The 52,590-nt window shown below is 36.0% G+C and overlaps 1 protein-coding gene across 1 annotated transcript; it reads left to right on the top strand.

Moving 5' to 3' along the window:
• Positions 1-8,004: 8,004 nt before the first annotated feature.
• FBXO8 (F-box protein 8) lies at positions 8,005-45,782 on the top strand. The gene is made up of 6 exons (XM_052645122.1): positions 8,005-8,213; positions 22,365-22,701; positions 24,297-24,423; positions 41,642-41,760; positions 43,801-43,997; positions 45,256-45,782. The coding sequence occupies exons 2-6, from the start codon at positions 22,373-22,375 to the stop codon at positions 45,441-45,443; spliced, it is 960 nt and encodes a 319-aa protein (XP_052501082.1). The 5' UTR covers positions 8,005-8,213; positions 22,365-22,372; the 3' UTR covers positions 45,444-45,782.
• The last annotated feature ends 6,808 nt before the right edge of the window (positions 45,783-52,590 follow it).

Raw genomic sequence — 52,590 nt, 5'->3', positions numbered from 1 at the left:
TTTTTCATTAAAAGAAAAAAGTAAGTTTGCCAGATGTTCATCTTCTTACAATGAGTCTGATATTACATGTGTGTGTTCTCAGTCATGTCTGACTCTTTGTGATCCCATGGACTGTAGCCCATGGGCTCCTCTGTCCATAGCATTTTCCAGGCAAGAATACTGGAGTAGGTTGCCATTTCCTCCTCCAGGGCAGCTTCCAACTCAGGGACTGAACCCACATCTCTTGTGCCTCCTGCATTGGCATGCAGATTCTTTACCACTGATATCATATGACACTCTTGCAAATACTTAAATTATGGTACAACAAAGTACCATTTGGGAAGACATATCCCCCTACAATAATCTCTATCAATGACTATTTTGGCTACTTTTTAAAGGGTACATAATAAAATCAGTAGGAAATGGAGACAAAGAAATTAAGCACAGGTTTAGTCAGTATTCCCAGGGCTCTGAACTTACATAGCTGTAAATCAGATGGCTTGCTTAAAAAATAAAAATAGATGAGTTTAAAAAAATTCAGGATTCAGCTAATTACATATGGCAGATTAAAATGTAGGTTACCTTTATTCCCTTTTCTAAACTCCAGTAAAATGAAAGTAAATGATTAGCAACCATATATACTCATTAGGAAAAAGAAAACCAGAGGGGACTCCACATGACAAAATTTTGGAAGATGGAAAACAGATGGATGAGTTAACAACCAACCTAGCAGGGCAAAGTTAGACCAATCCCATCCACCTATTTAGGAGGAAACCGACAACAGCAAGACAGGTTCAGAAATGAGGGTCCTTGATTTTCCTGAGTGGTACAGCCAGGGGCTTGAAATAAGAATGATTATTTGAAGGCTGACATAAGAAGCAACTAAACCCTAGAGATTTACTGTTCCTCTGCTTCCACTCCCTCCCTCCATATATAACCTGCTCCGATAGGCAACTACCTCTGATCCCCAGGTTTAACAATGAGTTTTTAGAAAAATCAGCACAACCCACAAAATATTGAATTGAAATTCATTAAAATTTAAAACTTCTACAAAATACACTGTTAGAGAATGAACAGATAGGTCACAGATAGAATATTTATAAAATACATACTAGATAAAAGACTTATTTCCAAAGTACACAAAGAACTCTTAAATGTTAGAGTAAGAAAACAACCCTATTTAAAAATGGGCCTAGTATCTGAAAGTCTCATTAAAGATGTGGTGGTGGTGGTTTAAGTGTGTCCGACTCTTTGCGAACTCATGGACTATAGCCTGCCAGGCTCCTCTGTCCATGGGATTTCCCAAGGAAGAATACTGGAGTAGGTTGCCATTTCCTCCTGCATGGGATCTTCCTGACCTAGGTATCAAACTCCCGTTTCCTACTTGGCAGGCGGATTCTTTACCACTGAGCCAACTGGAAAGCCCCAAAGAAGATATAGATGGCAAATAAGCATGTAAGATGCTCAACATCAAATGTCATTGTGTAATTATACATTAAAAAATGACACCACTGCATATCTTTTTATAATGGTTAGAATCCAAAAAACTGACAGTACCAAATGCCTATGAGAATAGCAACAAGAACTCAAATTTTTGGTAGGTGGGAATGCGAACTGCATAGTCATGTTGGAAGATGGTCTGGCAGACTCTTACAAAGCTAAATGTCACAAAATCAGCAGTTGTGCTAGTAAGTATTTACCCAACTGATTTAAAATTTTACATGTACATACAAGATCCTGCATGGAAATGTTTATAGTAGCTTTCCTCTTAATCATCCAAAACCAAAAGATATTAGGATGTCCTTCAATAGGCAAATGAATTAAAAAAAAAAAAAAAAACTAATACATCTATACAACAGTATATCATTCAACAACAAAGAAAGGCAACCAAGACAGAAATGAACCTTAATGCATCTTGCTAAGTAAAAGGCTTCCCTGGTGGCTCAGAGGTTAAAGCATCTGCCTCCAATGCAGGAGACCCAGGTTCGATCTCTGGGTCAGGAAGATCCCTTGGAGAAGGAAATGGCAACCCACTCCAGTATTCTTGCCTGGAGAATCCCATGGACTGAAGAGCCTGGTGGGCTCCACAAAGAGTTGGACACAACTGAGTGACTTTACTTACTTGCTTACTTAAGTAAAAGAAACAAGTTTGAAAAGACTACACATTGTTTGTTTTCCGTTTTACGACACTCTGGAAAAGGCAAAACTGTAAAGACAATAAAACTAGAGATTATGGCTGCAAGGATTCAGAAGAAGAAAGATCACTAACAGTTAATGTGCAAAGCAACCTCAAAGAAAGGGAAGCTGAAAAAGTCGAAAGCTAAGTTAACTTTGGAAATGAGAGGCATCTAGAAGACTAAAGGAAAAATGAACTGCACATAAACACTGTACTCTAAGTATAAAGTCGTTTCCCATGTACATCGGAGTTATGATGCTTCTACACATATACGCTGGAATTGAACAATTAGGTAAATGGATGGCTGAATAGTAGAAGGTATGATTCTCACTGCTGGAGTGGGAGTTTACAGAGAAGCAAAGGGAGGCGACTGGAATCAGCCCTGCCTTGCGGATTAGTTCAACATATCAGTGTGAACTCATGTTTAGCTTAATATAGATACAGAAATATGTGCAATGCTGGCTCCCTGGAGAAATGGCCAATTCTCAGACTGGGGCAGGAAATATACAAGATGAGCCTGAGGCTCGTTTTATCATTATATCATTCTAGAAAGTAAAAAAGTACACACAAAACAAAGAAACCAATCCCACACTGATAGGAGTATGTCATAGGGAATGAAACAGCTTCCAGAGATCAAAGCTGAAACTATCTGAACAACAACAACAAAAATCAGCATAACTCAATGTGAAAAAATAAAGAAAAAAGTCTTATAATGATTTCAATATATGTAAAATAAGCATTTGATAAAATTCAACATTTACAATACCTAGGAATAGAAGGGAACTGCTTGCCATCATGTACAGGAATATTTACAAAAAGTTTACTGTAAACATCATATGTAAAGGTGAAATATTGAAACCTTTCTTCCTGAGATGGGGAAAAGGCAAGTTTATTCACTCTTACCATTTCTATTCAATATTGTACTACGGGTCTTAGTACAAAAAAACAAGAAAAAGAAATAAAAACTAAAAAGGAAGAAAATAAAAATGTTACTACTCACAGATTGTATCTGAAAAAATTCAAAAGAAATAAAACGAATTTAGCAAGGTTGCTGGACTGAAGGTCAATATACAAATATCGATTATATTTCTCTTATTTCTCAAATAATTTAGAAAATATGTTTTAAAATATATGTATAAATAATTCACTAGCCTCAAATATCATAAATGTGTGAATAAATTTAAAACGGATCTGTAAGACCTCAAACAAAACAAAACAAAAAAACAGAAAACTTTACTGATATAAAGCCCTAAATAAGAGGTCTACATTCAGATCAAGGATTTAAAGACTCAATAAGTTGATCTCATAATTCAAGGAATTCCCTCCATCCCATGCCCCACCAAAACACACTATAGTTTTTTAAAGGTGGAAATTCACAAGCTGATTCTAAAATTTGCATAGATATGCAAAAGATAAATGGGAAATAACACCATGGTGAAGATGATTAAAATTGGAAAATTCAACCATTGGATATGGAGAGTCATTATAAAGTTAAATTTAGAATCTACCAACACAACAATGAAATACAATAATGCACAGAAATAGACCATGCATATATCAACACTAGACTTATGACCAAGTTGATGGAGAATAGCCCTGGAGAATGGATGCTCTTTTTCAATAAAGTGTACTGTGTCAACTGAACACCCAGATAGGATAAATAAATGTTGACCTCCTTGATGTAAAGGGAACTTTATATCCTTTACAATCAATTACAGGTTTGTCAAAGATCTAAATGTGAAATATAAGACAGATAGGCTTTTTGGAGATTACAGAATAGAATACATGATTCTTCAGGTACAAAAAGATTTCTTAAGACTGATAAAATGAGCCACAATAAACTTTCTATCTTCTGTTCATCGAAAGATACCATTAGGAGAATGGAAAGATAAGTCATTGAGGGGAAGCTGATACTGTCAATATATATAACCAACAAAAAGATTTTTTTTAAAAATCCTACAAAGTAATAAGAAAGACAACTCAATAGGAAAACAGGGAAGAGATCTGAACAGGAACTTTACAGAAAAGTAAACGTGAAAACAACAAAAATGTGAAAAGATATGCAACCTTATTAATCATTACGAAATTACAAAGTAAACCCAAAGGCAAGGTTGCAAAGCATCTGAAACAGAGCACAATGCTGTGAAAGTGTCAAGTCGTACAATGATTTTGGGAAACTTATTAGTGATATATACTAACATACTCAGGGTCCATGAAACAGGAGTATGAGGCCAATGGATACAAATAACAGAATATGTGCGTACGTTTATGTGCACAAAAAGATATGAACAATATTTGAGATTTTAAATGGTTCATTTTTTTAAATCTCAAAGAAAATAATATCATGGAATTACATTTTTAAATGACTCATTTTATTGCATGGGGCAGGGCTTTCTTCAGACTAAAGGAGGTTATTCCCAAGGGAGGTACCTAAACAGGTAAACAAATGGTTAAAAACTTTTGCAAGAAAAAGACAAAGGGCTTCTAAACTATAACCAGTGAGGCAAAGCTCAGTAACACACTTCAAAATATCTAGTATTTATAACTGTCCAAATATATAACAATACCTTGAGTACTGAATCCTCTGGGAATGCTGCTCCTCTCAAATGAAGTCACTGACATTAAAAACAAAACAGAACAATCCATAAATCAGGGGAACTAGAGTCAGCATGATCATGTCCCTCTGGTCAACATCTCAGCAGTTGCCTAGGGTACAAATCACCTTCTCACACACCTTCCCTGTATCTATATATAACCTGAGATGGGGTACAAATGTGCAAAATCCTAGATTTAGTAAACTTTCTATATTAAGCCACTGGCCGCAATTCTGTACCCTTTCCTCCTCTTAAACATAGTATCTTTTTCCTTATAGCTCAGCTGGAAAAGAATAGTCTGCAATGCAGAATACCCAGGTTAGATTCCTGGATTGGGAAGATCCCCTAGAGAAGGGATAGGTTACCCAATGAAGTATTCTTGGGCTTCCCTTGTGGCTCAGTTGGTAAATAAGCTGACTGCAATGCAGAAAACCTGGGATTGATCCCTGGGTTGGGAAGATCCCCTGGAGAAGGGAAAGGCTGCTCACTCCAGTATTCTGGCCTGGAGAATTCCATTGACTGTATAAGTCCATGGGGTCGCAAAGAGTCCAGCGCAACTTTCACTTTCACTTCCTGTTCCAAGTCTCCCCTCCTTTATCCACACGGTAAAGAATACATTATCGAATATACTTTTAAATGCTCATATGTGAGTTTTAGTCAATATTTTCCAGCCAATCAACCACCTCAACTAAGCATTTACATTTTTAAGCAGAGGAAATTTCAAGTGTGTCAAATGCAAAAAAACTAGAAAAAAAAGGAAGTCATTCTAAAAATCACTTTCAACAATATATTGGCCAAGAAAGATCAACCTTATTTAACATCTTTCAGGATAACTGGCGGAATATATGTACATAGGGAAGCGGTTAAGGATGACTTCCCAAGACCAGCCTTAATTTTCCTGGAAAAGATGAAGTAGGAATTAATCTGGCTGTTGACTGCAAAAAATATATATATTTTTGGGTGTTGTCACTGGCCAATAAAGTAGGTCTTAGTTTGTTAAGTTCCAGACCCCGGTGCAAGTGCTAAGTTGCTTCAGTTGCCTCCAACTCTTTGCAACTCCATAGTGTGTAGTCTGCAAGGCTCCTCTATCCCTGGGATTCTCCAGGCAAGAAAACTGGAGTGAGTTGCCATGCCTTCCTCCAGGGAATCCTCCCCACCCAGGAATAGAACCTGAGTCTCTTACCTTCTCCTGTATTGGCAGGTGGGTTCTTTACTGCTCGTGCCACCTGGGAAGGCTCCAGACCCATGTACCTTAATCAATTCTTCTAGGGGCACCTTTTCTCCTAAGACATTCTATTAATTTAGTATAAATTTTATCTCTTTCCACAGATTTCTTTTAACCCTTTTTGAGGTATATTCCATCTCTGTGATACATGAAATTTTGTTTTATTTAACACTTTATAGTATCTTTCCTTTCTCTTAAGTCCTGTAACATATATTAATGTCTCATTATTTCTACCTCTGCTAATGGAGTTTCTGACAACAAAGTACGTCCCTGGAACATATCCTCTTCTGTACCAGTAGAATAAATATTCTGAAGAAGAGTATGATAAAAGTACAGCTGGGATCTGTAGGTGAGGAAGATAAGTGATAAAATAGGAAAGAAAAAAATTAAAGGATTAAAAAAATTGAGTATTACAGAAAAAAATTACAGCTACTGCTCTACATTTTCATGGAAGGCTCTACAGTTTATTATAAAACTGAAAATCACTAAAAATTAAGACATTAACAAAAAGCCAATGTAGGAATTGTGCACATTTTAACACAGTAGTTTCAGACATGAAAAATAACTTTTTAAGAAGTCACTTAACATTTTCACTTTATAACACTTAGAAATTAAAAGACAAGGCATATACCACTCAGCTTGTAGCACAGATTCAATCACTAAAATGGTCTCAATATTGCTGCCTAGCTTCCTCCAGAGTTCTCTGCTACGAGTTAGATCTGCCCCACTGTATTACAGGAGGCATCGTGAAAATGGTATAAAATAGCAGTTTAAGACGATTAATCTAATTCAGTCTCACTGCCACTAAAGGTCATTAAATGACACCTCCCAATGGAATGCCAATGAACTCAGTGATTTTTGTTCAGAATGAAGCAATTTAACCGATCGTTGTAAGGACTATGGTTGATGACTAAGAGTTTGTGACAGCTATTGATATCATCTATTAAAAATAATAGAAGAGAAAACTGGGGGAAGGGGCGAGTAAGGGTCAAGTATATAACTCTGCGGGACAGCTGTGTTCATATATAAAACCGTGTAAAGGTCTGCGGATAATTTTAGAAAAAGTCTACTACAGCCCTGATTCCAGAATCCAAATTTCAGTATTTCTCCCCCCCCCCCCCCCACCCAGTAACGAAAAAATACAGTCCTGTAAGAAAGTGAAGTGCTTTTTCTTTCCCCCTGAAATACTCGGGAAAAGTAAAACAAGGAAAACATCAACTATCCTCAGCTCTTCCCTCTCATCAGTATTTCCGAGGAACCGGATTGCTTAGCTCAGAGGCTCCAGTAAGAGGAATCGGTCCGTCCAGGACCCTAAGTCATAACCTATCTGAGAGGATGAGCTCTTCCCACTTGGACGTTATCAAAAGGATAGCCCAGTCGGGTTCATGGGCAAGGCACATCTAGGGCTCTCCTCCTCCCACTTAATTTAAAAGGATAAGACAGAGCTGTTTCCCAGGGCTTCGGTTAGGGCAGGGAAGAGAGGCGACCCCCGCCAAATCCCGGGGGCAGCCCCGTCGGCTCCTCCGCGCTCACCCAGAACGGCCCAGCAAAGAAAGGGCTCCGAAGGCCTCTGGCCCCGCACAACGGGCAAAGGAGGTGGTAGCATATGCAACCCGAGAACCCCGGGAGCCCAGCCTCCAGCAACGAGTCCCTGCGGCCCGACGCCGCTCCCGGGGCGCGCTTCTCGCGCCGACCGTTTGTATTCGGAGCACCGCGGCAGGACCTTCCAAGCTGTCGGCTCCCCCACGTCCCTGGATTCTCCGCCGCAGATTCCACAGAATGTCTATCCAGAGCCCTTGGAAGACTCGTCCTGCCGAGAGGTTTTTCTACATTCAGTCAGATCCCAAGGTGCAGACTGGAAGTCTGCCCAGTTTTGAGACTCAGAGGGGCTCGAACTGGGAAATGAGAAGCCGAGACCCTGTGACGAATCGTAGACCATGGAGATGAAAATACTTTCTGAAGCCTCTGAACCCTAACGTCACTTCCGGCAACAATAGGAAACGTCAAAACTCGGCCGCAGAGGGGGCTGCAGCTTGAGGCTCTCTGAGTTCGGAAGGATCCGGTGCTGTTTCTGGGATTCTCCCCCACCTCACCTCCACCGGCGTGAACAAGCGAAGTTTGAACCGGCTTCTCCATGGCCTGGGCGCCCGTTCCTGGCTGAGTCGTTTTCTTTTTGGCTTGAAAGCCCCCGCCCAGAGGCCGATTCGTCGCGGCGGCGGTTGGATCGCAGGTCGCTCAGGTAAGGGCGTCACCCTACATATTTCATAGCTCTTGAGTCTCTTCCCTGTACACCCCTACTTAGCTTCTCGGAAATAATGACAACCGATGCTTACCAGCGGGCAGAAACTTGCCAACCTGTAAGACTTTGGGGCCAATGACAGTGCAAAACATCTTGAGTGACAGCGGTGCTGGCTAATTAAAACAAGGAATCCGTGTCAGGAGGCGGGAGTAGGTGTGTACTTGTATTCCTAGGTCACTGGGGTGTAGGTCAACTTGGGACCCCAGGTAGGACCCGGCTTCAGTCTGAAATAAAGCCGTGAAAAAGCAGAGGTTATTCTTCTAACTTAGATGTAGCTTTTAAGTAGAGTGGGTTTGGGGAGAGTTCATAAGCACAGTTTTCGATTTTTTACATACTTTCCAGTAACATGAATGCAAAACACTAACGTACAGTTAATGTTACGATGGATTGCTAGTTGCTTTAACTGTTAAACTTTGATTATAAACTTGGAAAATTCTTAGTTTGTCGTCTCGTTTGTTTCTCTGTGATTGGGCTCTAGTTTCTTACATTGGGCTCTAGTTTCTTATTATGAAAAGTGGGTGAAATCACAAATGGATCCCAATCCTCAGTCAATTAAGGGTTTTACTTTAGGTTTTGTGTATATTTAGCAATTTAATCTTTCAATCTAGTTCTTTTAACAAGTGGAGTATTTATTTTCAGGAATCCCAGATGTTTCTCTTCATATCAATAGATCATGAACTTTATTACTGCAAAGTGAAGCTAGTTTAGTTTTCCATTTCAGCTTTCCTTGTCTTTTTTTTTAAATTTGGAGTTGGTGACCATATTTCTGGGATAGGAGGGATTTTTTACCACCTAAGAAAATGGTTTACAAAATTGAGAAGATATCAGAATGAGAAATAAGTTTTATTCTATTTTCAGGTTGAATAGGAAGCTTGCAATTTTTATCCAGATAACTTGACAGTTTGTCTGAGGTATTGTACACAATGTGGCACCTGGCTTTCCCTCAAGTGAGCAATCTAAGAGAGCGAGCACCCAAAACTCTCTCCAGTCTTTTATAACCTAGTATCAGAAGTTGCCTCCTCTCATCACTACTGCCAACTGCCATATTCTTTTGTTAGAAGTGAGTCAGTAAATCCAGCTCAGTCATTGTGGAAAGGATTACACAAGGGCATAAATCCAAGAGTGCAAGGGTCTTTAGGAGCCATCTTAGAGGCAACTTAACACAGTTACCCTGGCTGATAACTTTTAGGAGTTAATAGGAATAACTGAGCAAAATTATATCCAAGAGAAATGCCTGGTTGTAATGAAACAGGCCAACTTAGACAAGGATTTTCCTCCTTGAAAAAAGTTTTTTTTCCAAGGGGGGAATTGTATAGGGGGTCTTTTTTCCTACTGATTACATAAAGAAAGGCTTATTGTTTTTCTTGGAAAACTGCTTGAGAAATGGCATGTGTGAGAGGAAGGTTTGTGTTTTAAGGATATATATGAGCAGAGTACCTCATAACTGGAGATTGTGTATTCCTTACCGATTGCCATTTTTCATAGTTGAAATGATTTCAAAATAAACATGGGCAAAGATAGTTTTTAAGGTGGAAAGAAGTTAGGAAAGGCTAGAGGTAAGCCTTTCTAGTGTAGAAAGAATATGGCATCTCTATGTTGGTATGAGAGCAAATAGGGATAGGAGAGGTGTGTCTGAGAACAGAAACACAACTGTGTGTTTGTCTTTAAGCATTATTAGATGTCAGATTACATTCTTTCAGCACTGCTGGACACATATCACCAGCACAGTTTTTGTCAGTGAACCAAATAACCTTATTAGACATGAAAGGTATAGGCTTCAAGGTTTATTATTTTGGCTTTGACCCACTATAAAATTGCCTATGCTTCTTCCAACTTTGAAAGATGTTGTCAATCCTTAGTAAAGCATTGTTCAAGTTTATCTTTTAAACTTCAGGTGCTTAACACTAGCCAGTGTAAATTTTCAAATTGTAGATTTGGCTTTTAAAATGGTGCTCCCTATCAAGTTAACATACTTCATTTATAGTAGGATATAGCCAATTAACTAATGTACTTTTAGGCCCTTAGATGTCTGCCAAATTTTAAAGAGGTGCTTGCAAAAATAACACAGTTGAAATACTTCATTCATAAAAATATTTTATGGTAATAACTAGATAAGCTAAACCATGCATCATAATTTATTTTACCTATGATCAGTTTAATAGGGAATATTTTGTGTGTTTATTGTGTCTTTGAATAGGTTAAAAATAGTTATTTTCCTTACTTCACAGTATAAAAGCAATGAATTACCAAGAAATTATCTTTTCTTTGATCACAGAGCATTGAAGTTAGTCATTCAAATTTACAAATTTATCGTTCATTACTTACTTAACCAACGGCTATATACAAGTCTGTTTTTTTCCCCTACATTTTGATTCAGAATCGAAAATTGAGGGTAATCCATTGGCTGATATGATAACGTGTCAAAATCATTAATATGAAGTCTGTGAATTATTTGTCTAACTCATGTTGCATTTTCAATGATTATTTTACTTAATATTTTAAAACAACTTTAGTGAAATACATCCACATCTAGAAATTCATGTTTTCCATTTATTTTTTTTTCTCATGGTTTTGTTTTTCTGATATTTATTGACATAGATTCTATGGTAAAACTTGAATGAGTTTATATTCTGTTTAGGGCAAATGTTTTTATGATGGAGAGATGAGAAAAGATATTTGGTTTCAAGTTTAGGCAGCAGGTTTGGTTTAGGTCTGTGATCAGCAATTTGTGTATTCTGCAAGAACAGGTTGCAGAGGATTTCATAAGCTATTTGAAAGAAGGAACACAATTTCAGCAAGTGAGCCATGCTTGAAGAACCCCTATTTGCTTATGCTGAGCAGTAATTTGTAGAAGTCACGAACACAGGGAAAAGAGACAGGAAGGACTAATGCTAAATACACACGTACATGCACACACTTCCATCTCTATCACCTCTTCATTTTGTTTTAATTTTTCAGATTTTCTCATCTTTAGAGGATCACAGAATTTTATAGCTAAAAGAGAACTTAGAGATCATCAAGCTTGAAACTCTCTTTATAGGTGAGGAAAGTGAAACTTCGAGTATGTGCCTTGTAGTCACAAGTTGAAGGAGCCTGAATAAAGCACACATTTTGTGTTAGTCTGTTTTCACTGTTGGATGTTTTCTCATCTTACTTCTGACTTTTCTATTGGCTGCTGTCAGTATTTATTTTATTTTAAGGGCTTCCCTGGCCCTCCAATGGTTAAGACTTTATGGACCCAAATGCAGGGGTCACAGGTTGGATCCCTGGTTGGGGAACTAAGATCCCACATGCTGCAGGGCATGGCCAAAAATAAAATTAAAAATATATTTATTTTATTTGATACTTTGTCTTTATTTGTATAAAAGTATGTCAATGACAATGACAGTTTTTGTTTTGTTTTTTTATTTCCACAACTCTGGTAAGAGTGGCCTTGTGGTCAGCGGGCATGGAGTGTGCTATGCCCTGAGGGTTGGGAATGTGCTGCCATGACCACTGCTGATACAACTGGGTCGAGTAAAGAGTGCAGTTAAACAATCAGTGCAACTAAAGGATAATTCTGGTGAGAAATTCAATAAATGTATTTTACTCTAAAGTTAAAACAGACAGTGGAACATCTCTCTGCAAAAGAAGCTGAAGAAATAAGTGAAATTGAATAAGCCCCCAATTCTCTGCTTTTTGGTTACACTTTAAGTGACCTATCTTAATTTTTACACTTGTTTAGATACCATTTGGTAACATTCATTACAGAATCAAATTAAGAACAGGAAAAAAAAACCTTCAGAAAACAGTGATATTGTAAATCTTTTTTGAATTAAAAAAAACTACAAATGGTATGCCTTTTACTAACAAAAAACTGCTCTTGCAGGACCAGATCTTTAAATTTAATGAGTGGGTTTTTTTTTTTTATGTGTTTAATGTACCCTGTGACCTCTTAGTACTTAGCTATTTCCCTTTTCTCCTTAGAAGGACCTCCTTGTGGACTTAGCCTCCTTCATTTCTCTACAGTTGTTGCCTTTCAGATTTAGAAGTGTGCTTAGTTATCAGGGTTTTTTTTTTTTTTTTTCCTTTTTTCCCCCTTCTCCTCAGTCTGTTTTAAACTACCTTGGTGGTCTGTTCTTTTGGAAAAAGAGAAATAAATGCTGGGGCTGCCAATTTGGTTATAAATGTGAAAAATATTTTCTCACAGAATCTCTCATGTTCTTATGCAATCACATGATAACACTTAGAAAGTAACTAAAAATCTAGTTACTTCCTAGTTGGAAAAAAAACTGAAAATTTCTAAGGCAATATAAAGGAGTGAATTTCCTCATCTTTAAGTTTTAGATGTGTGTTAAAACAAGATAACTCTTTTGGTACACAGAGGTTTAGATCTTTATCTGAGATAGGAAATTTCTTATTTGTAAATCCAGCTATTTAGACATTTAGGAAATATTGAAAACTAATGATTTATAATGAGTATTTAAAGTAGCTTATTCATGTCACTCACCACAGACTGGTGATTTAACACTGCTTATTCAGGAAGACACTTTATAGAACCTCCTTTGCTTCAAATGAAAGTGTTTAAAGCAGAATGCTTTTCTGAGACCTCCAGACTCCTTTGTTCTCTTCCCATCTTCCCCTGTGTGTCATCCATCCATCTAAATGGTGTATGAACCATTCTTTATCACGTATAGTTGTTTCCACAGCATGTGTTACTTGAATCCTTAGTGCCATAGAATTACTGAAAGCAGTAGAGCAGTGTGTTCCTGTAGAATAATACTTAATTTGATGTTTACCTTGTTACATAGGGATGTTTTGATTAAAGATGATTAACATACTTTACAGATAACTTTATATTAGATATGTCAGTAGGTATTAATAAAACAATCCTTAGCATTCTTTTGTGGAAAAGTTCTACTTTTTTGAAAAGAGAACAAGATGCTACAATAACAGAAAAGCATTGTTCTCATAAATGTTGATAATTAACTTGATAGAGCTTTTGGTAATTAATGTAACCTATGCAAAGAGTTGACTCATTGGAAAAGACTCTGATGCTGGGAGGGATTGGGGGCAGGAGGAGAAGGGGACGACAGAGGATGAGATGGCTGGATGGCATCACGGACTCGATTGTCGTGAATCTGAGTGAACTCAGGAAGTCGGTGATGGACAGGGAGGCCTGGCGTGCTGTGATTCATGGGGTCGCAGAGTCAGACACGACTGAGCGACTGAACTGAACTGAACTGATGCTGCCTTCTAAGTGGAAATGCTTCTGTGCTGTTACAACAGTTACGTTTAGACTGCCACTGTATCTTTTTTTTTTAAATGAAAATTATATCTAAAATATGTCAGAAAAGTTTCTGAGTTTTGCATTAGAGAAAAGGGAATGAGTCGGGATATACATACTGCTTGACAATTAAAAGATGCCTTTATATATTCAATATATTATCTCAGTTAAGACTTATAGCAATCCTGTAATATAGATAGGAGTGATTTCCTCCATTTTACAGGAAACCAAAGATCAGAAACCTTGTTTGAAATATCTAAGGTCACACAGCATATTGTGTAATTGGAACTCCAACTTTAAATTCACTCTCCAGAATAGCTGTGTCAAGAAAACCTACACAGTTCTCTCATGCAGACCTCATATAGGCCACATTTCTCTAGTCTCAGCATAATAAAACTAGACATTAATTTTAAAAACCAGAAGGCCTTTAGATTAAAAAAAGAAAGAGCTCTTCTAAATTATTTGGTCAACGTGTAAAAAAAAAGTACTATTGTTATTGTCACTGTTATTTTAATAGAAATAAGGATAGTAGTTAGGAGATTAAACAACTGATGGTTTTTAAAAATATTTTTAAAATATTTTAAAGAAACTAGAGCATTATTCTCACAAATTTGAAATATTATAAAATTATTATATTGTAACTTTTAGTATTATTAACATTATAAAATTATCTCCAGCAATCAAAATTAAATCACATTATTTCCTGTACTTTGATTTTTAATGAGTAAACCACTTTTAATGTAGTTTGCATTTATGCTGTTTCTTTATTAGACCCAGGAATAGGCACACATCAATTCTTTTGTATTTATACCTCCACTCGATTATTGATACATCCTAAGTAAACAGTCTACACATTATTGTAACTTGTATGCTTAAAGATTTGTATTCCTTGATTCTCTCTTCTTTGATCTGTATAATGTGTTCCACAAAGTCAGAGGTGATTCAGAGGTCATAGATTTTTAATATGGATTTCCTTAAATCTAAAATAGTTCAGTTCAGTTCAGTTCAGTCGCTCAGTCGTGTCCAACTCTTTGCTGTTTGTCAAATGTCACTAGACTTGCTGTGTCCTTGGTCACCCTCTTTAGAGTGTTTATTAGAGTGTCTAGTTATTTAAAGAACTTTATTGTGACATCATTTATTTATTATAAAATTCACTTGTACACCTTTTTTAGTTAATTGTAGCTACACATGCAGTTGTGAGGAATATAGCAAGAGAGCTCTTGTACACTTTGCTTAGTTTCCCTGAGCAGTGTGCCATGTTACAAAATCATAATGTACTGTCATAACCAGGATATTGAAATTAACATTTCTCACCTATCTTACTCAGAATTCTGCGGTTTATTTTTGCTCACGTGTATGTGCATGTATGAGATTCTGAGCAGATTCACATATCCAGTACCATAGTCAAGATACTGAACAGTTCAACCACCACTGGGATCCCTGGTGCTGCCATTTAAAAATACAGCCACTTCCCTTCTGGGTAGTGATGCTGAATATCTATCATGTGATTATGTACCATTTGTGTATCCTCTTTGGCAAAGTATCTGTTCATGTCATGTCCTTTTTTAATTGAATTGTTTGATTTTTTTTTTTTTTTTGGCTGTTGTGTTTGAGATATCTTCTCTCCATCTGTAGCTTGTGTTTTTGTTTTCTTCATATGGACTTTTCAAAGAGCAAAAGTTTTTAATACCGATGAGATTGACTTTACCAACTTTTACTTTTATAGATTGTACTTTTGATGAACTCTTTGCCTAGATGTAGACCCCTCAGATCTCCTTCTCTATGTTTTTCTAAAAGTTGTATTATTATGTTTTGCATTTAAGTCTATGATCTATTCTGATGGTTTTTTGAAAGATGTGAAATTTAGATAAGGTTGATCTAATTCAGTTTTGCTTGTTGTTTACCATTTAGAGATTCATTCAGTCAACAAATATTGCTGAGTGCTTTGTAGGTCTAAGGCACTGTGTTTGGTACTGGATTTTTCCTTGTAGCCTATTGTGTTGAATCATTCCCCCATCTTAGTACTTACAGGCAGTTCTTACTCTACATGGTACCATATAAACTGAAATATGTGCTTTTTAGAACCACGGCCTTGCTGTACAAAGTCCCATAGAACTGTTATTAAGTAGTTAGCATGGTCCTGTACAAGGACTGCCTGTGTATATATTTTAATTTGTATTTCTTACAGTAATAAAGCACAATATGATAGGTGGGTCCCAAAATTATTGTTGTTTTAAGGAACATATGTTTGAGTAATTCATATTTTATAATCAAGAAATATGCTTAAAAATACAGATCTCAACGGTTGTAAATTGATTTCAGAGATCTAACAACTTAGCATTCTATACATAAAGCTCTTTATAATTCAGGTTCCTAGAGATGTGAAAATGTCATAAAGATCTATAGTAGAAATTTCTTGTTAATAAATTTAGTTTGTGATACTGCAAAAAGGACTTTTGATATATTGAATCTTCCCATAAAGTCATAAAGTTTCCATTTCTAGAAATATATCTGTAGTGATTAAAGATGATGATAGTACTGATACTGAATTGCCAATATGGTCTCTCTGTTATCACTGACTGATGACTATATACTTGACTTTATTTGCCAAACTGTGTCAATCTAAGCAAAGTTAGTTTCTTCTAACTTTATATATTTACTAGATGTTATTTTTCTTTCTCCTAGCAAAAGTAAATGGCATCTCCAAATTCACAGATCCTAAGTTCATGAAATTTAGAACCAGGACTGTAACTGTTCAGATCATTATGTCCAGAATAATCAGGTATACTCTGAAATGGAAGAACCAAAATAAGAGTTATCCTTTAAAGGTGGTTGAATGGTGACTACAAAACTACCTGTGATGGTAAATTACCTATGTGTTAGATTCTCTTAACCCCTCTGAGTTCTTTGGAGTAAGAGTTATTCACTGTTTTCCTGATGAGGAAAATAAGGACCACAGACTATAGTCCAATCAGATTCTGTGTAGGAGTTTGAAGTAGATCTTTTTTCACATCAAAGCCTATGTGCTTTCCACAAGAACAGTAGCTTGAAAGAGAAACTGCAGCTGGAAGCAACGGTGGAGGTAATAAGCAGCTGCAGAGGTAAAAGAGATGAGAGTTAGTGATGAAGAAACAGATGGGAAATTGTCTTTGCCAGTTCTGCACATAGGGCTCAGTGGTTAGGAATAAAAGCTTTGGACTCAGACCTGAGTTTCAATCTTTAGTTTTCCACTTGTCAGCTCTGAGATTTTGGGCAAAGTTGCTTAACCTCTCTGAGCCACTATTTCCTCAGCTATAAAATAGGTAGAATAATATCTAATATCTACCTGTTAAGGTTGTTTTCAGGACAAAAATGGCATAATGTAATTAAAACTTCCACAATGCTTGGCACAGAGTAAGTATTAAATAAATTGTGGTTTATAGTACAAAAACAATATTATTGTTTAATATTTGTTATTAAATATATTTAAAATATTGTGTACATAATATTACACACAAAAGGAGGGAACACAGCCAGTAATCCCAAGCCTTAAATCTGCACACACAAAATTAAAGTGTTTTCCCCTCTGCTTTCTTTAAGAAACATTTCTTCTCCCTTTAAATAAAAATTTTTATCACAAATGGCAAAAATAATTCTTACTGTTTTAATGTTTGCCTTGACAAGGGTCGCTTACTACTCTTAAACCGTGATGCTGAACTTTTATCTCCTTAGTGATGGTTTTCAGTCTGTATGACACTAAGCTCAAAGAACAGTACTTCTTAAACTTAGTGCACATCAGACTCAGTTATTTTCCAATTTCACATGCTTGGATTCCTCAATCAGAAGATTTCTGTTTACAGAAAGTTTGTGAGATTAATAAAAATAATTGGTGCATACCTTTTATCCTGGTAGCTCAGACAGTAAAGAACCTGCCTGCAATGCAGGAGACCTGAGTTTGATCCCTATGTCAGAAAGGTCACCTGGAGAAGGAATGGCAACCCACTCCAGTATTCTTGCCTGGAGAATTCCATGAACAGAGGAGCATGGCAGGCTACAGACCATGTGGTCACAAAGAGTCAGACAGGACTGCCAGACTAACACTTTTCACCTTTTACCCAGATTCACAAATTTTAAACATTTTACAACATGCTTTAACATTCTCTCTGTGTGGAGATTGACATTACTGTTTTTCTGAACCATTTGAGACTAGGTTGTATACATTATGCCTTAACAATTCAGTATTTTTCCTAAGAACAAGAATATATTAAAAAGTTCATTTGGGTTTTTCTTTAACATCTAACATTACAAACTTTTTGGTCAACCCAATATTCTGGCAAAGCCATTACACAGTTATCAAATTCATTAAAGTTAACATTCATGTAAGTATTTTTATCCAATCTTAGGCTGTATATCTAGTTTTTTAGTTATTCCAATAATGTCCTTTATAGCACTTCTTTTTGCAGTATATTATCCAGTCCACACATTGAATTTAGATGTCATGTTTTTCAGTCTCCTTTAATCTGGAATTATTCCTTTCTTTAGCTTCATGGCATTGGCAATTTTGAAGGAAAAAAAAATGATTGTAGACTCGGGTTTTTCTGATATTCCTCATGATTAGATAAAGATTATACATTTTTGGCCAAAATACTGTATAATTGTTATGTCCTTCTCAGGATTCAGAGGCACAGAAGTTCAAAGGCACATATGTCTGTTTGTCTTTTATTGATAAAAGTTAAGTTTGAACACTTGGTTAAATACTATCTGATTTCTTAGTTTCTTTTTGTAATTAATGAGTAATGTATAGGGGCAGATACTTTGAGACTCTGTAAACTTTGCATTCTTTATCTAACTCCACATTCAGCACTCATTGATAATTCTTGCCTGAATTATTTTTTCTATGATAATAGTAAAATGATAATTTTTCTAACTCCATATTATTCAGAATTTTACTATAATGAAGAGCTTTCCTTTCGTCTTTATGTGTTTATTGATCATCAGTGCAGACTCACTTATGGATTCTTCTTTATGTGATAATTGGAGTATCATTCTATAAGTTTTATTACTAAAGTGAAAGTGAAAGTCATTCAGTATTGTCAAACTCTTTGCCATCCCATGGACTATGTAGTCCATGGAATTCTCCAGGCCAAAATACTGGAGTGGGTAGCTACTTCTCCAGGGGATCTTCCCAACCCAGGGATTGAACCCAAGTCTCAGGTCTCCCACATGGTAGGCGGATTCTTTACCAACTGAGCTACAAGGGAAGTCCAAGAATACTGGAGTGGGTAGCCTGTCCCTTCTCCAGCAGATCTTCCTGACCCAGGAATTGAACCAGGGTCTCCTGCATTGCAGGCAGGTTCTTTACCAACTGAGCTATCAGGGAGCTATTTATTATTGTTTATTATATAAAGAGCTATTTATTAACAAAGGGCTCATCATTTTCACTCTGTAAAAATATGGTTTTGTCAAAACAAATGAGCTAACATTTTATAATTATCTGTGAAGTGAACTCTATATGTAATATTTAATATACCAGCCTTTTGAACTGTGTGTATTACTATTATAGTATATACAAATTATCACCTTAAATATGACAAAACCAGAGCTTAGACTGTATGTGTGTGTTAGTCGCTCAGTCATGTCCGACTCTTTGCGACTCCATGGAATTTCCTTCTGGAGTGGGTTGAACTGGAGTGGGTTGCCATTTCCTTCTCCAGGGGTCTTCCCAACCCAGGGATCAAACCCAAGTCTCCTGCATTGTGGACAGGTTCTTTACCCTCTGAGCCACAGGGGAAGTAAATTCCCCAGAGTCCTGTAAGTGCTGACCAATGGAGTCAGGACTTGAACTCAAGTGTCTGTTCAGCATCAGAGTCCTTAATACCATGCTCCCTCTGTGACGTGCTTCACAACTTCTGCAATGGATCTCATGTCTTTTTGAGTTTAATCACTTTTCTGACAGTTTCATCCACATGCCACACACCTGTTACCCTAAGGAAGACTGGGAGTAGGATGGAACACTGTAGACACCCTTTCCTTTCTCCAAAGGAGAAATTTATGATATTAATCCTTCTCAAGTGATTTATTATGCTGCGTTCTTCCCCCGAATCCAGAACTGCTTTAAAGGGAAAAAGACATCCCACAACGGTAATTTGCAATATTATTTAGCAGTAGAAGGATAGAAAATGCAGTTTTGTTTGTCTAAATCATGTGTATAATGTGCCTCAAACCTCCACCCTCCCCATTAACTTTTTTTTAATCCTAAGAACCATCTGCTGGCTTTACCTCTTTTCTACCTGCTGGATGCTTTCTGAGTCCCTTTATCCAGCGCTCTATTTAAATGATCCCATTTAAGTCCAGAGCCTAGGGAAATCACCCTGATTCTGCGTTCCCTAGCAACATCCCTGAGAAGAATAACAGCTGCCTAACCATATGCCACCATAAAGAGGTAGGGAAGTACATACAAATTGACATTAGATGCCTTAAATCTCGAGACTTCAGACATCATAGTCATCATATGTGATTATTTACCTTTGGTAGTGCAAGTGCAAAAGAGAAGAATAAATATAATTATCTAAAGTGACAACAGATATACTGTGGATGAGGTTAGCAATCAATTCAATTTCTAGATATGTTCTTGCTAAGATCAGCAGAGAAATGGCTATGATAAAATTTTTTAAACGTTTATGAGTCTTGTGTCAAAATTAAGCTGTACTTATGTTGTAATATGACAGCATATTTAAACCTTAAGGAAACTTAAAGTTCTTTCCAAGTTTTTTGTTGATATTCTGTACTTTTTTCATTGTTAATTTATTGTCCGTGGTTTTGCTTCTTCCAGAATGTCTTATAATTGAAATCACACACACAATGTAGCTTTTTCAGATCAGCTGCTCTTACTTAGTAATATATATTTAAGTTTCTTCTGTATCTCTTCATACCTCATTTCTTTCTAGCACTAAACATTCCTTTGTCTGGATATATCACAGTGAATTTATCCATTCACCTACTCAAGGACAATTTGGTTGCTTACAAGTTTTGGTAATTATGACTAAAGCTACAGGTCCATGTGCAGGTTTTTGTATGGACATGAGTTCTCCACTTATTTGGGTAGATACCAAGGAGCATGAATGCTGAAGCATATGGTAAAAGCCTGTTTATTTTTGTAAAAAACTGTCAAACTGTCTTCCAAAGTGACTGTATTGTTTTTGAGTTTCCACATCTTTCCAGTATTTGGTGTTATCAGTTTGGGATCTCAATCATTCTGATAGAAAATAAGAATTTAATTATTATAGCTTAAGTACTACTTTAGGAACTGCTACCATAATGGTAATATGTGTTATAAGGAGGAAAAGTTACTACCTTTTTTAGTTTCTTTGCAAAAATACATTTTCCTACATTTAAAAATTATTAATATGTTCCTTCTCTCTTTACCTCCCCCTTCTCTCCCCCTACCCCACCCAATCTCTTTATAGCTTAAGCTTTTGGATTTCCAAGGACGAAGAGTGAAAAATTATCCTGGACTGTTTTTCCTGTTTTAATCAACAAGTAGTCATTATCCAAATAATAACCAACAATTCAGTAAATATACATGCTTTTTTAAATATTGAAAAAATAGCCTTTGATCTTTCAAATTCCACTCAGTTTTCAAATTTATTTGAAAAATTTCCATTTTCAAAAATTATTCCTGATAATTTTCAGAATTTCTGGTCACCAGTAGTCTGGGGGAGAGGTTGCTTTTTTATATTTTGATTACTACTCTTTATTGTGAACAGCCAATTAAAACAAAACCATATTTTAAGGTTAGATCATGCAATGAAATTTAATGATTTTGAACAAAAACCAGTTTCTTCCTCCAAACTTTTTGGGTTTTTAAAACAGGAATATTTTATTTGTAAAAGAAATCTTGGAAATAATTTTTTATGTTAGTTAAAAATACTTCCTGTTTTCATTTTTCTCAATGAATTTATTTGCCCTGAAAAAGTTACTTATTTGCAAAACCAAATGAAATGGAAAGGCTAGACCAGTAGCCTTCTAAATATTTGCATATGAGGAAGTCTGGTATTTGTAACAGATAAATGCAGAGCTGCTCTGGTGAGAGGTGGAGTGGAGGCAAGAGAGACTGGAGCACCCCCTCCCCTTCTGCCTTTTCCCAGGGACCTCTGAGGAGTCCATAGGACCATGTGGAGAAGAACTGGAAAATTGATTTTAAGATTTGTATTTAAAGCAGCAACAGAACCAAATAGTCATCACTGAGCTCTTTATCGTGGAGATCTAGGTGTCTAATTTATAAGGTTTCTGAATTAGACTTCAGGGCCTATGTTACATTTTATTACAGCCAACAACTTAAGAGCAGACTGGCAAGAATTAAACGAAAAGCCTGTTTCACAGCTGTTATGCATCTGGGAATTTGGTTAAAAGGGGCTAGCTTAGTTTAGCCTGGGTTGTGATAAAAAGCAGTGTGTAGGGACCTTTTAAATGAAGTCCTGTGCTCTGATCAGAGTTATATTTAATACTGGCCCATAAGTCCACATAATTATAATTTTGTAAGAGTCTTTAGGACGTCAGTAACTTTTAAATCTTACCTTGTGAAAAATGATTATGTCACCTGTGGATTTTAAAAGCAGTTAGCAAACCGAGATAAAGGTGATAATCAAACCAAATAGTTCTCCATATCCCAAGTTTCATACTTACAATGTTCTGACTGTTCTTTGTAATTTGCTATTCCATTTAATATGTTTTAATGAGGCATGTTAATTCTGATAAACGAATGCTTCGTGTAGACCTGTCGTACTGCAGGGAAAGGTGGATTACTTTCTTAATGGAGCCTTACTCCATTCTGGCTTTTCTCCCAGGCTTGCAGATGGGTCAGGGGCTGTGGAGAGTGGCCAGAAACCAGCAGCTACAGCAGGAAGGCTACGGTGAGCAAGGCTACCTCAGCAGAGAGCAGAGCAGGAGGGTGGCTGCCAGCAACATGTCTCACACCAGTCATCGCAAACACGTCCAGGGGGGCATTGACATATATCATCTTCTGAAGACAAGAAAGTCTAAAGAACAGGAAGGATTCATTAATTTGGAAATGCTGCCTCCCGAACTAAGCTTTACCATCTTGTCCTACCTGAATGCGACCGACCTCTGCTTAGCTTCCTGCGTTTGGCAGGACCTGGCCAATGATGAACTTCTCTGGCAAGGGTAAGTTCAACTCACCATATTTGACCCAGATATCTCTAAGTATAACCTTGCCTAAATGCTTTTTTTTTTTTTTTTGGAGGGTGGAGTGCTGCTTTTTTCCATTTTAATATTCCCATCAAACTTAATTTATGGTCCTATATTTGAACTTCGTAAAAAAAAATGTTTATTTCTATGCTTATCAGAACTCAATCAGAATATAGTTTTCATTTGGGATTTAAATCTAGATTGTTCATTTCTAAGAGAAATGCTTCCTTTATGCCTATATCTCTGACTCTTGATTTTTTTTTTCCTTGATAAATTTAAAGGCTGGCTTAGTTTTTGTTTTTTAATTTAGGAGAGGTTCTGTTGCCTTTACATAGCTTAGTAATAAAAGTCAAAAGCTATGGGACTAGAGTAAAGAGGCTGTTAAAATATTGATAATTTTCTAAACAAGTTACTAAACTCCCTGTTGCAGAATCATCTCATTTGGCTGGGGAAAAAAATGCAATGATATAAATTAACTATGAAGAAGATATTCCCATGTAAAAGTGAATATTCTACCACTTTCCTCAGAAATTTTGATGTTACAGGCTGAGATAGTAACTTTCTTGTTTTCCTGTAAGCTCGCTCTCTCTCTCTCTTCTCTCTCTCTCTCTCTCTCTCTCTCTCTCTCTCTCTCTCTGCGCGTGTGTGTGTAAAAGAGAGAAAAGAAGGAAATTTGGAAGTTTGAGTCAAAAATCAATAATATCAGAAAGTGAAACTATGGTATCCATCCAGAATTTCTAGGAATTGTAACAAGATGAAAGGTTAGCTTTCAAATAATAACCAGTAGCTAATGCCCTTGAACAAAATTGGAAACAAGTGTCCCAATGTGTATTAATAGAAACAATGTGTTTTGAGGTATTTTAAGTATTGCAGATTTTGTAAAAAGTCATGTTTAGCTCTGATAGTAAAGAACCAGTGTTTTAAAGCAATATCCTAACATATACTAATCTTAATGTTGCAACTTTTCATTTAAGTATTAAAGTTACAGCATTACAGTTTCTCCCTCTGCCCAGCAGTTCCCCCATCCCCCACTGAGTTATATTTCACAATGGAGCACATAATTGTTTAATTCTGTTTAGACTCTTGGTTAGTACTGCAAGCTTGAGAGTAAGTTCCTTTGATTCAGATCCTGCCTCTACACAAATTAGCTGTGTGACCATAGGCAGCTTTTTTATGGTGTCTGTGTTTATCTGTAGTGCCAAATCATAGGATGGTTGTAAAGATTAAGCAAATTAATACTATTACAATGCTTTAAATAGTGCCTGACATCTGTTAAGCACTTGGTAAATGTTAGCTGTTATCATTGTCATCATTAATGTTTAACTTCAGTGGGACTCGAATATTACGAATCTTTTTAATTCACATTTATTAAGTGTCAGAATTTGAAGATGTTTGTCTGTTTTACTCTAGTAAATAAATAAAACAAGCATAAAATTAACCAGTTTATACTTCAGAGCTGTAAAATCCAATTTTATATCATTTCATATCACTGTTTTATCATGTATTACATCTTTAACTTAGAAGATTCAATCTGGTCATGTTTTCTCATTTGATTTTTATCATACTTACAGGCTGTGTAAATCCACTTGGGGTCACTGTTCCATTTACAACAAGAACCCACCTCTAGGATTTTCTTTCAGAAAATTGTACATGCAGCTGGATGAAGGCAGTCTCACCTTTAATGCCAACCCAGATGAGGTAAGTGAAGAATTTGAACATTTGTAACTGTTGAACTTAATTGCTCCAACATAATACATTTGCAAGTAAAATTATAAGTCTCTGAACATGACTTTTGAATCACTGTGAAGCCCAGTATTGGGAGTAATTGCTGTATGACTCAGTCATTTCTTTCTTCCTTACTGTGTCAAGTACTAATCTTGCTGTCTGCTCACTCTGTATGGCAGCTTCCATGACGCACATGCAGCCATCGCCTACATTTGGTTGAGATACCACTACATTATCAGTTGAGAGCACAAAATATATTCATCAGACTTTATCTGCAGCATTTTCTTCATTTCCTCATTTCCACTTAGTTATGATTATCAGAGGATACAAAGGATATTTTTCTAGTTCGTGACACATCAAAATATCTTTAAATAATGCCCTTAAAAATCTTAATCCCATGATAACATAGAAACAACTTATAGATTGTTATAAAAATTGCATAATTTTGCATTAATTATCTGGTTTTTTTTTCTTAAGACAATAAGCAAACACAAATAAGAGAGAGAGTGGGAGAATCAAAAAGAACTGCTTGAAATGAATTAATTATTTAATCATTTCTTAAGATAAGAGTGATCAAAATATGAAGACAGTTCTGTTGCTGGCTCCCCTTCTCCCCTATTCTTATTTCAATATATTCTGGAAAAGTTCAGATTTTTAGAAATGTTTCCTATTCTTATAAATCTAATAGAAATTGTGTAATACTCAGAACTGTGACTTTTGGGTGGATCATTTAAGTCTTAGCCCCACAAATACAGCAAAGTATATATGTTATAAAGCAAATATGTTATAAAGAACAGATACGTTATATTTGTTCTCTTCTTTCACCACTTTTATTTTCAATGAATAGAAGACATACTTTTAATGAAAGTAGAATGATTTATTAGAAGTTAAAGCTCAAAGTATACATTGAAAACCAGTATAATATTGATGTTGTCAGTTTAAACAGGCATATGACTAGTGTTACAATAAGAAATATTTTGCATTAGTATCTTGAGTTAATTGAATGATGATTACTAGAAAATTGAGGCAGAGGGGTATGGTGTTTTACTCTAGATACGTGGGAATCAGGAAAGGCAGCTATAACAGGCCTGTCTTATTAGGACTAATTTATCAAGTCATACTGGCTCCAGTCATGAATTATGCCAATGTTGAGCAAAACTGTCATCCCCAATTCATATCAGTTGCAAATGTTACATTCTAAGGAAAGTGTAACTTGGTAAGTACTGAGTTGTAGCTTTTCAAAGTCAGAAAAGTTGGATGTAATTGCTCATATTGATTATGGTAAGTAGTCATTCCTTGCTAAAAGAGTACCATTTTTAAAATAAATTATAAAGCATCCTTTTTATGCAAAAATGAAACTATAGATAGGCCCTTATATACTAGAATATTATATGGGTAGTTTTAAATATCTAAATTGGAAAAGTTAGATGTCAAAATATGTTTCCATCTTTGCAGCTACATATATCAGACTATAGAGTTCTTTTGTACCTCCTCTAGAGTGTTTGGAGGGGGGCAGAGAAAAGAGGTAAGATTAAAGTCCTCTTTATCTGACAATAAACTATAAAAGTCAAATGTTTGCCTAAAGGGGGGATTCAAGTTACTAATTAAAAATAAGATTTTTAGATCTTCAGATTTTTACTTATCCATCCTACCTCCCATTGTTATTGAGAGTTGGCTGTATTTTCTTTCTTTTACTCCCTGACCTGATTCAAAGATATCCTGGAGCATTCCAGAAGTATTGAATTCACTGTTCTGAAAGGGGCACATACTGTTGTCAGGGAGCATGGAACTAAACCATTCAAAGTGACTTTGGTTCCAGAATTCTGCTTCTGTACTTTTATGAACATCACCCAGGCTCTCAGCAAGCAGCTGTTGCCTAATAACAAAATCTAATTCTCTCTTTACCAGAGTACCCTTAGGACATAAGTAGGCATGGAAGGACATTGAACTACCCTTGTAGGTGCAGGGAAATGAGAAGAAGTATTTTAATTAATATTCTACACTTGCTTTCATTGACTGATAAATAATCAATGTCAGTTTTGTTGTTTAACCAACCAAAATATAATCAAAAGATCATCCTAGTAGATGTTTTTATATAGAACTCACCTACATGAGTCATATTTCAGCCAGGTCTTAGAATGACTCTTGCCATGATTTTTTAGTGCTAGCAATCAGAAAGTACCTATGGAGGTTGACTATTTTTCCCCCTCACTGGAGCACTGTCATCAGATGTATTATTTGGGTTTATTTAAGCCTGAGAAGTAAATTAATTACGTTTGATGTTATGTTTAAATGTAAGCAGTGTTTAAGTACCTGAGATAAGATGTATATAATTGTTCAGTATTGTAATAAATCTACTTTTCCATAATTTCTAGTTCTGTACTTAACATTTTGATAGCAAGCATCATTAAAATATTATAAAAATAAGAATACTTGCAGCCACAGGGAGCAAGATTCTCCAAAGGACATCGTTCATGTCACGGATATGGGTAACCAAACTCCACAGCAGCTGCTGGCAGTGGCTCATGGGGTGGGGGAGAACTTCTGCACAGTTTGTGGTACGATTGCCTAGCACGCTGCTGTTATATGCATGACGTTGTGATCTCAGCTGTATGTAAAGTCTTGATCTTGTGCATGAGCTTGTGTACCTTGTGGCAGGTGACCACATTCTAGTAAAGGAATGTGCTAAAAACCATCTGTTTATATTAGGCCATATTTCCCCTGCATGTACAAGTTACGTGTGTGATTTTATTCCCCAGCATTATTATAATAAAGTAATTTTACTTATAAACCAGTAACTTATTCCACTGAGTAATAAATGTTTTCTTGACATAGTTATTTGTAAATTTAGAGGCTGAAATTGGTAGTGAACATGGTTTAACTTTATGTTATAGGCTCATTTTTGTTTCTGTATATGTTTATAAATTTTTAAAATAATATCCTCATTAAAGTGAAGTCACTCAGTCATGTCCGACTCTTTGCAACCCCATGGACTGTAGCCCACCAGGCTTATCTGTCCATGGAATTTTCCAGGCAAGAGTACTGGAGTGGATTGCCATTTCCTTCTCTAGGGGATCTTCCTGACCCAGGGATCAAACCTGGGTCTCCCGCATTGCAGGCAGACGCTTTACCGTCTGAGCCATCAGGGAATCACCAGTATCCTCACTGGGGTCAGGTAAAGAAGTCTTTTAAACACTATATAAGCACATTTTTCCTGTGTTCATGTAGAAAGGACCACATGCATACAGTTATATGTATTTTGTTAGACAGATCTGGGATAAAATCTATTATGAGAAACATTTTAAATTTTACCTAAGCATATATTTTAGATGTAAATGTGTAAGCAAATTATTTTCAAGGGATCATCTTTTTGTTGTTGGACCAGCTAAAATACAAACAGGAAATTTGGAGGAGTTCTCCATTATAGAAAAGGACTTGGGTGTTTGTACTCAATTTTTACATTGTCTCATATATAAAATCTTACTTTTTTGTTCCAGTATACAGCACCAAAATGTTCATTGCCATGACTTCATACCATAAAAGCAGTGATGAACAGTAACTATTTTCCTGGAGGTATAAAACTCTGATATCATCAGGAAGTACACATTTCCCAAATGTATTTTTTGGAATAATTATTCCACAAGATAATGGACACAGTCAAGAGATTTCCCAAGTCTAATAAATTTGATCATGATAAGTTACAATTAGTTGGCTTATTTAAAGAGTAACTTTTCAAAGCCTTTATAATATATTGATGCCCATTGTGAATATCTAAGAGGAAAGTGTTGTGAGTGAGTTTTTTTGTCATAGTCTCTTTTTGGCGAGGTGGGGTGGAGGGCTATAAAGTAACATTCTGGGGGACACATTCTGAGGTATGCTAGGGTAGATTATCTGTAGTCTTACTCTGTGTGAATGTGTTTCTAAATGAATTAAATAAACCTGGATTAAATGATGAAATACCCTATTATTCACTGACAGCTATATGATGTTTATTTTATCTATAATCTCCTTTCCTATTTAAAGTCTATGGATCTATAATTTTTTGTTCTCTTTCCTTTGGTCTGATAGTATTAATTACAATAATAATAATAATAAAACAGAGTTGAGTCTAGACAACCAAGAGTTTTATTCATGTTCTATATTTTGATTGTAGTCAAACATGTTAAGTGTGGAAAATAAGGGTAGGACATCAAACCTGATAGCAATATTGTATTCAAATAACTACCTGTAGACACTGATGAAGTACTTGTGTCAATAACTTGGAACAGATCATTCATCAACATACCCTTGGTGTCTCATTCTGTACACTAACTCCGTTAAATCTGCAACAGCGGTATTCCCAGGGAAGATTGACAGGCCACAAAAGATGCTTTTTAGTTTGGCAAATGTACCGCTTTTGGGGGTTTTATCCCAGCTCTGCAGGCCTTGAAGTTTGACTTTATCTTTTCACTGAAGTTAGAGCAGTCTCTCAGGAATAAACTTAAGCCATATAGTAGAACCTGAGCCAGTTTGACAGTCAGATGGGTGTACTTTAAACAGTGCCTCATAGCACAGAGAGAGAATGCCTAAGCTCTTAGCTAATGTCACAAACTAAAACGTGTCTAGGAATGATTGGGTCCTCACTCCCCTTCACTGTGCTGCTCTACTCGGTACCACATTTTATGATGTACCTTTAGTACCCACTTTCCCTGTATGGTTCATCTAGGTGTTTTTGGCTTGAAAGAACAAAGAGCCTAATAATGGTTTAAGCCATATAAATTTATTTGCTTCAGAAGACACCCAGAATGGGTATCCCAAAGTTGTTTCAGTGATACAGTGGGAGCTCAATGTGTTGACTGGCTACCATTACTCAAGGCATCACATTCTCATATGAAAGTACCCTCAGCACAAAGATCAGCGGCAAACTCCTCAAATTCCTTATGCTGATTAAGGAGAAAAAATTCTTTTCTGGAGCCTTCAGTATGCTTCTGCTCATGTCTTATGACCCGAACTGAATCACATGAACACCACTAGACCAGCGGAGAACAGAAGAGAAAGGGTTATGCAATTGGCTTAGACTTAACATGATTTAGAAACTGTGGCTGAGATGCTAGAAGCAGTGAAAGAGCAAAACGGCCTTTGAGCAGGCTTCCAAGAGTCTGCAGCAGTGTGTTCACTAGTGAGCCACTCGAAAAATGTGTGATTCTGCTTCCCTTGTTCCTGGGGCTCTGCTGGTTTAGAGACATTAATAGTCAAGGCAAGAGTATTGACACCAGAGACACAACAATTCAAATTGCTTGCAGAGACCACCCTCTCGCTGTTTTAGGTCCTCCTGCCACTGAACAAATAGACCTAAAGGGAGGAAGAAAAGGTACAAGCATAGATAATTATTCTGTGGTTGAAGTGACTATACTTAATTACCAGAAGGCAATAGTTACTGCTACACAGTGTGGAAAAACGAAAGAATATAAGCAGTACTCAGGAGATGTCTAGAGTTCCTTCCAGTTCCACTATTGTGAAAGTTATTTTTTTTTAAATCCCTATAGTCCTAAATGGGTAGGATTTAAATCCCATCACTTAGATACCTCACTAGATAAAGACCCTCAACAGCCAGCTCCATTCTTCAGGAGTTGAGTATAGATTATCCCAAGCTAATCATGTTGCTTTCATTCCCTTTGGCTTCCATGACATCCATGTAATGCAGTGCCAACCTATGAGATTGGAAGAAAGAATACTGTGTGCTGTCTGTGCACACGTGTACTTCTGGACATGGGTGTATAGGGATGGAGTGATAGAAACACCTCTGACCACCTTGCAGCCATGTAGGTTGTTAACACACCCAGAAAGACACACTGGAAAGAAAGAATTGGGTCTGTGTTCCGTGTGTGAGCCTAAAAATCCTAGAGCCTTAGTAATTTGGGACTTATATGAGGCAATAAATCACTGGACATTTTTTGAATTGAGGTTCCTGCTCTTTGTAGTTAAAACCTACTAATGCTACATAATCATCATCACCCAAACTCATAGGAGTTTGACATGTAATTCTGAGCCAAGTTTTTTCAGAAAAAATAGACATTGCTGGTTCTCATTAGCAAATTAATTTTATCTTCAGTTTGCTGATGAGAATTTATTTAGAGCAAAAGGAGCTTGTTGACAATGAGAGGAATCCCTTACCAAATATACCTTCTCTATAAAAATACATATATACACTCAAAAGACCTAAAATGCTCTGATTCATTAGCAAAATCCCTTTACCTTGATCATCATTAGAGTCAAAGTACAAAAAAACTCTGCCTCTTAGACACTGAATATTAATTAACCTCTGTCTAGATAACTTAATAACCTTCTACCTGGTACAGCTAGTCAAGTCATACTAAACTAAAGTTAGTCATACGTAACTAAGCATTTAGTCATACTAAACATTAAAACTCTCTTAAGGGCAACATGATGTATATGTCGGTATGTGCGTATGTATGTATGTTTCTGTCTGTTTCAATCTGATCTGTCATGTGTTGGTTTTGTCTGGTGTCTACTAGATCAACTTTATTTTACACTTTGTCCTGACCCTACTGTATCTTTGACCATCCTCCCATACCCTCCCCTGTCTCCAAGTCATTCCCACACGTGGTTTAGAATCAGTCTGCAGAAGGACATTTATAGACTTGGCATAAACCTTTCAGAAGCTTCAGAGAAAATTAGTTTCCCAGGCCCCTTTCTAGTCTGTATCTAATTGAAAAAGATTCAGGACTAGAGTATTCCATAGTTTATTCATCACCCAAACCACCTGATGGGCTTTGTTTTTGTTTTCCTCTGTATGTTATGTCGCTCAGTTGTGTCCAACTCTTTGCGACCCCATGGACCATACAGTCCGTGGAATTCTCCAGGCCAGAATACTAGAGTGGGTAGCCTTTCCCTTCTCCAGGGGATCTTCCTGACCCAGGAATCAAACCGGGGTCTTCTGCATTGCAGGCACATTCTTTACCAACTGAGCTATGAGAGAAGCCCTCTGTATGTTATAGAAAATACTAATTTGCTACTGGAGTAAAAGCATACTGAAATTAATGCACAGTGTACTGAGGACTAAGAACTAGAGGAAAGAATAAAATTAGTATATTTTAATTAGAATATTTTTGACACCACAGCACTCATACTTCATATTTTAAAATAGGAAATGCTGAAAATTAGGGAGATTTTTTTCTTTGTATGAATTTAGTTACCAATTTAGATAAATGTTCCTAGAAACTGCAGTATTGTATTTATAGTTTAAATACATTTCCAAGAAAATTGTTTATCTTTTATTTCCTAATTATACCCTATCTGACCACCTTGACACCTCTCCAGTGTTCTTCTTTATCTGATGTAATCACAGTTTCAGTGAAACTTGACATCGCTTTCTAGATTTAAGTTCTCAGCTTTACCATCAGAAGTAGTTGTCTCCCCTGAATGTCTTTTCTGAATTTGAAATTGTTGCTACCAGTGTCACAGTAGATGTCACTCAAATATGACGGCTTTATCAGAAATTGAAAAGACAATATTTCCTCAATTATTGGATATCATCAGTTGCACACCATCTATCAATTTAATTGCAGCTTTGAAATATGGAAGTATTAAAGAAACACTATGCATTTTCAACCAGCTAGTTGTAGTGTACATTTATCCATAAGATTATGTAACGTTTTTCCCTTTCATAAGATTTTTAGAGATACCTTCTATATAATAAAAGTCTTAAGATCTTTCTGAACCACTTATTAGCAAAAATATAAATATAATTAAATATATCATTAGAATGACATGTCGCTTTTTATTTTTGGAATAGTGATTTTAATCTTTATGAGTTTATAATTTGAGGTGTTTATGGTGCACCTATCTAACTCATAGGTTTTAGATATACTTTTTTTTCTTTTTTATGTTACAATTGTCTTTTCTCCCCGCTGTTTGAATTATATAATCCTTACAAGTTTACAGCTTCTCTTGAAAGTCATCTAGAAGCTTTATACAGAAAGAGTTGAGCATTCATTTAACAGATATTTATTAAGTATCTCTGCACTTCCTAGGCATATAACTTTGGCCTCTGGCAAATTATTTACACCTTCTGTGCTTCAATTTCCCCAACTCCAAAATGGGAATAATAGTAGTATGTATATCATGGAGGTGTCATGAAGATTTAATGAAATAGTATGTGTTAAATGCTTAGTGCTCACCAAACTGTAGCTTTATTTTATCCTAGAAGCACAACTGCACACACCATAGTATCAGCAGCAGGTACTGCTCTAGGCTTAGGGGTTCTTTGTCTCCTGGAACTTTTCAGTTGTAGTAGATAAATAGTTTACACCTGAGTAATGGTCCTTCATCAAGTATGTATCAGAAATACCAGCATCTTCTAGCTTTAGATAGTGATAAACTTTGCCTTTAATTTTGTTTTCTGACATGTGATAAGCAGTTTTTGCATATTTTAATAATAGTGTTATTAACGAGTAACTTTTTGGTTCAGTGGTAATGCTTAATCTTTTGAAAGACATTTTAAGCAATAAATCAAGGTACATACAACATTATGCTCAAATTTAAACATGTTTGGCTGAAATAGTGGTAGGATGAACAGAGACTTCAATTACATGAAAGAGTATGCACCTGTGATGACAACAAAACTACCATTTAAACCCCAGCTTCTCTAGTAATAAGATTTGGGTTTTTGAAAAATCTTTTTTTTTTTAATGTCCTTTTAAAAGTATTCATTTGTTCTCAGTCAGGAAAACATTTAAAAAGTCTTGTTTATTTGAAAATTGCTTCAGAGCTGTTAAAATATATTTATAAATGTATATTCCAGATAATATAAAATTGTAAGTTTTATTTATCAAAGTCTGTCATTTAAATAGCTATATATGTGTGTATGTGTATTTCTGTAAATGCACATATGGCAAGTGAAATGTTTGTGTGTGATTTTTATAAAGCAGGAATTCTAGACATAACATTAGTGCTTAAATGTGTCACTTTGTCATTAGTTTGAAGTGTTAGTAACCATACCTTAACCTAATAGAGATTTATCTCCATATTTTGATTAATGCTATCTTTTTCTAATTTACAGACAGATCAGAGATAGTATTTTTCTAGAAGCTTACATAGCCTACCAGCAATTTTGTCAATATAATTACAATAATGATTGCTATATTTAACTTTTAGTAGTAATTTATCTCCTCTTACGGCAGAAAGCGAAGAAGAACTAAAGAGCCTCTTGATGAAACTGAAAGAGGAGAGTGAAAAAGTTGGCTTAAAGCTCAACATTCAGAAAACTAAGATCATGACATCTGGTCCCATCACTTCATGGGAAATAGATGGGGAAACAGTGGAAAACAGTGACAGACTTTATTTTGGGGGGCTCCAGAATCACTGCAGATGGTGACTGCAGCCATGAAATTAAAAGACACCTAAGTCCTTGGAAGAAAAGTGATGACCAACCTAGACAGCATATTAAAAAGTAGAGACATTCCTTTGCCAACAAAAGCCCAGCTAGTCAAGGCTATGGTTTTTCCAGTGGTCATGTATGGATGTGAGAGTTGGACGGTGAAGAAAGCCGAGCGCCGAAGAATTGATGCTTTTGAACTGTGGTGTTGGAGAAGACTCTTGAGAGTCCCTTCGACAGCAAGGAGATCCAGCCAGTCCACCCTAAAGGAAATCAGTCCTGAATATTCATTGGAAGGACTGATGTTGAAACTGAAACTCCAATACTTTGGCCACCTAATGTGAAGAACTGACTCATTTGAAAAGACCTTGATGCTGGGAAAGATTAAAGGCAGGAGAAGACGGGGATGACAGAGGATAAGATGGTTGGATGGCATCACCGACTCAACAGACATCAGTTTGAGTAAACTCCGGGAGTTGGTGATGGACAGGGAGGCCTGGCATGCAGTCCATGAGGTCACAAAGAGTCAGACATGACTGAGGGACTGAACTGAAGTGAACTGAGTAATTTATCACTTTAGAAGTAACGTCATCTTCATGCAGTGGTCTGTCCCAGTGACGGGTGTGACTCCTGGTGACTCTTAGAACTCACAGATACAGCTTGCTTTCTGTTTGAAGCTGTTAGAACCAATGAATAGGAACTTTGTAGTGTTATTTGAAACCTTAGACAACGAAGTTCATGTAATTTTTGTCTGATGGCATTGCTTTCTCTCCTATGAAAAAGAAACAGAAAGATCTGTCCTCCACCTCACCTCCATTTTTCCTGGACTCCATTCGAGATGATTTTCCATTTTTCTTTTTATTTTCTTTGAACTATCCCTGCTTTTTTTGAGTTTCCTGTTGACATTTTCTAATAGCTACAAATAATTTAGGGTGTAGGTGTGACTGTTCTTAGCAGTTCCTCAGCATTGTGTACTTTCATGTATCAAAAGCCCTCCGTAAATTGTTTTTGGAGACTGAAATCCTTGCCAACTCAGACAGGTCCATGAGTAAGCTGACTTCAGTCCATATTCCATACTCATGACTTTTCATCATCTTCCAGACAGAATATGGGGTTCTGACCAATTCCAGTTAGAGAACTTCAAAAATTTGGTCAGAGCTTTTCCTTTAGTCTTTCCAATCTATTGATTAGATTAACGATAATTAAATTACCATGAGTAAAAGTATTGTGTGACATTTCTGAAGTTACATGCTGAAGGACAGTGTTGTACATCAGAGAGTGGCATAGCTAAACTTAGTGGGTAGAATGAAATGAAATGACAGCATAGAAACATGGATACCTAGTTTTAAAACTTGCCCTTTAAGTAATATAATCTTTATTTTACTTCAGCTAAAATACAAAGTGTTGATATTTTAATTTGCAGAGCATATATCCCTAGAAGAATTTCTACATGTGTTTTTTCCATTAACTATAGTGCCCATGTTCTCTAAATAAATAGGAAGAATGAGAAATTCTGCGCTGGCTAATATTAATAGATTTTGCATTTTTATTGGCAATTATGATAACACTAGGAAAAGGAAAAATGGTATCAGAGCTGTCATCTTAGCCACTGCTGCTGCTATTTTCAAATAAGACAATGGGAATACTCTGACTGGGGGAAGGGCTTCCCCTGATGTGCTAATTTTTTTTAGAAATAATTAAAATTTTAAAATTAAAGCTTTTATAATATAATATCTTATTTTTATGTTTTTTTTACTGTGAAAATGTTACATTTCAATTGCTCATTTCCCTGTGGTTAAAATGTACACTTGACTATTAATAGATCAGTTCCATTTTGAAACAAAAATTAGAAATCTAGATTGAAGTATTTCATTTTATAAGTATTTATTGTTAAAATTTAAGGATTGTTATTCTAAAAGTTTTCAAATGTCCTTTTAAAAAGGAAATCAAATGCAGTGTCCAGTTTGCTTTCTGTTGTGTAATGCTCAAAGGACAGATTTATTACCTGAAAAGTAGTAGCTGTAATACTTGTTTTTTACATTTTCTACAACAGCAAGTTTGAACAAAACTAGTTAAAGCAAATTTTTTCACTAAATTTCTTTCCTAAGTTGTTCTTTAGGAAAACACATTAAAGATACTCCCTAGTATGTCAGTTTTGTTTTATTAGTAATTTTTTCTATTGATACCAACTGTTACACAATGTTTCTGCCAAGTGTCTGGGCCGATTGCCAGTACTTTCAGTACTAGTATTCAGCACTTAAAACAATTAAGACTTTATCATTTAAAGCAGTTTTAGGTTCACAGCAGAAGTCAGTACTTTACATGCCTAGTTTCCTAGAATTCGCTTTGTCCCCAGATATATATTTTTTGGTTCTGAACATATATATAGTAGATTTTTGCCTTTGAAGTACACTATGGGTAATAATGATTTTATTTTTAAAAATAGAGAAAAACATGTCACTCGCTCAGTCGCTCAGTCGTGTCCGACTCTGCAATCCCATGGACTGTAGCCTACCAGGCTCCTCCCTCCACAGGATTCTCCAGGCAAGAGTACTGGAGTGGGTTGCCATTTCCTTCTCCAGAAATAGAGAAAAACATGAGTTTAATACAATAGAAGAAAAGCAAAGAATGTATATCTTAAAACAGAAATGGCTGTGTGAAAGAGCCATTCTTACAGTAATAAGAAAATGGGGACTGAGCTTCATTCAACATATCGTTCTTCTATCTGAATGCCTTCTTAATATTGGTTTTAGCTATTTGCATATGTTTTCTTAACTTACTTGTTTTTGCTACCTAAATAAACCTTATGTCTAAACAACTTACCACTCTAATTATATTGATTAAGTCTTGGTGCTGTCATTTGCATAATAAATTTTAGTGATGGACTCCAGGGAGGATGCTTTACAGAATTTCTTGATATATATATATATATTATCTTTGAATCACTGAAAGCATGTATTCTATTTAAAGCTTTAACATGAGATGAGATGAATTCACCTTAACTGCTCTTGGGTTTTCATTGCTGCTTACCATTCCTTTTGTATGTTCCTAATGGATTTCCTGTTATACCCTCCACCGCTGTTGATAGAAATCTTTACCATTTTGCTCAAGGAGCCAAGAGTTTGCTCTTGTCCAACTCTTTCTGGATGGCTTATCTTCCCTAAAAAGAAAACCAACGTGCACTCTGTTTTTGTCTTTTAATGCTTTCTCCAAACACCTGTCTCTGAACCAGTACAGCCATCCCGTCCTCCAGGCTGAGAAAGTATCTTAGACCCCACCTGTATTTTCGATCCTTTCCCCTGTTCTCCTCTACTTGCAGCTCCAATTTTGTCCTCTTACTTTTTTGCCATTAATTTTGCCATTTTTTTCTCCTATGGCAACCCATTCCAGTATTCTTATCTGGAGAATCCCATGGACAGAGGAGCCTGATGGGCTACAATCCATGAGGTCACAAAGGATTGGATATGACTGAGCGACTAACACACACGTACTACTACATTAAGTCAGTAGATTTGTATTCAATTTTCTCACCTTGCTCATGCCTTAGTTTTTTACTTTTCCCATTACTATGTGAAAAGGGGCCCCTTGAAAGTCACTATTTTTATATATTCTTAAAGTGAAACTCTGATACTTGTTACTTTCTATCACTGAAAACCTAGCAGTATGTATTTTGGGGGGCAAGAAGTTCTAAGTTTCATCAGTTTAAATCAAACCACACACAGTGTTTATTTTCTTTGTGACACAGATGTCACAAGTCTTAACCTCTTCAGATGTCTCAATGTCTTAATCTTTTCTTCTTTCCTAAATAGCTTCATCTTTAGACCTAATATCTCTATCTCCCTTGGTTCTTCCTTATTTAACATAAAGTCTAACCTTCCAACAACCCACTCAGACCCTGGTTTCCTTTATTCGGATGGTTCTAGTTTGTCAATATGTCCCATAAAACTCAATACCCAGAATTGGACACTTATTGTACTATATCATGTGGATGATAATGAGCTACACCCTTCCTTTTTCTGGAAACTGTGTTAATTTAGACTAGTACTGGGTCATGATTTCCTTGCTACCTATAAGACACAGACTCACAGAAGCACATATCTATACTGCTGAGAGTTCTAGTCCTGATTAATAACTATCATTAATGCTATAGGGTCTAGCATATTCCTCTGTCCATGGAATTCTCCACATTACCTACCATCTGAGAAACCTGTATTCAGGAAGCAACAGATTGGTTGCTGACATGGAACAACAGACTGGTTCAAAATTGGGAAAGCAGTACGTCAAGGCTGTATATTGTCACCCTGCTTATTTAACTTATGTGCAGGGTAAAAGTGAAAGTGAAGTCGCTCAGTCATGTCTGACTCTTTGCGACCCCATAGACTGTAGCCTACCAGGCTCCTCCCTCCATGGGATTCTCCAGGCAAGAGTACTGGAGTGGGTTGCCATTTCCTTCTCCAGGGGATCTTCCCGACCCAGGGATCGAACCCTGGTCTCCTGCATTCCAGGCAGACACTTAAACCTCTGAGCCACCAAGGTACATCATGTTAAATGCCAGGCTGGATGAAGCACAAGCTGGAATCAAGAGTACCAGGAGAAATATCAATAACCTCAGATACACAGATGACACCATTCTTATGGCAGAAAGCTAAGAGGAACTAAAGAGCCTCTTGATGAAGGTGAAAAGAGAAAAGTGAAAAAGCTGGCTTAGAACTCAGCATTCAAAAAATGAAGATCATGGCATCCAGTCCCATAACTTCATGGCAAATAGATGGGGAAAATGTGGAAACAGTGTCAGATTTCATTTCCTTGGGCTCCAAAATCACTGTGGATGGTGACTGTAGCCACAAAATTGAAAGACTCTTGCTCCTTGGAAGAATAGCTGTGACAAACCTAGACAGGGTATTAAAAAGCAGAGACATCACTTTGCTGACAAAGGTCCGTCTAGTCAAAGCTATGGTTTTTGCAGTAGTCATGTACGGTTGTGAGATGTGGACTATAAAGACAGCTGAGTACCAAAGAATTGATGCTTTTGAACTGTGGTGCTGGAGAAGACTCTTGGTGGTAGAATCCTTTGGCCAGCAAGGAGATCAAACCAGTCAATCCCTAAAGGAAATCAACCCTTTTGATTGATTTCGTCACCATTCTGAAGCTGAAGCTCCGATTCTGTGGCCACCTGATGCGAAGAGCTGACTCACTGGAAAAGATTCTGATGCTGGAAAAGATTGAGGGCAAGAGGAAAAGGGGGCGACAGAGAATATGATTGGATAGCAATCACCAACTCAATAGACATGAGTCTGAGCAAACTCTGGGAGATAGTGAAGGACAGGAAAGCCTGGTGTGCTGCAGTTCATGGGGTCGCAACTTAGTGATTAAACAACACCTCCAATATGGTGTAGGGATTCCTCTGTAACATTCTTCTGAAACTTTATTTAAAAATCAACAATACTTATACACGTATTAAGCAAATGTATAGTTACTCAACAGAGTTCATGCTGTAGTTTCTTTTGTATTTACTGCTTACAAAACAAGATAGTTTTGGATGGTTGCCAGCTTGCTTATTGAAGACAATTGTAATCTGGTCCTATGCCTTTTTATGTTGTGTCATCTCTTAACCCTTCACTCCAACAGCCCTTCTGAAGTAATCTTCCTTTCCAGAGGAATCCCAGGCTTGAAATTGAGGCTTTCCTCAAAACCAACAGTGCTACTGATTTCAAGTTTGTGTTGCTGGTTTTCAGGATTGTGTTTAAAACCATCTGCTTCCTCCTTTGCGTTTAATTGATTTTGGAGAACTCGAGTGAGATTATATGTTAAATTTTCAAACATGTAGTCCATAGAAAGAGGAAATGACCAATAATTTTATGATGCTTGCATAAGGCAAATGCCAGTGTTTGTTTATAAGTGAGGAGCATCAAGCAATATTAAAAATGGCATATATCATATAATTAGAGAATTACATACTATTTAATAGATCACATTAGTTTTTTTATATTTTGTAAATTTTTAGAAAGTAAATTAGAATTAGTTTTGTATCTCTTAAATACTGATTTACAAGTAAGCTTGAATAAAGAACCTGTTCATTACTACTTAACTGACATGCCTTTGTCTTTGAATCACTTGGATTAAAATTAACACTGGAAATAACTTCTAATATTTTGTTACACTTTTTAAATGGATGAATTTTGGAAAAGAAATCAAACCTGACTTAATCTTGCTAAGTAGATTAATTAAATATACAGTCAACTCTCGATTGTTCAAACTAATGGAGGGAAGGATGGAAAACTCATTCCTATTTCCCTGGTTCCTACCCCCTCAGGCTATTGCTGAGAGCCTTACTGCAAACAAGTTCCGTGGCTTTCCTTTCCATCTTGACCATATTACATGCTCTAGCCTCCTATCCGGGTACAGTGCAGTCTGAAAGATGGCTTCCCACTGAGTTGACAGAGTCACATGTTCTCACACTTCGTTCTTTTTAAAGTCAGTGCTTTTTAAAATCAGTGCTTTTAGGATTGCTTTTACACTTTTAAAATTCTCATGAAAATTTGATAACATTGCTAATATCCTATTATCTTGATGGCTCATAAAATTAATTTTGTATAAAAATCTTATCTTTTTGAATTACATTCTATAGAAAATTATAACCTTTCAAAAGCATAACCTCATGGTACCAAATTGCTCTAAAAATGTAATATAAAATTTTTATGGGAGTTTTTATAAAAATTCTTCCAACTCTTTGAGTTCCTAATGTATGCAGTGTTTCTGAGTACTGTGTCATTGTTTGTAAAGGGAAGAAATGCTAAAGGAATTTATGTGTGAAAACAGTATGTTACGTGTACATAATATGTCATTTTCTCTACCAATTAACTGCACACATTGTGCTATTATCCAGACATAAACATTCATGGGAATGCATGTATCTGGATAACTGTGAGTTGAAATAAACACACCTACCTTTTATTTCAGTAACTGCACATTCAAATCCACATGAGACATTTATTTGAATGTGACCTTCATATACATGAGAAAACATTGGTTTCAGTGTTTGATTTTTTTGTTGTTGCTGTTTTGTTGTTGTTGGTTTAAATCTAAAGTAGGGCACAACCTTATGGATAATGCTTCTCTGGAAGATTTGGCATGCAGAGAAAAGGAAATTCAAAGATAAACCCTATGAAAAACATTGAAATTGTTTTGTCTTACTATGTTTTGCCTCAGTGTGTATTGGAGCCAAATTCTTACAGAACGTAATAGTACTTAAAGCCAGGCTATATACAACCCATAAACTAGTCTAGAACTCTCCCCGTTTTACTTTAAGTTAAATAACTTCATTATTATTCTTCCCCACCCCACCCCCAAAAAATGCTAGTCTGTGATTTGGAGAATCCTTTTTTCTCAAGCATCTGTTTCCTTGAAAAGTGTGTTAGAATGTGTATCTGAACTTTCATGTTTTCCATTAGGCAATTGAAGTTTTCATTACAAGGCTTATTTTTAAAATCTGTGTAATAGTTATTCATTACCCCTACCCATAACCCAGTTTAGGTGATATTTCTGGATACTTTTTGTAATTGACATGAGTCAGAAAATTGAATCAGACTTTCTTTAGAAGTCTTAACTTTGAATTTCCTACTTTTCATTGCATGTAAACTATCAACCATAAATAATAGTGTCAGTTCAAGTTCTAGCTTGTATTTTGCATGCAAAAGCTATGAACAGTCTGTCGATGCTGGAAAGACTCTATAGCTATTGTTTTGCTGTTGCCTAATTGTTAAATTTATAAATGAAGACTGATTTTATTTATGTAGACTTGTCTTTCTGTCTTAGGGAGTGAACTACTTTATGTCCAAGGGCATCCTTGATGATTCACCAAAGGAAATAGCAAAGTTTATCTTCTGTACAAGGACACTAAATTGGAAAAAACTGAGAATTTATCTTGATGAAAGGTAAAAAAATAAATTTAATTTTTCATGGGAAAAGAGTTGAGGAATGCTTTTAATTAGTTAAGTTTTACTTTAAAAATCACAGTCATCTAGTTGTAAAATTGAGTGAAGACAGGGAAAAGATTCCTGTACCTTGCAAATCATTACTCTTGTGGACTTGAACTTGCCTGTGAGTTTGCTGTTTACTGTTGTAAACATTAAAAAAAAGCCCAGGAAGACCAACATCTTTGTGATAGCAAAGATCACAAAACCAAATATTTTTGAGAAAGTCAAAGCCTTTTTTCCTTAATAACTAGCCCTAAGATCTAAGTGTTCGGTAGCTAAAAGTTCTGAATTTTGAAATTGCCCATGCAAAAATCAAATAGACAAATTGTACTCATAAACACAAATCCTGGAGGTATAAGAGGTATATATTTGTGATACAGTACATGAAAAGTGTCATGTAAAAGTTTGAAAATTCGAAAAGTATGATTTAATAGTGTGCTCTCCAGAGACAGTGTCTGATGTGCTGTCCTGACTTGATAGTTACTCATTTGTACTCTTGAATTCTGGGTATCAAGGACATAAAAATATTGTGGTAATATTTTTATATGATATCACCATAAGCTATGATTTTTAAAATTATAGATCTCATAGTAATCTAAAGAATGTTGCAAAAATAGGTTTACCTTTTCATTATGATTCTCATTTTTGTTTAATTTCTCAGGATTTTCCAACAATTTGTATTTATTATATGCCAGGAACTTTGCTAGAATTTGCAGTATGCAGTTGATTAAAACATAATCCCTAGCCTTGAGGGGTGCACAATTCAGCATATTGGTCACTGAAAAAAATTTCTTACATAAAGATGGTATCATTAACTCTTTTTGTCCTGAAATGCTGGGTACCGATGGATTGGCAGGTTTTTGTTTTTTTTTTTTTTTTTTGGAAAAACCTGATTTTTCTGTAAATATTTTAGACTTTGAAGGACATATGATCTCTGTTGCAGCCACTTATAACTATGCCATTGTGTCATCAAAGCAGACATGGACAATAAGTAAACAAATGAGAAAAGCTGTGTTCTAATAAAGCTTTATTTAAAGAACAGCCGATGGGCCTCTGTAGTATTTGGCCCACTAGCTATAGTTTGCCTGTCTCTGCCATAAGCAACTGGTAGAAATTAAGATTATGATCATATAATCATTGTTGAGTTTAATGAGGATTGAAGCATAATGTAACAAAGCATGATTGTGCTGTGCTTAGTCAGTCATGTCTGATCTTTGTGACCCCATGAACTGTAGCCCACCAGGCTCCTCTGTCCATGGGGATTCTCCAGGCAAGAATCTTCCCAGTCCAGGGATTGAACCCAGGTCTCCTGCATTGCAGGCAGATTCTTTATCATCTGAGCCAGCAGGGAACCCCAGAGCATGATTATTGGAATGCCATTGATAATAAGTATATATGCACATATGTACACAAATTGTAAACAGCCTAAATGTATTTCATTAGAATTATGTCCTTAGGATGGGATACTGTGGAGCCGTTAGAATGAATGAGTTAGATCCATGTATAAAAACACAGAAAGCTGTTCATATTATACTATATGAAATATGCAAAAGCAGATTCTTAAGGTATAGATAGACACTTTAAAAAGCTTCACATCAGCAGTTGTTACCTCTGGCAATGTGGATTGGTACAGAAAGTGTAGATTCTCCTTATTTTCAGAATTAAAAAGGTAAAGAATTCTGTTGATCATATGAATTTAGCCAAGAAGATTCTTGAAAAGAAGTTACATTTTTAATTCTGAAAAATTCATCTTTTCATTTCAGAATTAAAATTTCTAGTTTCACCTTGTTTTTGTTCTATTCATGAAAGATTTTTTTAAATTGTTTAACTTGATAATCACACTTTGATTTTTTTAACTTTTAAGACATATATGCTTTATAAGACTGGTAATAAATAGTAAAGTATTTTTATCCAAAAAGTAAATAATCTATGATGTTTCCCATCTTTTTTTAATAGAGAAAAGTTAACTAAAGCTGTACCTTTTCCTTTTTCTACTAGGAGAGATGTCTTGGATGACCTTGTAACACTGCATAACTTTAGAAATCAATTCTTACCCAATGCACTGAGAGAATTTTTTCGTCACATCCATGCCCCTGAAGAGCGTGGGGAGTATCTTGAAACACTTATAACAAAGTTCTCACATAGATTCTGTGCTTGTAACCCTGATTTAATGAGAGAACTTGGCCTTAGTCCTGGTAAGAATATATATAGTGAATTCCTTCCTGCTCCCATTCCCATCTCTGGGTAAAAATAGTAGTAAATGAGACATTTTCCTCACTCTGGGGAAAAATACTTCCCATAATTACAAATAGTTGTTTCATTGCTTCTAGCAGTGACTAGTTTGTCAAAGCTATTATTTACATGTAGTAAATATACTGTTTTAGGAGGAAAGTTACACTTAAGTATGTAAATTCTTACTTAAGCATTGGAAATTTTTTTGCTAGTCTAATCAAAATCTTGCGAATTTATTTTTAAAGCTTTTAATAATACACATATTACATAGGTAACACCTAGAATTTTTCTACTAAAGTGTAATTTTGATATAACTAGTTTTCACTCTGTGTGTGTATGTGTGCATGATGTAGGCTGAGTCACCTATATATTTTTTCATGTGATGCAGCTTTATTTCTTCCTTCCTATCAAGAATGTTGTTCTTACCTTATTACAGAGATTGCCAAACCTTTTCCTAGCATATGAAATTTGTTGAACATGCTTGTGCAAGACAGTCTTTATTAAGACTGCAAGATTCTGAAAAAATAAACACCATAGTAGTAGTAGTAAGCAGTTGTAGCAAGAATCATGAGGATAACAATAAGCTTCAACTATTGCCCTGAAAATATATAGAGAAGAAAATTTTTTGCTTCATGGGCTCATGTTTAGCAATCTAAAGATTTACTTTTGAGATTAATATGTAAATTCCATAGAATTTTTTTAGACCTTTTATACATATCTTAAATAAGAATAATAATAATTTATGAGATGTTTACATTTTATTTTCTAATACCAAGTTAATACATTTTCTTGTTGTGTAAAATGCTTCCAAATTAAATTAGGTTTCTGTAAAAGCATATGTAAATAAATATCTTACTTTGTTTTAATAGGATATACTGAGAGTACAAATATATTTTATGGGTAGTTGAATGGGAATATCACATTTGAAAGCAAGAGGGAAATAAAACCAATTCTGAAATTTTTAAATTTAGAATGACTTTTCACTACAAATTCCTAAATAATTTGAAGAAAATGCTCAATGAATTGGTGTTTGGATAATTGACATCCCTGTTTGCCCAGAAGACGAGGTTTCTAGGACACAAGACTTTCATCACCAAATTGGAAAAGGCCCAGGCAGTTCTCTTTAATTTTAATCTAAATCTTTTGGAATTATGAGCACTTCCTTTGGGACCACTGTCTAATAACCAGCTAATAATTGAAGGTGTTTCTTTTTCCTTCCAGATGCTGTCTATGTACTGTGCTACTCTTTGATTCTACTTTCCATTGACCTCACTAGCCCTCATGTGAAGAATAAAATGTCAAAAAGAGAATTTATTCGAAATACCCGGCGTGCTGCTCAAAACATTAGTGAAGATTTCGTGGGGCACCTTTATGACAACATCTACCTTATTGGCCATGTGGCTGCATAAAAGCACAGTTGCTGGGACTTCAGCTTTTAACTGCAAACTAAAGCTACCCAAGGACCTATTTAGCAGATATGGGAGTGACATTAGTGCTGGTCATTCTAGCCTCTGTATACAATCAAGCTTGAGTGTACAACTTTTTTTCTTTTACTCTTTTCTTTTTTAGTGACTTCTTTGGGGAACTAAAGAATTTTGCAGAATTTTTCTTAATTTTGCTTATCATGTTTTGCACAAAGCAGAGCCATTGTCTGACACAGCTGTTAAGAATGTTAAACTGACGTTATATTCTAAAACAGATGGTATATTTGTGCATTAGATTTTGCCTGAAAACTTTATTCATTTCCATTCTTTTTTAAAATACCATGTAATATGTACATATTTAACTAAAAATTTATAATCATAATTATTTTATTGTAAAGATTTTGACTAAAGCCTTTCCTTTTTCTCTCAAACTGAGTTCTGAGATTTATTTGATAAGAAATTATGACTGTCTTCATAAAAGTTGCATCTAACCTGGATAGAAACCGTACCAGCTTCTCTTTCCAAACTTTGAAGAGTATATTTGTCTGTATGCAAAGTGGGCACTTGTTTTTAAAACATAAATTCATCACCTGACTTCATTTTTAAAATTTCTGCCTTATTTAAGTCTGAAGTCCTTGAAACCATAGCAAAACACATTAAAATCTAAGGTTTCTACACATAAGAACAAAATGCTATTAGAACTTATATCCAAAATAATTAGTCAGACCTTACTGTTCTAATTGTGATGATTTCAGCTCAGAATCAGCTGGGAAGGGAATGTCGTGAATGATAGTAAACTGTCTTTATTCATTCATTCAGTAAATATTATCAAGGGCCTTCCATGTGCTAATATTGTGCCAAGTACTCTTGGTACCTGGACAGGGACTCTGCCTTCACAGATGTTATGAGATTGGGTAATGAGAGGAAAACTGCTGCTTGGTGCTAAGTCACTTCAGTCATGTTCGACTCTATGACCCCATTGACTGTAGCCCGCCATGCTCCTCTGTCCATGGGATTCTCCAGGCAAAAATACCTGAGTGGGTTGCCATTTCCTCCTGTAAAACTACTGCTTAATGGAGAGCAAAGGTATGAAGTGGATCTTAATTAACATCTTAATTAAGTTATTTAATCATTAAAACACTTAGCATTGGAGTGATAAAGAACAATGCATTTATATGGTAAGTCACAAATGCCCTGGAAATGTCTCTAGCTGAAAAGCATCAGCTTTGGCATGATACAGCTGCTATGTTTAGGGGGAGTCAATTGGGGGGGGGGAGCCCCTTGCAAGAAGTGTAGGATCCTGACTTACAGATCTTGCCCTACTATTACAACTGAACAATGGACTACAGAATTCTCAAAAACAAGATAATCAAAACAGCTTTTGAGAGTCAAAGGGACTTTTAGGCTGGTAGTAAACAATTTCTAGGGTTTTCCCAGGTAGCGCAATGGTAGGATTGGCAGGTAGCACCTGCCAATGCAGGAGACTTGGGTTTGATCCCTGGGGAAGGAAATGGCAACCCACTCCAGTATTCTTGCCCGGAAAATCACATGGACAGAGGAACCTGGTGGGTTACAGTCCATGGAATCACAAGAGTCTAGCACGACTGAGCACATAGCACACACACACACATACACACACACACATACACACACACACAATTTCTAAGATTCCAAAGCAAATATCTAATTATGTTTCACACGCACATAAGTTTGAATTCCATGACAAAATAATTCTAACAAATGTCTTTATAAATCCCTCACCTATGTAAACCAAACCCATATCTGTCTTTTTACAAGCTACTCTTTCTGATATCCTTAACTCTTTTTTGTATCTAAGGTCCCCATACTATCATCTAAGATCCACTTCAAATTTAATTTCTTGGTCACAGCTATCAAAGACTGTCTCTATCATATCATATATACCACTGGTGTTAATTAATTTTCTACATGTCCAACTTCTTTATCAAACTGTAGTCTTACTAAGGTCAAGGATTACTGCTAGTCTGTCTATTCTATTGGATTCTACTCTAAGGCTTGAACTAGGCAAGTGGTGGAGGACTTAGTGAGGGAGAAAAAGTTTTAAAAACACACAACTGCAAATTGATAGGATTTAGTGATTTGGAAGAAAAGTTTCTAATATGAGGATCTGCTTATTCTATTATCAAAGGTAACTAGTAGGAAAAGCAACCAGTGGAATGAAGTGGAAAAGATAATGATTCTAATTGGGGTATGTCTTGAATTTGAAAGTATCAATAGAACATTAAAGCTAAAGAATAACACTAGATACGTAAGTTTGAGGGTGATTAGAATTTGGAGTATGCTATCCGAGGTGAAGCATGAAGTCTGAAAACAAAGGTTTGTAAAAACTGTAGAAGGACCAGGGGATAACGGAATCCCAAGAGCTAGGGATTGCTGAGCTTTGCATGTGTTGCAGCCCAAGTGGATCTGTTTTTCCATTTATCCTCAGGCCTTTTTTGAGTATACCTTCTCCACTTGGGGCTGAGTTGTTTGAGGCTAGAAATGATGGTAGTGCTAATGCCTTTTATATTGTCTCTGGCCAAATACCTCCTTGTTCAGTGTATAATCTGAACTCTGCTGAAACCCATAAGAATGCTTACGGTCCTCTGCAACTCAGACCTGTCTACACTTTCCTTCCCAGAAGGGGCTCTGCTGTTTCAAGCCCAGAATACACCATACCAACTATGTGCTGCTGGTGCCTCCTTCCTATACACCATCACCACTTATACTTTAATATACAGTACAAGTTATATTAAGACAAGCAAAGGGAGAATATGCTTGAAAACTTTTAGAGCCTCCAAATTTATCATCAACAGGGCTTTTTTCTAACAGTATTCTGTCCAAACTAATACTCTCTAATCTCATCTGTTCTACTTTCTCTCTGGAAAGCTTGTAATCCCTGTTTACCTGTTGAGATGTTATTTGCCCTTCAAAGTCCCCTCAGACTCTTTTGCCTCCAGGGCAGCTTTCTAAATTCTTACAGGTGGGAATTGTATTCTTAGATCTCCCTCAATACCTAACATAGACCTTGACCCGGAAGCAGTTTCTCAACCCAAAATAGTATTATTCTAGCCCTGGTTTAGTTTCTATCTAAGTATACAGAAAGATGGCTTTACTATTTGCATTTCAAAAAAATACATCCAGACCTTTCAGGTGTACCCATTTTCCAAATTAGGATGTATTAGAGTTAACTCAAAATAATGCAGATTCAACCTATCTATTATTCTAGTGAACGTTTTCTTAAATATTACTATTAATAATGTAACTAACTGACTATGGCTTCTTTCCAAGCATTGTAAGCAAATATGTCTACTTTAGGAAACCATCCTAAGGAAATAATCCAAAATAGAGGAAGGGCATTAGGTACAGTCTTTGTCACATCACTGTTTTAATAAAAAGAAAAAGAAACAATTGGAATGCCCCAAACTTGGGGCTGTTCTAACAAATAATAAATATTTGAGTTTATACTTGACACCAGAAACTAACGACTGGTCAACTAGACCAGAACACATCCTCATGACTATGATGTCATGATGTTAATAATGTGTTAGCAGTTGTAAATTATGGTAAATATTTAAAAGGATATTGAATTACATATCTACACACACATTATAATTACTATGTAATATAAAGCAAAAGCCTATGACTGGAAAGAACAGATTGGCACACAATATACCAAAATAGTATGGATAATGAAATTTTTAAAATTTCTTCTTTCAAATGTTCTTAAGGGTCATGTATTTTAGACAGAACAAAATAAATTCTTTGAAGTATTCAGAAAATGATAGAGTGTTCCTAAGTTAGCTAGCAGAGTTTCCCTTCATAATGTTTCCATGCATTTTTATTCAAAGCTTGTTTTATTTTTAAAAGACACTTGGTTGATCTGTTAAATCATATCTGGATAAATGTTTTGTTTTCAACCTTAAAAAAGTGGATTGTTTTGTTTTATTTTTGTCTCATCAAATTAAAGACCAACAAGAGAAAGATACCAAATCTTTACGGAGGAAATTTTCATTTGTTAAAAAAAAAAAATGACTTTCTTCTTGGCCTGGTCGGACAGGAGGGTTGGATTTAATTTAAAATGATTAATGAGATTTTGTCAGGCTTCTTGACTTTACCCCACTGCAGTTTGTCAATGCAACAACCTGGGAAGCCAGGACGCCACTCTGTCGCCCAAAACCACTCTCTGGGGAAAAAATTAACTGGCAGAACTAGTGCCAGGCACACATCAATGGCATCGTCTCTCGGGCATTGACAGTTTAAAAGTCTCAATTGGAAAATGTATGTTTTAGGAACACACATACCTGGGATATTTTCAGTCTCTTGCAAGTGGTTAATCGCTTTTTAAATATTTAAGTGTTGATGTTTTCCAAAGGAAACTGTTTAAAGACAAAATCTTTACTAATATATCTCTTTTCCCTAAATTATTTAAAAAATTCAAGAAACAAGGTATCCTACGATCTTGGATCACTTTTTGTTTTGTTTTGTTTTTTTTTAACTTAAAGAATTAAGGTGGAGCTTTAAAAAAAAAAAAGTGAAATGATTTTTCACTTTTGAAAATGGTGTTTTTAACCATTAGCATGACCAAATTTTAGCATCAAGTTTTTATAATAAGCTATAAATTTATGATCTGACATAGTACACTCCTCTTTTACTTGAGTACTTTTATTTTTAAATAGTCAATGATATGACTAGCCAAAACAAAGTTGCTGAATGTGGCTAGTTATTATGGGGTAAATGCAATATGTATTTTTGCTTTGTTGTTTAACTAATCACATAAGGAAACAATACTAATGTTGGACTCTCTTCTTTAGAAATAACATAATGTCTACTTGCCAATTATTAATCAAAGCAAAAAATTAGCATAGAGTGCTTTCCTATTCACAATATCAAGATGGTGATCTGTTCTGAACTATGTGCCTGTAGACAATCTGAAGGAAAAATTTCTCAGCCAGAGCCAGGCTTCCAGTGACTGTCAGCTTCATTCCCACAGTAGGAAAGCTAAGGAAAGTACAGAGAAGTGGAAATGCCTTGAGCAGTTGATCAAGGCTGCTGCTCTTACTAAGAGAACAGTAAAAAGCAGTATGTGTGATCTTAGTTCTCTGACCAGGGATCGAACCCAGGCCCCTTATTTGGGAGCATGGGATCTTAGCCACTGGACCACCAGGGACATCCCATAAATATTAATACATAAATAAGTTTTGTTAACTGAAGTCACTTTCTACCAGATATTACCAGTATTAGCTGCTTGTTTCTCTTTCCGTTATGCTAAGTGGAACAATAATTTTCCCTTCTCAGTAGTTTCTCTTTTTATTGACTCAGAATGTTTCTAATACTTTCATGATTATTACATCAAGTTATTTAAAACTTTACTATAGCTAATCACTTGGGCATGGTTTGCTCTTCTAAAGTTATTCTGATGCATTTTTTTGTTTTTCTATTCAAGGAGAATTTCATTTCTCACATATTCAGGATCACTATAGCTCCCCAGTATGTATAATATGACATGAGTTTACAGCAGTACATTTTACATGACAGTGAAATTTTCATTTAAATATTTAAGCATTTAAATATGGCTCATTTTGTGCAAGGAAGGATTTAATGAGGTGCTGCAAAAGAAAGCAAAAACAAAAACAAAAACAAACTATGCCCTGCCATTGAGAGCTTTGCTGGGAGGAAGACGACCATAATCACATACAATTCTACAATACTTTATATCTACCATTGCAACTTTGCAGGGGTCTGGAGATGTTATGTGAGTTTTGGAGGTTCATGTGACCATTTATAGGGATCAGGAGAGACAGACCCCGAATACATTTGGTATATTACTAACCATAAAAAACTTTGGAAGATGTGTTAAAAAAAAGCTTTCTTCTTTTTTTTTTTAAAAAAGCCCCCCTTAAAAAGATAAAACAACCATATGACCCAGCAATCCCACTCCTGAGCATATACCCTGAGAAAATCATAATTCAGAAAAACACATGCACCCCAGCGTTCATAGCGGCACCATTTACCATAGCCAGGACAATGGAAGCAACATAAATGCCCATCAATAGACAAATGGATAAAGAAGATGTATATATATACAATGGAGTATCACTCGGCCCTAAAAAGGAACAAACTGGGTCATTTGTAGTGATGTGGATGAACCTAGAGTCTGTCACCCAGTGTGAAGTAAGTCAGGAAGAGAAAAAACAAATGTTATTGCATATATGTGGGCACTAGCAAAAGGGTTCAGGCGACCTTATCTGCAGGGTAGGAACAGAGACCCAGAGAACAGACGCAGACACAGGGAGGGAAGGGTAGGGTGAGACGGACTGGGAGATTAGGATCGAATAGACACACTGCTACGTGTGAAATAGATAGCTAGTGGGGACGTGCTGCACAGCAAGCTCAGTTTGGTGCTCTGTGATGGCCTAGAGGGGTGAGATGGTGGGGGTATGAGGGAGGCTCAAGAAGGAGGGGATATGTGTATACTTATACCTGGTTCAAGTTGTTTTACAGAGAAAGTAACAACATCATACAGTAATAATTCTCCAACAATAAAATAAAAAATTTTTAAATATGGGGGAAAAAGTAACAAGTTTGTTATGGAGCTAGTTAATAAAAACACTATAGAAAAGGCCCTATGATTTTATACAGAGAAGAGTGAGCAATTAGTACTGGCTTACCTCATAGCTCAGTCAGTAAAGAATTTGCCTGCAATGCAGGAGACCCGGGTTCGTTTCCTGGGTCGGGAAGATCCCCGGGAGAAGGAAATGGCAACCCACTCTAGTATTCTTGCCTGGAGAATCCCAGGGACAGAGGAGCCTCACAGGCTATAGTCTATGGGGTTGCAAGAGTCAGACATGACTGAGCGGCTAAACGCACAGCCAAGTATTAAGCAAGGAATGTGATATCAGCAGGTATACTGCTGGATGGGGCAATAGCTTGACCAAAAGCTTGGAAACATACAAATGTCTGAGGTCATGGAACAGTGAACAATTTGCTGGAATCAGAGGGCAAGTTCTCAGCAGTGATTTAGTGGAAGAAAAGGCTGGAAAATACAGATTGGACAAACAGAATGCTACAAGGGAGAGTTGGGACTTTTTGTAAGCAATTGGAGATATTATGA

Source organism: Budorcas taxicolor, chromosome 8 (genome assembly GCF_023091745.1).
Source record: "Budorcas taxicolor isolate Tak-1 chromosome 8, Takin1.1, whole genome shotgun sequence".
NCBI classification, from domain to species: Eukaryota; Metazoa; Chordata; class Mammalia; order Artiodactyla; family Bovidae; genus Budorcas; species Budorcas taxicolor.
Note: the sequence above shows the minus strand (reverse complement) of the source record. Positions and strands in the feature narration are given on the sequence as shown.

Excerpts from the sequence above, each read along its gene's own strand:
- FBXO8 (XM_052645122.1), top strand. The coding sequence starts at position 22,373 with ATGGGTCAGGGGCTGTGGAGAGTGGCCAGAAACCAGCAGCTACAGCAG. Across the intron at positions 24,424-41,641 it reads TTAATGCCAACCCAGATGAG|GGAGTGAACTACTTTATGTC; the intron begins GTAAGTGAAGAA and ends TTTCTGTCTTAG. Across the intron at positions 41,761-43,800 it reads AGAATTTATCTTGATGAAAG|GAGAGATGTCTTGGATGACC; the intron begins GTAAAAAAATAA and ends TTTTTCTACTAG.